The 72,089-nt window shown below is 40.7% G+C and overlaps 2 protein-coding genes across 2 annotated transcripts; both read left to right on the top strand.

The window, feature by feature from the left end:
• The first annotated feature begins 46,758 nt into the window (after window positions 1–46,758).
• Window positions 46,759–47,970, top strand: LOC127078729 (uncharacterized). Its single transcript, XM_051019162.1, has 2 exons — window positions 46,759–47,551; window positions 47,612–47,970. Exons 1-2 carry the CDS (start codon window positions 46,759–46,761, stop codon window positions 47,968–47,970), a joined length of 1,152 nt encoding a protein of 383 aa, XP_050875119.1.
• A 1,923-nt stretch (window positions 47,971–49,893) lies between these two features.
• LOC127078728 (uncharacterized) lies at window positions 49,894–52,065 on the top strand. Its single transcript, XM_051019161.1, has 3 exons — window positions 49,894–50,440; window positions 50,651–51,657; window positions 51,952–52,065. The coding sequence occupies exons 1-3, from the start codon at window positions 49,894–49,896 to the stop codon at window positions 52,063–52,065; spliced, it is 1,668 nt and encodes a 555-aa protein (XP_050875118.1).
• The last annotated feature ends 20,024 nt before the right edge of the window (window positions 52,066–72,089 follow it).

The following is a 72,089-nucleotide window of genomic DNA, read 5'->3' as shown; positions in this document are numbered from 1 at the left end:
CTCTGAGTTCTTGGTTTGAAGTCCCTCCATGGCACTCTTCAACTTGTCGTACTCCTCTCGGCTCACCATTGTTGACTGCTCAGGAGTAGGTGGATACAAAGGTTCTTCAATAGGGAACGGCAGACCAAACTCTTCGACTCTTCCTTGAAGCCACTCTTCATACCGAGGGTAAGTTCTATAATCTCCTTTCCCAAGAACGGTTCTTCCTCTCTTGATCACCTTGAGCCAGGCCTCAGCTGCCTTACGGGATACCGTCAAATCAGGCGAAGAATGGAAAAACAGAGATTCTTCCACATCCTTTTCCAAAGGCGGAGTTCTTAAAGCATACCCAAACTGTCTAACTGCTAGAGAAGGATTATAGTTGATTCCTCCTCTTCTTCCTACCAACGAAACATTTGGGAAGTTCCCACAACTATGAATAATATCTGCCCGAAGCAAGCTCCGGTCGGACCACCAAGAAATATCTTCAGCTCTCAACCCCATCAATCTCTTCGACCAACTCAACGAGTCCTTGACATCAACGAACACTCCGGATTTGGGTAGGTGAGAACTGAACCACTTATAAAACAAAGGCACACAACAATTCAACAATCCTCCTTTTCTATTCTTATTTTTGTGGTGCACTGAATGAAAGAAATCTCCTAGCAAGGTCGGCACTGGATTTCTCAACACGAAGAGGCGTATTGCGTCCATGTCCACAAATTTGGCAACATTAGGGAACAAGACAATCCCATACACACAAAGAGCCAACACAGCATTGAAACCCCTCTGGTTACCGTCTTCCAGCTTCTTCTTTGCTTCTCCCAATAAGAAACTCAGATGAAAACCACTAACTTCTCCCTTCTGACACATATTAGCCTTCCAGACTGATTCCTCCAAATATGTGGTTGAAGCAACCATACTGAGATCGGGCAGAAACTCAGAACTGTAGAACAATACCTGTGACCTGATAGGAACTCTGAGAAAACTGGCAATCTCCTCCAGAGTAGGGACCAAAATATAATCCGGGAAAGTGAAACATCTCAGTGGAGGGTCATAGAACTGTAGCAGTGTGAATAGAGCGTCATGTTGATCTTTGGAAAGAACCGTGACGAAACTTAGAATCAAACTGTAATCCTCTCGGAATCCTTCTAGAGAACCAGGATCCATTAACTTCATCAACTGTTGAATGGGCTCCAGACAGACCACCGGAAACTTGTAGGCGACAAGCCTCTTTCTGCCAATATCCATCTTAACAGAACCAGAAAAACTCCGACTGGAATCAAGAAGAAGATGTAAACCCCCTTGAAATGGATAAACATGTGTTAAATGATATGAATGCAAATGATGTGATAATGTGAATGCAATGCAGTGGCATGTCAATCAGGATTGCTGTATCTGCTTGAACATCTGTCGGGTTGCACTGTCTGAAGAGAAAACCACTGAGGAATATAATACAAGATCAAAGCTCTGCTCCAGAAAACCGGGTTGGTTGGAGGTTAAGGTTTCCTGAATTTAGCCCGCCCCTCACTGGTAGGTTCTAAGAACAGAAGTTCGTCAACTTCATCCCTTCAGTCGCGAATAATACGTTTACTACTGAAGGTTTGACATTATTATGGGATAAAAGACCTCCACTGACTCCCCTCAACAGGACATCCTAAAGCAAGTTCCCAGTCTCGGGGTCCTTGGATTGATCAGCGAGAATGCGCCCACCAGAGCTAACATAATCACGTCTCGGAGGAGAGGCCTCGCCTGAGTTCTCGGGAAATGGTCACCAGAGTCGACGATTTCTAAAGGAACATCATGTCGTTACGGAACATCCGTAGGACATAATATATCCAAAAGAAACCTCGTCTGGGTGTGGTTCTTCACGAACGACTTAACGTAGCAACATGCCACGCAAGCCTCATGATTATCCACTCTAAAACCTATGTGTACACTCAAGCCTGGGTAATGGGCTTATCTCTCATAGAACACCCTATCCCAACAAACAAACAACAGCTCCAACAGATACAGCAGATGAATGCAAGCAAGTAAATAAATAAATGTACAAAAGCATGAACACCCAATGAACCAGAAATCACAAAAGCTAGGAGGGACTCGCTTAGGGAAGATGGACCAGCAAGAGGTCAACTTCTTAAGTCCCCAGCAGAGTCGCCAGCTGTCGCAACCTGAAAAATACAGTGTGCGAAAAAACAACCGGCGAAAGAAAAAGACAGAAGAGTCGCCACCGTGCGTTATTCATCCCAAAGGAGGGAAAGGAAACGCTCGAAGTAAACCTGAAAAAGGAAAGGACAGGACGGGGTCTCGCAACCAAATCTTGGGTTCGGGAGTCGGTTATGCGAAGGGAAGGTATTAGCACCCCTACGCATCCATAGTACTCTACGGTATCCACTTTTGTGGTTCTTGTCTAAAGGGTGTGAGTTTACCTAATGTGTTTATTTACTAAAAAGGGTTAAGAGAAATGACTCGCGCGGATGTCACATCCACTGCATACGTATCTCATCTAAATATGAGAATCAGAGTCTTCGTAGCTCGGCTGACTTATGGGTTGGGGGGATGTGTGCTCGCTAAGACATCACGTCTTATGCCTACGTATCTCATATGGAATGAGAATCAGAGCAAGCCGTAGTTCGGCTAACTACGGGGTTATGGATTGGGTTTTGGATGAACAACGTTACTACGCAATCTACCGGATGCTCGACCTTTGGAGACTTACTCGCCTGTAGTAGAAGGAGATAACATGATGCTTTGGGTTTTAGGGTTTGTTCGCGTTGTAGGAACGCACATGCAAAAAGGAAGTCCTAGGCGAAGGAACAATGCTACCTTAATTGGCATGCAAACGGGAGACTATCCGAAGCCTCGTGTCCTATGGGGAAGCGATCACACCACACAAAACATGTATCTTAAAGTAAGATGCCACCAAGGGGCTCAAACATTGCCTCCTATCGAGGTCTTCCAGCTAAGAAAGCGATAAAGTACGAGAAAGGGAAAAAATTACCACACGGATAAAGATCCGAAGTTACAATAATTAAAGGATTAGCAACCCTGAGATCTCTCCAGCTAGACCATCAAAGAAAATCAGTCAATACGAGTAATCAGAATAAACCTCCGCATGGTATCCCTGCAAGAATATGTGAGTCCTCACAAAAACTCGACAAAAGGTTAGACAAACAAGATGAAATCAAGAGACAACAATGCCAGGGCAACACAAGACAGATGAGAACAAAACAGAACGAAAAGCGAATTCTGTCACATTCGCGACTGCATCGCCTAGCGAAAGCTTAGCAAAGCTTCGCTGCATGCTCGCCTAGCGAAGCGGCTAGCGAGCGCCTGCGGGTTTTGGATTTCTCATGGATAACAGTACGATTTTAAAGAATCCAAAACCTATGGCATTCATCTCAGAAACGAAATTATTAAACATTCAAGTCATTATTCACATATTCATACACAAATATAAACCCGTGGGCAAAACCTGACGTTACCTCATGCATTCATAGTATTCAGATTCGAGGCATAGAGTAGTAGGAACAAAGGCATACCTGATGAGAGATCGATTGAACGGCGCGACTGGATTTGCGAAGCTCTGTTAGGGTTTGCGTGAGGCGGAGGCAAAAGAGTGCGTGAATCGGAGTGAACTTCTCAGAGCTGCCTGAAGATTGCTGCAGAGTAGTTCCTAGGTCTCCTTCTCTCAAGACCTTTCTTCGGTGAAACTCCAAGTGAAACTCCCTAGTGTTTAGTCCTCTACTGCAACTCTTATATTTATAGACTGATTTCGTGGGTAGTGGGCTCAAATGAGGGCAACTCAAGCCCAAAATCTTTCTGATATTTTCTGAAGTGCGCGCCCTTCGCCTAGCGAAGGACCTGCTCGCCTAGCGAGCATGACAGTACTTTTCGCTAGGCGAAGCATCTGCTCGCCTAGAGAGCATGACAGCTCAGCAGCAGATTCTTGCTTCTTCCAGCCTGGCGATTTGCACGGTGAATAGGCCCCATCTGGCCCTGTTGGTAGTACCTCAAGTCTTTTCCTTGTGTTGACTGATCGTCTAAGTAGAACCCACAAAGTGTCATGGATGATGTCCGAGCTTCTTGGAGCTAATTCTGATTGACATGATGCAATGTGATATGAAATGCTAAATGACCTAAAAAGTGAATGCATGAATGAGGAGGGCAAATTTTGGGGTGTTACACTCGGCAAGTCGAAAACCTGAAAAGGCGGCTTGGGCAAAAAAGGGTATCCCGGTGGACTGAAAACCCACAAGGGTGGTCCAGGCAAAAGAGGGATTGAAACGAACAACTGCGTCTGGCATGATCGTTTGCGCTTTGGTTAAGGCATCAAGATAATCCCCGGCAAGGATCAGTCGGAAACGTCTTGTTCAGAAGGCTGAAGGTACAGAGAGTCTGAGGACATATGGGGTGTAATCGAGTTGGAACTCGATGAGATCACGATTTCACATTGCCATTAGGATAAATTTTCCTTTTGTGCGCAATTACCTCTTTTTAGGAATTGCTTCCTTTGTATTGCTCAGTTATGAGCCACATTTTTTCAATCAATAAAATGCATATTCAGTCAAATAATTTTGTTTTTGTTTTCATAACCGCTTTGATTGCAAAAACATCCGTTTATTTTGATAAAGAATCTTTGCATTTTAAGACATACAAGTCCCTTCCAATGCATGCTTATGAGTTTGAAAACTTGAAATCTTATTCGGAGGGTTGAGTGACCCAGGTGTTGAGACTTTGGCATACATGGGGCACGTTTTGTCTAACGATCTCTTTTGCAGGTGCTGTTAGATATTTTCACTCACTTGCAGGTTGTGATGAGAAGTTCTGAGCAAGAGGATCCCCGTGGAGTCCACTCAGGGGCCAGGGGTCGAGGAATGGTGAAAAAATGACGAGAAACGTACGACGATCCTGGATATTAATCAAGAAGACTCTTCAAAGTCTGAGGACTGGAAAGTCTGTATGAATCCAAGGGGTTCGATCTCCGTGGAGTACGGAGAAGTCGGGAATACAAGGTGATGAATCAGAAAAGTCCAGACGAGTCTGGGAGCTCTCAAAAGTGGAAAGCGGATACTGGGTTTAGATGTGGAATACCAAGGTTCGACGAGTCGACGGGTGTTCTGCGCCAGACTTTCCTGGTTTCCCCAAGCAGAGTTGGGATTGTTATCTCCCCAACAGATTCAAGGTTTGAGTCTTCCCTAGCAGGGTCGGGATTGTTATCTCCCCAGCAGGTTTTAGATCGGTGTTTCCTCAGCAGCCAGGCCTGAAGGTTGCTATTTCCCAGCGAAGGTGTCTGTGGGTAGTTGTTTTCCCTAGCATAGTGGAGCTTGTAAATTCCGCAGCAAGGCAGAGACTGTTGTTTTCCCCGCAGAGTGCGATGGTGATTTATTCCCTAGCGAAGTCCCCAAGCGGGTCGGGTGCAGAGGAGGTTATCCCTGGGGAGGGTGGCCTATTTCCCAGCAGCAGTGCTATTCCCCAGCATGGTGGAGGTTGGAGTGTTAGTAGGTTCCTCAGCAGAGTGCCTCGAGTTCCCCAGAAGAGTCCCTTGAGGGGGATACTTTTTATGCATTCATCATGAAGATAAGCGTAGCATATTGCATAATTAATTGCGTAGCATTTTCATAATTATGGAGCATTACGCTAAAAATTATCATGCATCAGCATTGCAAGCATAAGGTAGTCTCAAGCCGTGGTTATTGTTTGAGAGGTGGTTTTGCTAGATGGTGAAGATGTTACTCTGAGGAGTTTGGCATCGTGATTTTGAATCAACAGTATTCCCCAGTAGTGCGATATTGGAGGAAGGGTCTGTCGTGCGGAGATGGAAATACTAATCAAAGAAGTTTCGAGGTCCAAGAAAAAGAACAAAAAGAAAAGTAAAAGGAGATAATCCCCAGCTGAGCACAATTTGTTCGTTTGCTAGGGTTGAATAGAGGATCGCAGGCTCATGGCTTGTTATCCCCAGCATGGGTCGTTGGCATGCGTGCCGCCTCATGTATTACTGTCTTTTATTTCTGTCGATGCTGACAGGCATGACGAGTCTTTCGGGTATTCAGACCGTTATGGCGTTCAGGCCAGTCTTTCGGGTATTCAGACCGATATGGCACTCAGGCCAGTTTCCGATTTTCAGATCGAAGAAGTTTCCGACATTCAGGTCGAAGAACTTATGGCACTCAGGCCAATTTCCGATTTTCAGATCGAAGAACTTTCCAACATTCAGGTCGAAGAACTTATGGCACTCAGGCCAATTTCCGATTTTCAGATCGAAGAAGTTTTCGACGATCAGGTCGAAGAACTTATGGCACTCAGGCCAATTTCCGATTTTCAGATCGAAGAAGTTTCCGACGATCAGGTCGAAGAGCTTATGGCACTCAGGCCAATTTCCGATTTTCAGATCGAGGAAGTTTCCGACATTCAGGTCGAAGCACTTATGGCACTCAGGCCAGTTTCCGATTTTCAGATCAAGGAAGTTTCCGATGTTCAAGTCGAAGTACTTACGGCACTCAGGCCAGCTTTCCGGTATTCAGACCGAAGTGGCGTTCAGGCCAGTTGTTGGGCATTCAGGCCAATCTCTCGGTGATCAGACCGACATCAATACTCTCGTATTCTGATGCTCAGTATTCAGACTGATGAGCGGCGTCCAGGCTATGGTTATCCCTGTGTTACCATTTATTTTGGTATACAGGTCAAATTTCTGTTCGGTATTCAGGCCGACTTTCTCCGTACCAGACGGATTTTTCTTTTGAGATTGCTTCTTTGCCGTTTCTGACAGGCATTGTTAATTATTTCCCATCAGAGTGCAAATTGTTCGTCTGTTCTTGGTATTCAATCACTCTTCGCCCTGATCATCTGAAAGCCGAGGTTATTCATATCGACAGGTTCACAGTGGATTGAATAGGGGCATCTGTAACACCTCAAAATTTGCCCTCCTCTCTTGGGACTAGCTTAGCATATTGCATTTCATTATGTAGGACATTGGGCATTACATCTTTGCATATCATGTGGAAACAATAAGCAAGTCATCCTTCTAGGTCTTTCTCAGAAGATGGAGAGGTTAAAAGATTCAAGCTTGAGGGTCTCATGAATTGATCACTAATCATCTGAGGTTTGTGCTTCAATTAGGGTTTCTTGGTTCCTCAAGGAGGTGTAGTATTATCTTGGTTGAAGGGATACATCATCATCATCATGATTCATTATTTCTGATCAGGTTCCTGGGGATTAGGGTTTTGACCTCTAGTCAACCCTAATCAGTTGAATTATACCAATCAGGGTTTTTCAAGGATATGAGGTCTTTATTGAGATGGAGATCATCATATGATTTTATTGAGCTTGTATAAGCTAGGGTTTCATTTTGGTGCCATTTCATCAAGTGGTTGAGGCTCAAAATCATTTGTGCATGGCCAAGTCATCTATCAACCACAAAAGTCAACTGTCAGGTCAACTGTTGGATTTGGAGGTGGGAAGTGGTTAGAAATACTTCATTCATGTTCAAACAAGTCTCATTTGACATTTCAAACATCAACATTGAAGAATTTAAAGTCCAGTCAAAACTTTCCAAAAATAGAAAGTGACCTGTAATTTGAACTTGCCAAAAATGGAAAGGTTTTCAACTCAAGATTACATCATCAAGAAAGCTTCAAATGAAATTTTGTTGAACATGAAAGTTTTAGATCTTTCTCTCCCATTTCCAAAAAGTCCAAGATCATCAATTTCTCATGTGTGGTTAAGGGGATATGATCAAAACTTGACAAAGTGAACTTGAAGATTCAAATGAGCATAACTTCTCAACCAAAACTCCAAATTGGATGACTCTTTGTGCATTGTTCTTATTTTGACCTATAATTTCCAAATCTTGCATTACATGACATGCATTACATTCACATGAATATTTGGAAATTCACTTGATTTTTGGAGGGAAATTATGGAATTTAAAATTTGTGCATTATTTGAACATTACACCATTTCCATTGGCTCCAAGACAGCATTTTAAGTGAATTTGAATCAGAATTCGTGCACTATTCACCATGCATTTCATGCATAGGGTGAAAAAACTCAATTTGCCAAAACACTCCATAACTCACTAATTCCATTTGCATTTGGTTTAAGCTTAATTAAGCATGATTAGTGGAGCATATATAAGCATAATCCTAACTGTTTTCAGCATAACAACATCCATTTTTTTTCAGATCTAGATCCAATTCTTCAAACTTTTTCTCTCAAATTTTCTTTGAAATTCTTCAAACACAATCCACTTTTCTTGATCAATTCATGATCTGGAAGCATCTTTGAGCAATATTGGACTTGGAATCAAGAGAATTCGTGCCTGTTTGAAGCATATTGAAGCATGAACTCATCCATGGTGAATCCAAATTCTGGAGGATTCATGCACAATTGAACCTCAAGATCTCATCCAATCAACTGTACAAGCATTATAGAAGAAGTTTGGAGCATTGCAAGGCCTGAATTACACGAATTCCAAATCTGCACTTCAAGAGGTCACAAAATCGATTCTCTTAATTCTCAATTATGTTATGATGATGTTGTAGATCTCTTTGTGTTGATTAAACTGAGCTTTGAATCACAAATTTTCATGCAAAATTGAGTTAGATATGGTAGATTAAAGATTCATGTGTGAAACTTGATTTGCTCGATTCCATGTGTACATGATGATCCATGCTTAGTTTGTGTTAGATTCGTGATGTATGATGAAGGATCTACATGTTGCTATGTCCAATTTTAAAATCTGGAGAAAATGTTCTTGATGTTGATGAACATCTACTGTTCTGGAAATTCACGATGAAGATGATGATGTTCATCTTTTGGCCACGGTTTTTGATTCGTTTTGGCCACAGAAAAGCGTTGCCTATTGTGTTTGCTTAGGGATAGAACGTGATTGGCTCATGCTAATTCCCATGCGTGCATTTCTATTGGCCAGCGTTTAATGAAATGCTGCGTTTAGCAGCCTGGCGCCAACTTTTGAATCCGGCCTCAGTTCGATTCCCAGCCAACGCTCATTGTTCATATGCTTCCTTTATTTTCTCCATGTATTCATGTGCTTGCTTTATATTGTTTTTTTTATTTTTTCCTCATCTTCAAAAATTCATAATAAATTAAATATTGATCCAAAAATTGCCAGGTTTTTTGCATTATGTTGCATTTTATGTCTATTAGTTTTTGGTCATTTTTCCATAAATTGTGCATGGCTGGATAATTCTTGGTGCTAGGATACTTGAACATGTATGCATTCTTGACCTTGCTTGGCTATATCATTTGTGAAATGCTCATTTTTAATCCAATACTTCTGAAATTTTACATGATGAAACTAGACTCATTGCTTGAAATTATGGTGTTGATTTGGTATTTTTACCATGTGCCATTGTTGTTTTATGATCATGCTAAGGTAGGTGTGACAATTGGTGTCACACCTTGTGATGTTCAATTTGATTGATGAGTTTGCCATGCCAAATGATATCCAATTGCCTTGATTTTTTGTAAGATGCATTCTATAGATGTTGTGAATGAGCATGATTTTTGGTGGAATTTTTGGGATCATTTCTGTTTTGATTGAGATTTTTCATTCTGGATGGTCACATTTGGGCTTTTAAATTGCCTTGAACTTCATTTGATCATGAAATGCTTGTTCCTTATCCAATGAATGTGAAATTTTGCACACTATTTCTAGACATGTTGAGTGTTGTTTTGGCTTTGGTTTGAGGTTTTTACCAATTACCATTTCTGTTTTATGCCTATGCTAACTTGGTGTGACAATTTGTGTCACACATGTGCTTGTTGTGACTGTCTTGACTTATGCTATGTGATTGCCATGCCAAATGATGTCCAATGCCTCTGATTTTTGGTGTGATGATCATGTTGTATGTCCTGTTTACTCATGAATTTTGCCAAGATTATTTGTATCATTTTTGATTTAATGTGCATTTATTTCTTCTGATGTCACAATGTGGTCACAATTTGCATACCTTGCCATGTTTGGTTCATGAAATGCTTTTGGTTAATGATATGGATGTGGAACCTTTTTGATTGTGTTCTTGATTGGATGAGGATGATCCATGTTAAATTTCATGTTCTGTTTTGAATGTTTGACCCTCTTTTGACCCTAGGCTTTGACCTAGTGGTTTGGACTCACTGTTTGGGTTGTGGATTTCAGGTTAAGAAGCACATTACCATGGTGAAAGTGGTTCACTCATTTGAGTTGATTAGTTGGTTGATATGGGCTAATATTGAGTTTTTTGTAGGTTGATGCCAAGTTATTTGTGTTGTGCCTATTGGCTTGTGGCTTGCACATTGTTGCTTAATGCCTTATCTGTCTGATTGTGTGATTGACTGTTGTTTGGTTGTCTGAACTTTGTACTGATTTGTTTGATGTTTCCACAGGTACATTAGTTGCTTTAAGTTCACTTTGAACTTTGCTTTGCTTGGTTGCTTAACCATTGAGGTATACCTCCTTTGACTTCATGTAGTCTGGAAGACCTGTCATGTTATGTGGGCAGGCACCTGTCTGAAACCCTCCTTAAGAGGCAATGCTTGTGAATGTTTACTTTTGTGCCAAGCAGGAAAAGTCCTCTTATGAGGCAATTGGCAGATAAAAGAGATGTGTAATCCATCTCCTGCTATTCAGTGTGTCATTCACTTTGCTCACACACCATGTGTTGATGCATTGTGGATATTAACCCAAGATCTTTGTTGTGTCAGTCATATGTGGAGAAGAGTTCCAACTTTCTGAACTCCCACACTTTCATTTGTCTGAAGCTCTCCCAGGCCAAGGATAAGAGCTGTGAGGTCTTACCCTCACTTCCTATTTCATTTGCTTCACCCTAACTCTCAATGTTAGGGTTAAGAGCTAACTACACCCGATTCCAGTTGGCTTGTGTTTCACAGCCTAACCTTGTATGAGCCCAATTGTTTGCATATAGTGTGTGTGCTTACTTTTTGTGCTTGTATGACTTTTCCTGTGCTGTTTAGGATAGCTTGCTGCCTGTGCAAGTTAGATAGAAACCTCAACCTAGGACCATTGTGGATTGCATGATAACTATTAGGCTCGAGTCAGTCTCCCTTTTAGTTTGTCATTTCCCAGTCTCTGGTTAGGATAGAAGTTTCTCCCCTGTTCAGGGGAACTACGTCGCCCTGATCCTCATACCAGATGAGGTACGTAGGCAGGAGATCGTACGAGATCTCTCCGGGCACCCTTTTTCTTTTTGTGTGTGTTTGCTTGACAGTTATTAGGCTCGAGTGCCAGACTCCCTATTAACTTGTTTGTTTGTTAACCCTCTTGTGTGTGTTAGGAGATGGATGTAAGACCAGCGATTGGCATTCCATATCCTATTGGTGTTTGTTTGTGTGGAGTCTGACGTAAGTCCAGCGATTGGAAGTTGGTTTCTTGTGTGTGTTTGTTGGTTCGGAGTCTGATGTAAGTCCAGTGATTGGCATTCGGTTTCCATGTTTGCCTGTTTGTGTGGAGTCTGACGTAAGTCCAGCGATTGGCAGTCGATTTCCTATTTGTGTTTTGTTTGGCGTGCGTTAGCCGAACTACGGTAGCTCTGATTCTCATTCCAGATGAGATACGTAGGCATAGGATGCGATATCCTAGCGAGCTCGTTCCCCTCTTCTTCCACCTGTGTCTTATTCCAGTGTGTGTGTGTGTGCATTCTTTTGAACAGTTTTAGCAACCTCTCTTCTATCTTTCTGGGCGTGATCCCGTCGAGTACGACGGATGCGTAGGGGTGCTAATACCTTCCCTTCGCATAACCGACTCCCGATCCCATCTCTCTTTGGTCGCGAGACCATGTCTTTTCCAGGTTTACTTCTAGCGTTTCCTTTCCCTCTTTTGGGATAAATAACGCACGGTGGCGGCTCTGTTTATTTTGTTTTTCCCGCCGGTTGTTTTTCGCAGATGCGACAGTGACCAATTAGACAAAATAAATGTCAATTAGTCTATCAGAGAATGTTAGGACATATGTTATAACATTAAACATGTTAAAATATAATAGTTAAGCAGTGCAAACCATCATCATACATAGCTGTGATAGCTGAGATAATGAACAACTCCAAGGAACTCATTAAGAGCCCAAAAAATTACAAACAGGTATCAATGAGGACTGCAAGCATCCAACCATCAGCACCACATCTTTTGCCACAACACATTCTTCACATAAATTAACAATAACTTCCTTTACCAACATCTCATAACACTTGTTGCAAGTGAAATAACTAGTATCTGTTGACCAATCAGAGCACACTTTCAATTGTTTAATAATCTGAAATATTAAATAGTAAATTCCTAACACCATTAGTTGCTATAATTCCTCAGAAAGACATGTTCCCACTTTGCCCCTTAAATTTTCAAACTGAGTAGCATCCAATGTCATGACATTCTGAGTGACATTGTACTCAGTCTGCATTTGTTTCATCCATACCAGTTGGGAACAACTGCTACCAGATGCTATGTACTTAGCTTCTATAGTGGATAATGATACACAATTCTGTTTCTTCCTTTCAACTACACCATTTTGATGAGGAATAATAGATGAGGACAACTCATGACTTTCAATCTGCATAGGTCCCATTAAGTCCATGTGCAAAAGCTCCAGAGTTTTAGATGTTTTAGGATGTCCAAGCTTAGGATGTGACATCTTGGTTTGCTTGCCAACCTGACATTCTCCACAGACTTTTCCTTCATCAATAAGCAGCTTTGGGATTCCTCTAACTGCTTCCTTGGATATGATCTTCTTCATTCCTCTTAAATGAAGATGTTCAAGTCCTCTATGCCACAGCTTCACTTCCTGTTCTTCGTTGGCTAAGGAGCACATTGAGGAGTAGTTTGAGACTTCAGGTTCCCATAGATAGCAGTTATCTTTGGATCTGGATCCTCTCATAACTTCCTTCTTTTCTCCATTCTTCACAACACATTCTTCCTTAGTGAACTGTACATTGAAGCCTTGATCACATAGCTGGCTTATGCTGATGAGATTAGCAGTTAGTCCTTTTACTAACAGCACATTATTCAGTTCTGGAACTCCAGGACTGTTCAGCTTACCAACACCTTTGATTTTTCCTTTAGCTCCATCACCAAAGGTCACATAACCGGTAGCATGAGGTTGTCTATCTACCAATAAGTTCTCCATCCCATTCATATGTCTTGAGCAACCACTGTCAAAATACTAGTCTTCTCTGGTAGATGCCCTTAAAGATGTGTGAGCTAATCTAGCAACCCATTGTTGTTTCTTGATGGGGGCATTATGCTTAGATGCCTTCTGCTTAGGTCTGACTTGAGGGGTCTGGTTAGGATAACCATGCAGCCTGTAACATAAGGGTTTTATGTGACCAAATCTACCACAGTAGTGGCATTTCCATCTTTGAAATTTCTTCTTTTGATGGTTAAACCTCCTACTTCCATGATGTTGTGACATTGGTTGTGACTTTTGCTTGGTTTCCTGAACTTCAGCCTTTGAGTTGTTGAATTCATATGGGGATTCCTTAACAAAGCCTAAACCAGACATGGTTCCTGATTTCTGTCCCACCTTTAGAATTTCTTCCAAAGTGTCAGTTCCTTTATTCAGCATTCTGATGGATTTTGTCATGCGATCTAGCTTAGAGGACAACAAGGTTATCTCACCATTTAGACCATCTATGACTGTCAGATGCTTCTTCTTCTCAGCTTCCAACTCCTTGATGAGTTTCTTCTGCTTTTCTCCTTGAATACACACTTCTGCACTTTTGACACATAACTCTTTATATGAAGCAGCAAGTTCATCAAATGTAAGTTCATCTCCACTTGAGTCATCATCAGAGGCACATACACTAGTTAGTGCAGTGACATGTTTTGCAGATTCTCCTTCTGATTCACTCTCAAAGTCTCCTTCAGACCAGGTGACAGATAGCCCCTTCTTTTGCATCTTGAGGAAGGTAGGGCATTCAGCTCTAATGTGACCAAAACCTTCACATCCATGGCACTGGATTCCCTTGCCTTGGTTGACCTTTTCTTCAGATTTTGATCTTCTACTGATGTCAGATGAAGAGTTCTTGACATTAGGTCTGCCCTTTTGATCTACCTTCTTTATGAACTTGTTGAACTGTCTTCCAAGCATGGATATAGCTTCTGAAATGCTTTCATCGCCTCCAATATTTCCTTCTTATGAATCCTCTTCAGTATTTGATACAAAAGCTATGCTTTTTTTTTTCTTTTCAACATCCTCACACAATCCCATTTCAAAGGTTTGGAGAGAACCAATAAGCTCATCAACCTTCATATTGCAGATATCTTGAGCCTCTTCTACAGCAGTGACCTTCATGGCAAATCTCTTTGGCAATGATCTGAGAATCTTTCTTACAAGTTTTTCTTCATAAATTTTCTCTCCCAAGCCACCAGAAGTGTTGGGAATTTCAAGAATATTCATGTGGAAATCATGAATAGTCTCATCCTCCTTCATCCTCAGATTTTCAAACTTGGTGGTCAGCATCTAAAGTTTAGACATCCTCACCTTGGAGGTACCTTCATGAGTTGTTTTGAGAGTATCCCAAACTTATTTAGCCAGCTTACAGTGATGCACCAGTCTGAAGATGTTCTTATTTATCCCATTGAACAGAGCATTCAAGGCCTTAGAGTTTCCAAGGGCTAATGCCTCTTGCTCCTTGTCCCACTCTTCTTCAGGAATTTGCATAATGATTCCATCTTTACCTGTCTTCGTTGGATGTTCCCATCCTTTGTTGACAGCTCTCCAGACCTTGCTATCCAGAGACCTCAAGAAGGCTATCATACTAGGTTTCCAGTCATCATAGTTAGAACCATCCAACATGGGTGGTCTATTTGAGAATCCTACATCCTTGTCCATGGTACTAGAAAGTAACGTCCCTAGATCTCACCTAGAAATTAACATGCAGGGTGCCTGCTCTGATACCAATTGAAATTCTAGTTAACAGACTTTCGATGTCACACTGGATGTTATGACATCCAATTATGCGCATACAAGAATGATGCAGAACGTAAATGTAAAGGACAGTAAATAACACAGACAATTGTTTACCCAGTTCGGTGACAAACACACCTACGTCTAGAGGCTACCAAGCCAGGGAGGAAATCCACTATTAGCAGTATTAATTCAGGCCTTAAACCAACTGTTTAATCCTATCACTTAATACCTACCCAATACAATTTCAATCTAAACTAAGACCAGAGTTCCTACTCACTCCCCCTCAATCACCATAGTGATTACAACCTTTAATTAGTTTAAAGTCAATGGTGAAGATATCCTTCAAACAACTCTTGATTGTGCTTAACAGCTTTAATCAAGAAACACAACACTCACGCTTAAAAGCTTAGAGTGACACAACAATTACAACTCAATGAACACCCTAGTCCAATGCAATCATCTAGGTGATAATTGCTTGGCTCACAAGTAAAACCTAATACAAGACACAATAAAAACTACAGCTATGAAATACAATGATGTATTTAATGATTCACACTTTGAAATCCCTGAGTTGCTAAAAGTAGGATTGCCATCCTTTTATAATGCAACACTTGGGCCTTGTACTTGAATTTCCTAAAATTAAGGTTAAACAAGTTAACCTAATTTCCACATATTAGGGTGCTAACAAATAGGCTATATGTTAGGGCTCTTGAATTTAGCTCTTCTGTTAGTTTCCTGGATTTTAGCACAGTTATTAGATTCCTGAAAAACAGCCTGAGATAAATACTGAAATAGAAAAACTAACTAGCCTACACTTTAGCATATGCTGTCAGGAATGAATGTCATAACATTCAGTTCGACGTCCAGAACATAGGTCATATGCTAGACAACTTTAATTCTAGCTCAGCTGTTGGTTTCCTGAAATAGCAGCCTGTAATAAATAGTGAACTATACCAGAAAAACTAATTGGCCTATAATTCAGTATCTCCTGTCAGGAATGAATGTCATAACATTCAATTTGACATCCAGACAATAGACTATGTGCTAGGTCTGTTATTCTCCTGAAAAATAGACTGTGCTAAATGCTGAACTGTAACAGAAAGACCAACCAGTCTATAATTCAGTATCAGCTGTCAGAGATAAATGTCATAACATTCAGTTTGACATTTAGACAATAGGCCATATGCCAGGTCTGTTATTCACCTGATAAACAGACTGAAATAAATACTGAACTGTAGCAGAAAAACCAACCTGCCTATAATTCAGTATCTGCTGTCAAGGATGAATGTCATAACATTCAGTTTGACATTCAGACAATAGGCTATGTGCCAGGTCTGTTATTCTCCTGAAAAACAAACTGAACCAAATACTGAGCTATAACAGAAAAACCAACTATTCTATAGTTCAGTATCTGTTGTCATGGATGAATGTCATAACATCCAGTTTGACATTCAGTAAATCCTGTATTAGCTAATCTTGCAGCATACTACTCAAGCATGTCATGACATCAGTCAAGACATCAGAGTACAGTAAGTGTTTTAACACAAAATACAGCCAATCAAAAATATCTACAATAATAGAAAGAGAATTAGGCACCTAACTCCAAATGTTTAAACCTAATTTTCCAAAAATATAGTCAAGTTACAACCGAGAAAGACCTCAAATATGTGTGTTTTGATTTCTTTGACGAATTATATTAGAACATGATAAAACTCAGTATAGACTATTTTGCATGCTGATTTAGAGACTACCCTGTCAAATGAGTGAATCAAGGTCAGATGAGAGACATATTGAGTACTTGTCAAAGTGTAAGGAGGTTTTCTGAATTTCTTGGATGGAAGTTGGAAGCTAGAACGATGGTCAGGTAAAGAAAAGTTATATGGTGATGTTAAATTGTTATTGTGCAACGTGTTTTCTGTTTGGAATTGGCAGTGCAGGCAAGTTACTTGAGGACAAGCAAAAGTTCAAGTTTGGGGTTGTGATGACACTCCGTTATTTCATGAATTTGGTCGAAGAAACATATCAAAACAAGTTAAAGAGGAACAAATAATGAAGAATAAAGGCCAAATAAAGAGAAAAAATAGCTAAGTGTGGAGAAAAAGGGACTTGGTGAAAATCAGGTGAAAATGGAGCAAAAATGTGTAGCTACTGAAATAATCACGCACATCATCGTGCAACATCGAGCGTGTGATAGGGAAGTAAAAGTTGTACCGCACCCACAATGCAAGTCATCACATGTACAATGACCCATTTTTCTGGGCTTTTTTGACGCGTTTTAGTCCATTCTGAAGGCTTTTTAAGGGGAATGTTGGTACTTTTTTTAGGGTTACAAATTTCTACTCCAAAAGTGATAATTTGGAACATTAGAAGGCATATTTTAAAAGCATTTGAAGCCATTGGATTCCAATTCTTCAAGAGAATTCGTATACAAACGTCTTATTCTTATTTTGATATTGTAATTTGAATCATGAGTAGCTAATTCTCTATAGGTTAGGTTGTCTTTGATGAACCTATTTTGATATTATTGGAACATATATTTGATTTGATATTGCATGAGTATTTAATCTTTAGTTCTATTTAATTTCACCTTGTTCTTAATGCTTTTTATGTGAGATACTTTTTTAATCTAATTTTGGGCACATAAGGAATACTGACCATTAGTCTATGTGTTGGACCTATGGTAATTGTTATGCTTGTGATGGTTGAATAAGAATAGGAGATCCTAAGTAGTGGCTTAGGAACTAAAGCTCATTTGGATTGTCTAATCTTACTTACGCTGTGTCATACCCCAATTTTGTCCGGTTATTTGTGGTTTACCCATGAGATTTCTTTGTTTCAAAGGCTCATTTGCATAAGTGTGTTCATAATCTAAAATGTGGTTTGAATCTTTTTACAGTGCTAATCCAAAACCTATTTTTTTATTAGTAAGTATTAAGAGCCATGTTATTATTTCTATGATCACTATTTACTAGTCCATTTACACATCCCAAATATTTATACCAAGTTCTAAGTTCTTCATGGGTTCCCAAATTAAATTTGCATTTTTTAGAAACATGTATGTGTCGTTTTTAAATTAAAAGTCTCATACTTAGATTTTTGTATTTAAAATAGAATTGTGTTTTTTTTAATTAAAAGTCTCATGTTTAGATTTTTGTATTTAAAATAGAATTGTGTTTTTTTTAATTAAAAGTCTCACATTTAGGTTTTTGTGTTTAAATTAGAATTGTGTTTTTTTTAAAATTAAATTACTAAGTTTTTATGTTTAAGTTAGAAATATGTTGTTTTTAAAATTAAGTCATTATACTTAAGTTAGAGATATGTTGTTTTTAAAATTAAGTCATTATATTTAAGTTAGAAATATGTTGTTTTTAAAATTAAGTCATTTACTTAAGTTAGAAATTTGTTGTTTTTAAAAGTTGAAATTGATTAGCATAAATAAATATTGAGTTAAATTTTGAAAGATTAAAAGGTTGAATACATAAATGGTCATTAGCCTTTTAATTCAATAAGTTACATAAGTCCAAATACACATTTTTGTCCTTAAAAAAGAATTAAACTAAATAGTTACATTTTAACTAAGTAAAATTTGCTGCAAAAAGGTCCCTAATTCTAATGGCCAAGACTAGCGCGCCTCCAAGTGTACTGTCTTACAGCCTACTTTTTCTTCCCATTCCATCAAAGCCACCTCAGAGCTGTAACCTGCAAAGAGAAAAAACAGCTTATTTAAAAAGCACTTTTTAGAAGCGCTTAAGAAACTGCAAAACAACAAAATAAATCATTCAGTTTGAAGCTTTACCCAGAAAATTAACCTAAACATCCAAAAAGCATGTCAAAGTTGATCTAAAACAGGAACAGATCAAATCCCACATAATCTGGGATGAGAAAATCAAAAAGAGAAATGAGTTTTTAAGACTTAATCCTTTCTTCATAATACAATAGAGAAAAAGTTAGCAAGAACAGAGTAAAGATATCTCTCTAAAAACCTAGAACACACATCAAGAACAACATAGCAATATTTCATAAAAAAACCCTTTTCCAGCATTGTTACTCTGCAGAAATAGAAGCAAAAACAACCCTAAAGCTCATTTTTATGATAACCTCTCAAACTCATCATCAAGGTTTCAGCAAGGTTGAGCTATAAACCCCAACCCAAAGCGTTTAACAGAGAAGAAATATACCGTTACCCTGCCGAAATCCCACCTCAACCTGTACCCAAAAGCTCATAAACATAAAAGGGGTGCTCAGAGTTTTATCATAGAAATTTGAGTAACCCGAGCTAGAACCCTAACAGAACCAGTAAGCACCAAAGTAAGGAAGATAAGGCACCGGAAGCTAAGCAAGGAACGAAAGAGAAAGCTTGCACTCAGATCCAAGAAGACACTTACTTGAGGTAAAACTCCGTCGTCGGTGTCTCGTTGGGGTCGCGAAAGCTCCAGCGGATTCCTTTGCCCCTTTGGTCCACTGTTTTAAGGTGATGATATTTCGAATCTTGGCTGTTTGCTTGTTTAACTTGTTGACTATTTTTTTTATACATGATTGCTTGAAATTGAATAAGACTATTGTAGATCTGGAAGTAGCTTCACTATGACTTGCGAATTTTGTTGTGGGGTTTGTGTTTTCTCCGGGTTTAACATTGCTTATCGGTTTGGGTATGACGTTCTCTTTGCTTTGTTGCTTGAAATCGAGAACCGGTATTGACGAAACAAGGGAGGGATTATTATTTGTTATATTTGCTGATATGAGATTTAATGTTTAGAACTTTGAAGCTCTTCAATGGATTTTGAGAGAGAGGAAGATCGATATTGAGTGAGAGAGAGAGAGAAAAGAACATTTCTTTTGGCCATATTGTGTTTTACTTTAACGTATTACTCAGTCTGTTCATTTTCTCTTTCTTTAAAATTAATTATTAATATGTATCAATAAGATGATACTGCCATTAAATTGAAAATTGTGTGGTTGAATAAGTCTGTATCCATTTTCTTTTATTGTTTTTAATAATAATTAATAATAATTTTGAATCATTTAAGTCTATGCGTAATAACGTGTGACTTTGGATTTGGCAGAGTGCATGTTTTCGATACCATAACTTTTTCTCTTTTAATGTTTTTAATATTTATTATTATATTATGACTTGGTGGATCTCATTTGTTTAGTTTCTATTCAGCCCAAAGTTCCCATTATGCATTAACGTGCACAAATAGTATCCATTATCATACGCGTGGCAGGGTGAAGAGGTGGCGGTAACCTCTTTGTCGATTGGATTTTTTTTTTAGAGCTAACTAGGTTTTGGCTAGTTAATGAGTTTATTAATTAAATTTCAATTATGGTAATTAATTAATCTAAATCTATTTTCAATGACTAATTATGTTGGTTGACTTTTGATTAATTTGACTAATTAACTAATTGTGTTTTATTTAATCAATTAGCTAATCTTGGACAAACGATTTTTTTCGATTAAATCCGTATTGATGAAAATTCAAATAATTTCTCAAATCAATATACTTCTAAGAATTTTTATTTGTTATAATTAATTCTTGGATGAAAAAAAGAATAGTAAGCATCTGCTTCACTATCTCTCGATTGTTCGAATAATTGGCGTTCGCCATATTGCTCGAATTTTCGTCATTCAATCAAAACCCTAAAAACCTTACAAAGTCAAGTTCTCTCCCTAAATTACTATAATACTTAAAAATATTTTTTTATAAATTAAAACTTTGGATGGAAAAGAGGATGGGAGGCGTTCGCCTCACTATCTTTCGATTATTCGAATAATTGGCGTACGCCACATTGCTCGAGTTTTCGTCATCCAATTAAAACCGCAATCATATAAATTCAAATCACCTCTTAGATCAAACACAAATTCACAAAATAAACTTTAACTTAAACTTCAATTGAGAATGGGAGGCGTTCGCCTCGCCATTCCTTGATTATTTGAATAATTGGCGTACGCCACATTGCTCAAATCATCGATTTTTCAAAACCTACCAATTCAAAATTCAAACTATCTTCGCAAATCGAATACAACATCTAAGGGCATTTCTTTTTCCAATTTAAACCTCGGATGATAAAAGATGGGAGGAGTTCGCCTCACCATCTCTCGATTATTTGAATAATTGGCGCTCGCCATATTGCACAAATTATCGACTTCCGATTAATACATTTTAAATAAACCTGGATAAAGGAATAAGTGGCGCACGCCTCATTATTCATTGAATAAGAAGGTAGGAGGCGTACGCCTCATTACCGTGCATATTCGACATCCACAAACAAACTTTCAAAATAATTCGAACGAAAAAGGAGTAGAAGGCGGTCACCTTATTATTCTTCGAAAGAATTTGACGATTGGTGTACACCATATTGCTCAATCTTTCGTCGTTCTTCAAAACACCTTAACACATCAAATCTAACTTCTCGCCCCGTGCGATCGAAACAAATCAAACCCAAACACATCAATTCAACTTGTCACCCCCGCGTGACCAAAACCCTTCTTTCAAAAGAACATTGTCAATCCTTTCTAATGCGCACAACAAACCAGTGCTAGAGCCTCCACCGAGAGTAGTCAAGCCAGCATTTAGCCGTTAGAACGCCGACCTACACAGTCGTTTATCAAGCAAGACACACCAAATATTCGTAGTACCCCGAACTACGAATGCTCTGATTTCCTTATTGCACCATAAGGATACGTAGACACGAGATTGCGAGATCTTGGCGAGCACACTAATAAAAAACCTCCCCTTTCCCCTTTTGAGGTCTTCATCCATCTCTATTATCAACTCTAATTACTCGAAGAAAGTGTAGCACCTCAAATTTGCACCTATCATTGTGCATATCATTTCATATTAAGTCATAGCATATCATGATACATTGCATAGCATTTGCATTGTCCCCCAGTTGCCTCAAGAGCAAGCAAGCAAGAATTAGGTCAAACTGATCAGGAGATCAGTCCACCAATCAAGCAAAGGTGTTTCTCAAGGAATCAAGGCCTTAGGGTTTGTCCAACAAGTTCACATGACTTGGAGGTCTTTTTGAAGTGTTCAAGTCAAGGGTTGAAGGCTCAGAGGTCATCAGTCAATGCACAGCCAGGCAAAAACCCTAGAAAGTCAACAATCAGTCAAAGCAGTGGATGGTGGCCATTCTTGTGGAATTTGGGCACCATGATCAATAATCAAGAGTTCACACAACTTGGGACATCATTTGAAGTCAAGGTCTCAAGGAATTAGGGTTTGGAATTCATCAGTCAGTGCATAGACAGTCCAAAACCCTAGAAAGTCAAAGTTGGTCAACTGTGGTTGATTCTATGGTTTTGATGGATGGAAATGGTTTGAGAGAGCTTATTCATGTCCTAATAGGCCTCATCTATCATGTCCAACCTCATCATGGAAGAAAATCAAGTCAAATCAGAAATTTTCCAGAAATAGAAAGTGGACCTGTAATTTCAACTGCCAAAAATAGAAACTTCTTGATCCTCAACTTGCATCATGATACAAGCTTCAAATGAATTTTTGCCCAACATGAAAGTTGAAGATCTTGTTCTCCCATTTTCAAAAAGTCCAAGAACTCTCAAATCCCATGTGTGGTTGTCAAGATATGATCAATTCATTTTCATCAATTTGTGAACTTCAAAGAGGCATATCTCTCAAACCATAAGGCCAAATTTGGTGGGGTTTTTTCCTACAAACCACATTTTTCCTCCTCTTTCCAAAAATATAAACTTCACTTTCCAAAACCTTGCCAATCAAAATGGCATTTTTTGACCTTTTCCTTCAAATTCAAAGTTTGACCAAACTTTGACCTTTTAAATTAAGACTTTTTTTACCATTTTGCCAATTGAGATTGCTTTCATATCATGTTTAAAATGTGTTCCAATTCCTAAACCATGTTCATGCCATCTCCATACCACCATTTTGGACCAAAAATGCATAATTGACAAATGGTGCAAATAGCTTCACAAAAGGAAAACAAAGCTAGCATTTCACAAGCAGACCACAAACAGCATAAGTAATGAGCATTTGCAGCCTGGTTAAGGCCCAGCTCGTGGCAGCAACACCCCTCCTTTTCACTTGTGCACACAATTAGCAAAAATAGCAATTGGTCCATTTTAAACTAAGCTAGCTTACCATATGATTAAGTGAGCATAAACAGATAATATAAGCCTCATTTTCTGATCATTTTCCACAACCCTAGAGCAGCCACACGAAACAGAAAACACATCACTCTCCCATCGTGCATTTTGGCAAGAACAAATTTCTGAGAAAACCCTCCAAACCCTAGAGCTCCTCTTGCTTCCTTCACTATCTAGACAGCATACTGAGCCCAATTTCATCATCAATTCCTTGCTGTAAAGCCTGTCCTGGTTCTGCATCTCCAAGCTATCAACCATGGTGAATTCGAGATTGGGAAGTTCCATGCACCTTTGAGCCAAACCACTTCAAGATTCCATCACTGTAAAGCATAAAGAACCCCTGTTTCAACCATTGGAGTTCAAGCAATCACAAATCAGCTCAGCTCTGCAGATTTGGTAAGTTTTTCGAATCCTTTATTGTTCAAAGCCATGCCATGCATCATGAAGGTCCTTCTTCGCTGATTGTTTTAAGCTATAAGTTGTTGAAAATGTTTAGATATTGGTGAAGATATGGCAATCTGAAAATTGATGTTCATGTTTATTTTTGTTTGCTGCTCCTTATTCAGTTTGTTTTAAAGATAATGGATGTTGGTTTACGCTTATGTTTGGTCTGCTGTTGAGATTGCCGTGCTCAATTGTTTGTTTCTGGGTGTACTGGATTTTTTCGGATTGGATGAACACATGATGTTGCTGTTGGAACCTTAGAGCCATTCCCCAGATTTTCTTGTTGGCTGCTGTTGATTTATGTTGCATGAACATTATGGATGTGTTTGTTGAGATAGAAATTTTGATATGCTGTTTGTTAATTGTGGTCGTGAGATGCTCATGCTGTTTTTCTTAAAATGATGAATAAGGTGGTGTTGGTACTGTTGGAAAACCCTAAGGAATTTGAACCAATTCGTGGAATGTGTTTTGGCTTCTGTTATTCGTCCTTTGCATGAAGAACACCCTGTTTCATAAGCCCTCGGTTAGCCCAGAATTCGCATGAATGTTGTTTGTTTACTGGCTGTTTAGATGTTGCACGAATCATCTCCAATGACATGCTAATTGCCATGTTTGTTTGAATTTCATGATGATATGATGAATTATGAAGTGGAACTTGTTGCCTTGCCGCCAAACCCTAAAGGTTTCTATTCCCAGAAATTTGATTCACGATTGGTTGCTGTTGCTGTTTACCTTGCCTGCGCACTGTTACATTGGGAGATGACCAATCACGTTATTTCCCAAACCTCCCCAATGCACGGTCGTTTCATTTAAGTTGGCCATCAATTACAAATATGCCACTGCGTTGACCTTGCTTTGACCTATGCCATGTTATTTTGTTCATGTTGCATTCAATTAATCACTCATCTTCAATAATTCATTTCTTTCTCAATTTTAATCCAAAAATTATGAAACTTTTTCCATCATGTTCACAAGCATGTCCTCTATTTTATCATGAATTTTATTAATTTTTTGCTTGGCTGGATATTATTTGGCTCTAGGGTTTGTGAAATGTGACAAAAATTGATACCTCTTGCCATTCCTTTTGTGAAATACTCATGTTGCATCCAATGAGCTTGAAACTTTTTGTGGTGAAACTAGACACGTTGACCTTCATTTCCATATAAAGTTTGTGCATTTATCATGTGTGGATTGAGAGTTATGATTTTCTGAAGTTATGTGTTGCATTTGATGCTATATGAATGATATGCATTTTCCCAATTTTTGTTCACATGCTTCCTTACATCCAAATGACCCCAAATTTTGCAGGAATGATCTCTCATATGTCTAGTTTGTGTATGAATTTTCCTGGAATTAATCATGCTGTTTCCAATTTATTTGAGAATTTTCTTCCATGCTTAGTCATTTGTTGACTTTATGTGATACATGTTGCCAAATCCTTTGTGAAATTCTCAAATCTTATTGTATGACCATGAAATTTCATATGTGATAACTAGACATCTCAAGCTTTGCATTGGTGTTAATCTCATTCATTTCTCTTCTGTTTTCAAATTGATATGATTTTTTGAAGTTGACCCATGCTTGTTGACTTTCATTGTGCTTACTTGAACTTGGTTTGATTTCATGATTTTAATTGACTGCCTTCCTCTCATCCAAATGCCATGAAATTTTACATGTCTACCATGTTAGATGTTAGGATTGAGTGTGATTTATTTGGTGATTTTTGAAGATGCTTTGGTTGACTTTTGATGCAAGTCATTCTGTTGACTTTTGTGTGCTTTCCTTTGCCTTACTTTGATTTTAAATGTTCATGAAATGATCATAATACATGATTTGAATGTGGGCCCAATTGTGATAGCTTCTCAAATGTTTGACTTTGGTTTTGGTTGACTTTTCCTTGCTGCCTTGACCTTTTTCTTTCATCCTTGACCCTAGGCTAGTCCTAGTGGTCTATTGTGCTCACTATTGAGTTTCTGTTTCAGGTTAAGCACCATTGCCATTGAGATCATGCAAATGTGATTGGTTTTGTTTACATGTGAACTAACTTTTGTTTTGCAGATGGTTTGACTCAGGTGTTTGAGTCTTGCTTTGCACAGTTGACCTTCTGTAGTTGACTGTTTATCCATTCCTTTTGGTTTTAACTGTGGAACTGTGAACTGATCTGTTTGACTTTTGCAGGTACTTTAGTTGCTTAAGTTCTCTGAACTTGATTTGCTTTGCTTTTTAGCAACTTGCTTGAGGTATAATCTCTTTTACTACATGTAGTCTGGAGACCCGGTCTGTTATTTGACCGGGCAAACTGTCTGAAGTCCTCCTTAAGAGGCAATGCCTGTGTTTGTTTAAAATTGTCCCAAGCAGGAAAAGTCCTCATTTGAGGCAATTGATGGAAGGTAGGGATAAGTAGCCTATCCCCCACTATTCAGTGTGTCCTCTCTTTGCTCCCATTACATGGTTGAAGCATCGAGATAAAAACCCAAGATCTAATCGAGTCAATAATGGGGAAAGAGTTCCATCTTTCTGAACTCCCCCACTTTCTATTATTTGATGCTCTCCCTGATTAGGGATAGAAGCAATGAGGCACACCCCTCATCTCCTTTCATCTGCTTCACCTTAGCCTCTCAATGGCAAGGTTAAGAGCACACTTACCCTATTCCAGTTGGCCCTAGTGCCTAACCTTTTGCTTGAGCCTCTTGTATGCATATAGAGTATGCTTTGTGTGATTGCCTGTTTGCTTTGCCTCTTTAGGTTTAGCTTAGACTTGCCCTTGTGCAAGGTAGGTTGTGCTTGACTTGCTTCCTGTGCAAGTCAAGTCTGTGTGGCTTGCTTCCTGTGTGAGCCATGCTTAGAGTTGTTCGGCCGAACTACGGCAACTCTGATTCTCATGTTCAGATGAGATACGTAGGCACGAGACGCGATGTCTTGCCGAGTTTGACTAACCACTAACACTAATTCTCTTCTCTCGCCCTCGTTGCGATTGAGACCTTCTTTTCTCTCGCCCGCGTTGCGATTGAGACCTCCCCTTTCTCTTGCCCTAGTTGCAATCGAGACCCTTGCTTCCTGTGCAAGCCGTGTCTAGGATAGGTTGGCCCGTGTGCCATTTAGCTAGAAACCTTAACTTAGGGTTGACTTTTGCATGACAACATCTAGGCTCGAGTCGTAGTCTCCCTAGAGTTGTGTCTCCCTCTGTTATCTGGTTAGGCTAGATCCTTGTCCCTGCGTAGGGGAACTACATCGCCCTGATCTTCATACCAGATGAAGTATGTAGGCAGGAGATTGAGCTGATCTCTCCGGGCGCCCTTTTTCTTTTTGTGTGTGTTGTCTGACCTTTGCTAGGCTCGAGTCCCTGACTCCTTAGCATTTGCTGTCTGTCTGTTTGTTTGTGTTTGACAGTTGTAGGCTGAGTCCCAGACTCCCTATCTATCTGTTGTGTTGTTTAGGTTTGGATGTCAATGTAAGTCCAGTGATTGGCATTTGGGCTCCACGTTTGCCTCTTTGTGTGTGTTTAGGTTCGGATGCTGATGTAAGTCCAGCGATTGGCATTCAGGCTCCATGTTTGCCTTTGTCTTGTTTTGTTTGTGTGCGTGTCAGCCGAGCTACGAATGCTCTGATTCTTCTCTCGTCCGAGAAGATACGTATGCATAGGATGCGACATCCTAGCGAGCATGTGTCGTTTCCCCAGTCCGAACTACTTCGACTCTGATGTCTATGCCTGATAGACTAAGTAGGCCCAGGATACGATATCCTGCCGAGTCAGTTTCAGTCAGTTTCTTTTGTCTCTTTTCAGCCAGTGTGTGTGTGTTTGAGTAGTGTTTAGCAACCAATTTTCCTTCCTTTTGTGCGTGGATCCCGTAGAGTACTACGGATGCGTAGGGTGCCTAACACCTTCCCTTCGCATAACCGACTCCCGAACCCATTCTCTTTGGTCGCGAGACCATGTTCTTTCCCAGGTTTACTTCGAGCGTTTCCTTTCCCTCTTTTGGGATAAATAACGCACGGTGTGCGGACACCGTGCGTTATTTATCCCAAAAGAGGGAAAGGAAACGCTCGAAGTAAACCTGGGAAAGAACATGGTCTCGCGACCAAAGAGAATGGGTTCGGGAGTCGGTTATGCGAAGGGAAGGTGTTAGGCACCCTACGCATCCGTAGTACTCTACGGGATCCACGCACAAAAGGAAGGAAAATTGGTTGCTAAACACTACTCAAACACACACACACTGGCTGAAAAGAGACAAAAGAAACTGACTGAAACTGACTCGGCAGGATATCGTATCCTGGGCCTACTTAGTCTATCAGGCATAGACATCAGAGTCGAAGTAGTTCGGACTGGGGAAACGACACATGCTCGCTAGGATGTCGCATCCTATGCATACGTATCTTCTCGGACGAGAGAAGAATCAGAGCATTCGTAGCTCGGCTGACACGCACACAAACAAAACAAGACAAAGGCAAACATGGAGCCTGAATGCCAATCGCTGGACTTACATCAGCATCCGAACCTAAACACACACAAAGAGGCAAACGTGGAGCCCAAATGCCAATCACTGGACTTACATTGACATCCAAACCTAAACAACACAACAGATAGATAGGGAGTCTGGGACTCAGCCTACAACTGTCAAACACAAACAAACAGACAGACAGCAAATGCTAAGGAGTCAGGGACTCGAGCCTAGCAAAGGTCAGACAACACACACAAAAAGAAAAAGGGCGCCCGGAGAGATCAGCTCAATCTCCTGCCTACATACTTCATCTGGTATGAAGATCAGGGCGATGTAGTTCCCCTACGCAGGGACAAGGATCTAGCCTAACCAGATAACAGAGGGAGACACAACTCTAGGGAGACTACGACTCGAGCCTAGATGTTGTCATGCAAAAGTCAACCCTAAGTTAAGGTTTCTAGCTAAATGGCACACGGGCCAACCTATCCTAGACACGGCTTGCACAGGAAGCAAGGGTCTCGATTGCAACTAGGGCAAGAGAAAGGGGAGGTCTCAATCGCAACGCGGGCGAGAGAAAAGAAGGTCTCAATCGCAACGAGGGCGAGAGAAGAGAATTAGTGTTAGTGGTTAGTCAAACTCGGCAAGACATCGCGTCTCGTGCCTACGTATCTCATCTGAACATGAGAATCAGAGTTGCCGTAGTTCGGCCGAACAACTCTAAGCATGGCTCACACAGGAAGCAAGCCACACAGACTTGACTTGCACAGGAAGCAAGTCAAGCACAACCTACCTTGCACAAGGGCAAGTCTAAGCTAAACCTAAAGAGGCAAAGCAAACAGGCAATCACACAAAGCATACTCTATATGCATACAAGAGGCTCAAGCAAAAGGTTAGGCACTAGGGCCAACTGGAATAGGGTAAGTGTGCTCTTAACCTTGCCATTGAGAGGCTAAGGTGAAGCAGATGAAAGGAGATGAGGGGTGTGCCTCATTGCTTCTATCCCTAATCAGGGAGAGCATCAAATAATAGAAAGTGGGGGAGTTCAGAAAGATGGAACTCTTTCCCCATTATTGACTCGATTAGATCTTGGGTTTTTATCTCGATGCTTCAACCATGTAATGGGAGCAAAGAGAGGACACACTGAATAGTGGGGGATAGGCTACTTATCCCTACCTTCCATCAATTGCCTCAAATGAGGACTTTTCCTGCTTGGGACAATTTTAAACAAACACAGGCATTGCCTCTTAAGGAGGACTTCAGACAGTTTGCCCGGTCAAATAACAGACCGGGTCTCCAGACTACATGTAGTAAAAGAGATTATACCTCAAGCAAGTTGCTAAAAAGCAAAGCAAATCAAGTTCAGAGAACTTAAGCAACTAAAGTACCTGCAAAAGTCAAACAGATCAGTTCACAGTTCCACAGTTAAAACCAAAAGGAATGGATAAACAGTCAACTACAGAAGGTCAACTGTGCAAAGCAAGACTCAAACACCTGAGTCAAACCATCTGCAAAACAAAAGTTAGTTCACATGTAAACAAAACCAATCACATTTGCATGATCTCAATGGCAATGGTGCTTAACCTGAAACAGAAACTCAATAGTGAGCACAATAGACCACTAGGACTAGCCTAGGGTCAAGGATGAAAGAAAAAGGTCAAGGCAGCAAGGAAAAGTCAACCAAAACCAAAGTCAAACATTTGAGAAGCTATCACAATTGGGCCCACATTCAAATCATGTATTATGATCATTTCATGAACATTTAAAATCAAAGTAAGGCAAAGGAAAGCACACAAAAGTCAACAGAATGACTTGCATCAAAAGTCAACCAAAGCATCTTCAAAAATCACCAAATAAATCACACTCAATCCTAACATCTAACATGGTAGACATGTAAAATTTCATGGCATTTGGATGAGAGGAAGGCAGTCAATTAAAATCATGAAATCAAACCAAGTTCAAGTAAGCACAATGAAAGTCAACAAGCATGGGTCAACTTCAAAAAATCATATCAATTTGAAAACAGAAGAGAAATGAATGAGATTAACACCAATGCAAAGCTTGAGATGTCTAGTTATCACATATGAAATTTCATGGTCATACAATAAGATTTGAGAATTTCACAAAGGATTTGGCAACATGTATCACATAAAGTCAACAAATGACTAAGCATGGAAGAAAATTCTCAAATAAATTGGAAACAGCATGATTAATTCCAGGAAAATTCATACACAAACTAGACATATGAGAGATCATTCCTGCAAAATTTGGGGTCATTTGGATGTAAGGAAGCATGTGAACAAAAATTGGGAAAATGCATATCATTCATATAGCATCAAATGCAACACATAACTTCAGAAAATCATAACTCTCAATCCACACATGATAAATGCACAAACTTTATATGGAAATGAAGGTCAACGTGTCTAGTTTCACCACAAAAAGTTTCAAGCTCATTGGATGCAACATGAGTATTTCACAAAAGGAATGGCAAGAGGTATCAATTTTTGTCACATTTCACAAACCCTAGAGCCAAATAATATCCAGCCAAGCAAAAAATTAATAAAATTCATGATAAAATAGAGGACATGCTTGTGAACATGATGGAAAAAGTTTCATAATTTTTGGATTAAAATTGAGAAAGAAATGAATTATTGAAGATGAGTGATTAATTGAATGCAACATGAACAAAATAACATGGCATAGGTCAAAGCAAGGTCAACGCAGTGGCATATTTGTAATTGATGGCCAACTTAAATGAAACGACCGTGCATTGGGGAGGTTTGGGAAATAACGTGATTGGTCATCTCCCAATGTAACAGTGCGCAGGCAAGGTAAACAGCAACAGCAACCAATCGTGAATCAAATTTCTGGGAATAGAAACCTTTAGGGTTTGGCGGCAAGGCAACAAGTTCCACTTCATAATTCATCATATCATCATGAAATTCAAACAAACATGGCAATTAGCATGTCATTGGAGATGATTCGTGCAACATCTAAACAGCCAGTAAACAAACAACATTCATGCGAATTCTGGGCTAACCGAGGGCTTATGAAACAGGGTGTTCTTCATGCAAAGGACGAATAACAGAAGCCAAAACACATTCCACGAATTGGTTCAAATTCCTTAGGGTTTTCCAACAGTACCAACACCACCTTATTCATCATTTTAAGAAAAACAGCATGAGCATCTCACGACCACAATTAACAAACAGCATATCAAAATTTCTATCTCAACAAACACATCCATAATGTTCATGCAACATAAATCAACAGCAGCCAACAAGAAAATCTGGGGAATGGCTCTAAGGTTCCAACAGCAACATCATGTGTTCATCCAATCCGAAAAAATCCAGTACACCCAGAAACAAACAATTGAGCACGGCAATCTCAACAGCAGACCAAACATAAGCGTAAACCAACATCCATTATCTTTAAAACAAACTGAATAAGGAGCAGCAAACAAAAATAAACATGAACATCAATTTTCAGATTGCCATATCTTCACCAATATCTAAACATTTTCAACAACTTATAGCTTAAAACAATCAGCGAAGAAGGACCTTCATGATGCATGGCATGGCTTTGAACAATAAAGGATTCGAAAAACTTACCAAATCTGCAGAGCTGAGCTGATTTGTGATTGCTTGAACTCCAATGGTTGAAACAGGGGTTCTTTATGCTTTACAGTGATGGAATCTTGAAGTGGTTTGGCTCAAAGGTGCATGGAACTTCCCAATCTCGAATTCACCATGGTTGATAGCTTGGAGATGCAGAACCAGGACAGGCTTTACAGCAAGGAATTGATGATGAAATTGGGCTCAGTATGCTGTCTAGATAGTGAAGGAAGCAAGAGGAGCTCTAGGGTTTGGAGGGTTTTCTCAGAAATTTGTTCTTGCCAAAATGCACGATGGGAGAGTGATGTGTTTTCTGTTTCGTGTGGCTGCTCTAGGGTTGTGGAAAATGATCAGAAAATGAGGCTTATATTATCTGTTTATGCTCACTTAATCATATGGTAAGCTAGCTTAGTTTAAAATGGACCAATTGCTATTTTTGCTAATTGTGTGCACAAGTGAAAAGGAGGGGTGTTGCTGCCACGAGCTGGGCCTTAACCAGGCTGCAAATGCTCATTACTTATGCTGTTTGTGGTCTGCTTGTGAAATGCTAGCTTTGTTTTCCTTTTGTGAAGCTATTTGCACCATTTGTCAATTATGCATTTTTGGTCCAAAATGGTGGTATGGAGATGGCATGAACATGGTTTAGGAATTGGAACACGTTTTAAACATGATATGAAAGCAATCTCAATTGGCAAAATGGTAAAAAAAGTCTTAATTTAAAAGGTCAAAGTTTGGTCAAACTTTGAATTTAAAGGAAAAGGTCAAAAAATGCCATTTTGATTGGCAAGGTTTTGGAAAGTGAAGTTTATATTTTTGGAAAGAGGAGGAAAAATGTGGTTTGTAGGAAAAAACCCCACCAAATTTGGCCTTATGGTTTGAGAGATATGCCTCTTTGAAGTTCACAAATTGATGAAAATGAATTGATCATATCTTGACAACCACACATGGGATTTGAGAGTTCTTGGACTTTTTGAAAATGGGAGAACAAGATCTTCAACTTTCATGTTGGGCAAAAATTCATTTGAAGCTTGTATCATGATGCAAGTTGAGGATCAAGAAGTTTCTATTTTTGGCAGTTGAAATTACAGGTCCACTTTCTATTTCTGGAAAATTTCTGATTTGACTTGATTTTCTTCCATGATGAGGTTGGACATGATAGATGAGGCCTATTAGGACATGAATAAGCTCTCTCAAACCATTTCCATCCATCAAAACCATAGAATCAACCACAGTTGACCAACTTTGACTTTCTAGGGTTTTGGACTGTCTATGCACTGACTGATGAATTCCAAACCCTAATTCCTTGAGACCTTGACTTCAAATGATGTCCCAAGTTGTGTGAACTCTTGATTATTGATCATGGTGCCCAAATTCCACAAGAATGGCCACCATCCACTGCTTTGACTGATTGTTGACTTTCTAGGGTTTTTGCCTGGCTGTGCATTGACTGATGACCTCTGAGCCTTCAACCCTTGACTTGAACACTTCAAAAAGACCTCCAAGTCATGTGAACTTGTTGGACAAACCCTAAGGCCTTGATTCCTTGAGAAACACCTTTGCTTGATTGGTGGACTGATCTCCTGATCAGTTTGACCTAATTCTTGCTTGCTTGCTCTTGAGGCAACTGGGGGACAATGCAAATGCTATGCAATGTATCATGATATGCTATGACTTAATATGAAATGATATGCACAATGATAGGTGCAAATTTGAGGTGCTACAGCTGCCCCTATTCAATCAGCTGGGAACCCGAACGGATGATAGCAGTGGCTGTCAGACTTTCAGGGTAAACAGGGATTGAATACAAAAGAACCGTAGAAATTTGCACCGACTGGATATAATACAAGAATGCCGGTCAGGATCGGCAAAGAAACAGTCTTGAGAGAAAAATCCGTCTGGGACGAAAAAAAGAAATCGGCCTGAATACCGAAACAGAAGCGTCGACCTGGATACCAAAATAAATGGTAACACAGGGATAACCAAGGACTGAGCGCTGTAAGTACATCGACCTGATCGTCGGAAACTTCTTCGGTCTGAACACCGGAAAATTGGCCTGAGTGCCAAAGCGTGAATTGGTTTGTGTTCCAAAACAACCAACATCCTGAAGAGGGCTAGAAAAGCAGTCTTGTTAAAGGATGGACATTCGATTTCACCAGAAATACGAATCTTACTCGGCTGGGGAGGACGACTTCGACCCAGGAGCGCATGAGACATATTATCTATAGCCGTCAGAACGTAGATAATAAACTCGCATGGAAGATTATCCATAACCAGGTTGCAGGTTGTTAGATGGATAAACGACCGAAAACATCCTGAAGAGAGCGAAGGCAAACTTGTTAAAGGATGGACATCCGATTCCACAAGGAATACGAATCTTACTCTGCTGGTGATAACAATCGAAAGATTGACCAAAGAGCGCATGAGATATATTATCTATAGCCGTCAGAACGTAGATAATAACCTCGCATGGAAGATTATCCATAACCGGGTTGTAGGTTGTTAGATGAATAATCGACCGAAAACATCCTGAAGAGAGCGAAGGCAAACTTGTTAAAGGATGGACATCCGATTCCACAAGGAATACGAATCTTACTCTGCTGGTGATAACAATCGAAAGATTGACCAAAGAGCGCATGAGATATATTATCTATAGCCGTCAGAACGTAGATAATAACCTCGCATGGAAGATTATCCATAACCGGGTTGCAGGTTGTTAGATGGATAAACGACCGAAAACATCCTGAAGAAAGCGAAGGCAAACTTGTTAAAGGATGGACATCCGATTCCACAAGGAATACGAATCTTACTCTACTGGTGATAACAATCGAAAGATTGACCAAAGAGCGCATGAGATATATTATCTATAGCCGTCAAAACGTAGACAATAACCTCGCATGGAAGATTATCCATAACCGGGTTGTAGGCTGTTAAATGAATAATCGACCGAAAAAGAAAGGCATCAGGGTACCAAGACTAGGTATGCAAAAGATGACCAATCAAAAGAGGATAAAGTTGCTAACTCGGAGCAAATATCCAAAAAGAAGGTGAAGGCCCAATGGGGACAATACTGCTTGATCAAGGCAAGTATCCAAAGGGGACAAGACCATTAATACCACAAAGAGGGGATTACATCTACCGGTTTGTAGGCAGAAAACCACGGAAAAAGTAACCAGTCATCATCGGGATGAGCACGCAGGGTTAACTCCAACAAGGGGATGAAAGTGGGATTTTACAACTACCAGCTAGTGGGTAGAAAACCACAAAGATAGGACTTACAACTACCGGTTTGTAGGTAGAAGCCAAAAAACCATATCCGCCAGGGGATGAAAGTGGGATTTTACAACTACCGGTTAGTAGGTAGAAAACCACAAAGATAGGACTTACAACTACCGGTTTGTAGGTAGAAGCCAAAAAACCATATCCGCCAGGGGATGAAAGTGGGATTTTACAACTACCGGTTAGTAGGTAGAAAACCACAAAGATAGGACTTACAACTACCGGTTTGTAGGTAGAAGCCAAAAAACCATATCCGCCAGGGGATGAAAGTGGGATTTTACAACTACCGGTTAGTAGGTAGAAAACCACAAAGATAGGACTTACAACTACCGGTTCGTAGGTAGAGGCCAAAAAACCTGCTGAGGAACAGAGTGATAAAAAAGGATTTATAACTACCGGGTAGCGGGTAGAAGACCGTAAAGAAAGGACTTACAGCTACCGGTTCGTAGGTAGAGGCCAATGAATTCCACTGAGGATAAGATGAATGAGTGTCGGTTAGTGAGCAACTATTCATTTATGCCCCAGGGAAGCACAAGAGACAGTCGACGGGGAGCCAGTTTAGGGTCGATCCAAAAAGGCAGACTGAAACAAGACTCATCCTAATGAGGAAAGAACTCAATAGGGAAAACCCATCCCATTAGGGAGGGAACGGAAGCAACCGTCATCCACGAGGATGTATCTCAGTGGGGAAATGGCAGGAAAAGATTGACACTTTCTGCTTAAGGGGTAGACTCTACATGGAGAGATCGGACACACCCATATTTGCTTGAGGAAAATCTACTGGAGAGATTTTGTATCACCAAATAGCAAGAAGCAAAAAATAACAGATACCCGGCAACAGCTGCAACATGAGTATCCAAATGCTATGATTATGCATGTATGCATTATGCATGATGAATGTATGATGAATGCTGACAAACAGACATGCTCAACACGCAGGTCCGGGAATCAACCGTCCGGAGAGAAAACCAAAGCCACCAGAGAGCAAAGAAAATCCACTGGGGACTGGGATATCAGGGAACATTTATCCTGCAGGGGAGGAAGGCCAACGGAGGCTTCTGGAGGAATCGTCAGTCGCAACCGGAGAAAAGAGTTCAACATACAGGCGTCTGCGCCACAACAACTCGTGATGAAAATCAGAGATACCGAGAAGCAACCAGATCTCTGATGAGGATACAAAGGCAATGACAAAGCTCCTTGTGCAAACAACTCCGCTGAGGGATCTATCTGAGAGAATGCCGGATTACTGGGATGTCGATCCACCAAATACTGAATCTTCAAAGAAAAAACACCCATGCTGGTGGAGAGGAAGACTGGCCTGCTGGAGAGGCGAAAGTTGAAGTCTTCAGTAAACACTCTGCTAGGGGAACTGCCCCACAATAATGTCCGAAACAGCAAATTTGCTGGGGATGCCCCACGGTAGGGCTCAAATAGCATTCTACTGGGGATGCCCCACAATAGAGCTAACAGGGATTTGGAGGAAGAATCTGTACTGCCGGGAACATGAAGATGAACAACTTCAAACAACACTGCATCGGGCAACTTCACTGAGGAGAGACCATACGAGGTTCTGCAGGACAAAGATACAGTCATGCTCGAGATACGAACAATTGTCTTACCTGTTGGTAATCATACCACCCCCGGGAGAGCACTGTGGGTCTCCTAAGTATTCTTCCATCATTGTGAATGTTCACTTTGTTTAAGAACAATTTTGTGAAAAATTTGTTTATTTTGAAAACAATGATACTTTATCATTTAAATATGCAAAACATTTGTTGAGTCGAAACAAATAAGAGTGCAAATAATTGGATAAAAGCTCAAATTGATGTGATGGAATGGTAGTCTGCGAAGGGCGAGACTCCATAGATCTGTACAAGTTTGAAATCGGTGATATATATTGGAGAGGGCTACATTGAACATAATGACCTTTCCTCTACCATTCTGGATTTTCGATGTATTCGGAGCTTCAGTCGACGACGAATCGAGAATCCCTGACGGATGACAGATGTACAGCACATTCTTGTCAAGATGTAGTTACTTGCCAAATCCCTAATCTTTGCCTAGATTGCCCCAGTGTGAGGTGTTCAATCTAGCGGGATGCAAATTCTCTTCTTTTTTTTTTTCAATGTCTCTAACTTTTGCCTGGATCGCCCTTTCGGGTTTTCAATCCACCGAGACGCTCCTTTTTGCCTAAGTCGCCCTTTGGGGTGTCCGACTTAGCGAGCTGTTGCTTTTTTGTTTGTTTTAGGCGAAGTATTTCTTGACTGCATCGGAATTCACAGGACGAGTGAACTTCTCCATCCATTGTTGTAAGTGTCGAAACATTGCCTGAAAAGGCTCTCTTGAAAACGTATGGACGTTCTTAGCTTGTAAAGTCCACTTGCCCCTGGAATTGGGCACGAAAGACAAGACTTTCTTGAGCACAAGGTCCCTCGGAACACACGAGGCTTGATCTTCTTGTTGAATGCTTTTTTCACTCTCTGCTGATATGACTGACCATGACACATGGCAGTTGATCTCTTCCTTTCGATCGAATTCAGCATCAGCCAACTTGGGACTTTGAGGGTGCTATTTCTCTTTTGTTTTTTTCTTTTGATTTTGCTTTTGATTGATTTTTTTTTTTTGATTTGGTTTTGCACCCTCCTCTTTTTTTTCTTTTCTCTTTTTCTTTCTTTTTTGATAATGCCCCAGTTGGCTGTTCTGCTGATTCTCGAGATGCAGCTGAGTGATCTTCTTTTCTTGCTCAAGAAGTCGGGAAATCTCGTCAGGAATCCCTTCAACATCATCTTCGTCCGCTTCGAATACAGGGAATTCAAAATTGGGAGATGACGTCCGATCATTATGCTCAATGGGTTTGAGAAACAACCTGCATAATGATTTTGATATGAAAAGCTTTTTGAAAATCAAACAAGACAATCGTTATGCAGATGAAAAGATTGCTTTTATTCTTGTTTTTAAGGTTTTTTGTGATCACCAATTTCATGCAAAAAGCGAAAAGGGAAAACAATTGGAAAAACAAATGTTTAACATGAATTTATTTGAATGAAAATATCATTGCACAAAATGTTGCCAACAATGTCATCACTTCTCCTTTTGGCATGGGAGAAGGGTTTTTAAACAAAGTGATTGTTACTCTGACTTATGAAAAACTGTAGGAAAGCCCACAGTGACCCAATTGTGGCAGACACCACCAGGAATGATGAAACTGTTCAAGTCCTCTGCGTCCTTTTCCAAGATAGCAGCATTCTCTTCTTCAGGTTGATCGTCATGGATGAATCCTCCACTCTTGAACAGACCTTGCTCATTGCATGCCCCAGAACAGTAGCCGATGCCAGCCCGGGATCGGTTAACCAGGAATAAATCCATCAACAGCACTAAGTCTGGCAAAATATCTCTCTGAGTTCACAATTCCCTTGCTCAGGATGATCCATCAATCTGGTAGAGATGGCTCTGGTATGATACCGGCAAAGTGCGTCTTCAAAATAAATGAAGATCGCAGGGTCAGACCACCGGACGGGAGACCGGAACAAAACACCCGCTGATGCAAATGATGCATGAAGTGTTTATGCATATGCTTGTTTTTTATTTCAAAGGAACTCGAGGGTTTTATTTGCAAACTTTGAAATATTTAGCATTTTGATCATATATGAGAATATCTCATCAAATATATCAGGTGAAAAAATTTTCCCGGTTTTTTCATGTTTTGAAATTTTTTGCAGATAAGCTCCTTTGAGTTCCTTGAAAATCTTCTTTTTTTCTGACGATATGGATGCAGATGAATGTATGAATGCATGAATGCAACAATCACACTCAAGGATCAAGCAAAGCACGCCAAACAAAGGTCGTGGGAAAGCTCATTGTATCCCTAATATCAATCATCCATTTTGGTGGATTTAGGTTTTCACCTTATCGACACCCAAGTTCCATTGATATTAACGGTACCTGAACCAGCTCAAACATCCTTAATATCAACCAGCCGCTTTGGTGGATTTAGGTTTTACACCTGATCCGGGATCCATTGATATTAACAATGTTTGAACGACTCAACCACGAATCATGGGTTTGTTGAGAGTCACGAGCATGGAGTCTCGGTTAAGAACCACCCAAAGGGAGTGTACTAGGGTTTAAACCTGCCAAACATGTTCTATCAGAGGTTCCCATAATCATCGTTCCATCTTTCGAATATTATCGGAGGAACGAATACTCGTATTCCAAGAATATTCTCAAGAGAAACTCTTATGAGTGTAGTATCGCGTAACAATCGTATCAGAACTGACATCTGAACGACCTCCGCACTACGGTCCTAAAAATAGGCCAAGATGGGTTTGGTAAACTATGGTCCTTGGCTTCTGCGGCACATGATTGAAAGAATAATGCCTAACCACAAATAACTTGTGTGACATTATTAGTTCAACACGACCTCCACCAAGTGAATGGACTCGCAAGTCAACTGGCTAAGGAATACTCCACACCAGTCAACAAGACTATGCCATTCTCCTATCCTAGAGTGCACTCGAGTTCGGGTATAGAACTCATCTCAACTGACTCCCACCCCACAAAGAAAACAGACAACCAGCCAGGCAGAAAGAATAATGAATATGAATGCAAACATAAGTGTACACAATAAATGCAAACGATAAATGCACATATATACAATGAATGCAAAAAATAACAGCACAAAGCAACCAAAACCCTAATCCTAGAGAGCGCTAGGAGAGACTCGCTCAGGGAAAATGGACCAGCATAGGTCAACTTATTATCCCCAGCAGAGTCGCCAGCTGTCGCATCGCGCGAAAAACCGGCGGGAAAAGAAAGAAACAACAGAGCCGCCACCGTGCGTTATTTATCCCAAAAGAGGGAAAGGAAACGCTCGAAGTAAACCTAGGAAAGAACATGGTCTCGCGACCAAAGAGAATGGGTTCGGGAGTCGGTTATGCGAAGGGAAGGTATTAGGCACCCTACGCATCCGTAGTACTCTACGGGATCCACGCACAAAAGGAAGGAAAATTGGTTGCTAAACACTACTCAAACTCACACACACAAAGGGCTGAAAGAAGCGAAAGAGACTGACTGAAACTGAACTCGGCAGGATGTCGCATCCTGGGCCTACTTAGTCTATCTAGCATAGACATCAGAGTCGAAGTAGTTCGGACTGGGGAACGACACATGCTCGCTAGGATGTTGCATCCTATGCATACGTATCTTCTCGGACGAGAGAAGAATCAGAGCATTCGTAGCTCGGCTGACACGCACACAAACAAACAAAACGCAGGCAAACGTGGAGCCCGACTGCCAATCACCGGACTTATGTCAGCATCCGAACCAAAACACACACAAAGAGGCAAACATGGAGCCCAAATGCCAATCACTGGACTTACATTGACATCCGAACCAAAACAACACAACAGATAGATAGGGAGTCGGGGACTCAGCCTACAACTGTCAAACACAAGCAAACAGACAGACAGCAAATACTAAGGAGTCAGGGACTCGAGCCTAGCAAAGGTCAGACAACACACACAGAAAGAAAAAGGGCGCCCGGAGAGATCAGCTCAATCTCCTGCCTACATACTTCATCTGGTATGAAGATCAGGGCGATGTAGTTCCCCTACGCAGGGACAAGGATCTAGCCTAACCAGATAACAGAGGGAGACACAACTCTAGGGAGACTACGACTCGAGCCTAGATGTTGTCATGCAAAAGTCAACCCTAAGTTATGGTTTCTAGCTAAATGGCACGAGGGCCAACCTATCCTAGACAAGGCTTGCACAGGAAGCAAGGGTCTCGATTGCAACTAGGGCAAGAGAAAGGGGAGGTCTCAATCGCAACGAGGGCGAGAGAAGAGAAGGTCTCAATTGCAACGAGGGCGAGAGAAGAGAAGTTAGATGTTAGTGGTTAGTCAAACTCGGCAAGACATCGCGTCTCGTGCCTACGTATCTCATCTGAACATGAGAATCAGAGTTGCCGTAGTTCGGCCGAACAACTCTAAGCATGGCTCACACAGGAAGCAAGCCACACAGACTTGACTTGCACAGGAAGCAAGTCAAGCACAACCTACCTTGCACAAGGGCAAGTCTAAGCTAAACCTAAAGAGGCAAAGCAAACAGGCAATCACACAAAGCACACTCTATATGCATACAAGAGGCTCAAGCAAAAGGTTAGGCACTAGGGCCAACTGGAATAGGGTAAGTGTGCTCTTAACCTTGCCATTGAGAGGCTAAGGTGAAGCAGATGAAAGGAGATGAGGGGTGTGCCTCATTGCTTCTATCCCTAATTAGGGAGAGCATCAAATAATAGAAAGTGGGGGAGTTCAGAAAGATGGAACTCTTTCCCCATTATTGACTCGATAGATCTTGGGTTTTTATCTTAGTGCTTCAACCATGTAATGGGAGCAAAGAGAGGACACACTGAATAGTGGGGGATAGGCTACTTATCCCTACCTTCCACCAATTGCCTTACTTGAAGGACTTTTCCTGCTTGGGACAATTTTAAACAAACACAGGCATTGCCTCTTAAGGAGGACTTCAGACAGTTTGCCCGGTCAAATAACAGACCGGGTCTCCAGACTACATGAAGAAGAAAGGTTTATACCTCAAAGTAATTGCTAAAAAGCAAAGCAAGCAACTAAAGCAACTAAAGTGTACCTGAAAAAGTCAAACTTATTAGTAAACAAGTCAACAGTTCAAAGCAAAAGGAATGAATAAACAGTCAACCACAGGAGGTCAATTGGGCAAAGCAAGACTCAAACACATGAGTCAAACCATCTACAAAACAAAGGTTAGTTCATATGTGAACAAATCCAATCACATTTGTATGATCTCAATGGCAATGGTGCTTAACCTGAAACAGGAACTCAATAGTAAGCACAAAAGTCCACTAGGACTAGCCTAGGGTCAAGGATGAAAGAAAAAAAGTCAAGGCAGCAAGGAAAAGTCAACCAAAACCAAAGTCGAACATTTTAGAAGCTATCACAATTGGGCCCACATTCAAATCATGCATTATTATCATTTCATATGCAAAGGAATGCAAATCATGGCAAGAAAGAGCACAAATAGGTCAACAGCAAGATTTCATTCAAAAGTCAAACCAAACAATCTCAAAAATTATCAAATAAATCACACTCAATCCTAACATCTAGCATGGCAAGCATGTCAAATTGCATTGCATTTGGATGAGAGGAAGGCAGTCAAGTAAAATCATGAAGTCAAACCAAATTCAAGCATGTACAAAGAAAGTCAACAAGCATGGGTCAACTTCAAAAAATCATATCAAATTGAAAACAGATGAGAAATGAATGAGATTACCACCAATGCAAATCTTGAGATGTCTAGTTGTCACATATGAAATTTCAAGATCATACAATATGTTATGAGCATTTCCCAAATGATATGGCAATGTGTAGCACAAAAAGTCAACCATGGACTAGGCAGGGAAGAAAATTCTCAAATAAATTGGAAACAGAACAATTAATTCCAGGAAAATTCATACATCAACTAGACATATAAAGGATCAATCATGCAAAATTTGGGGTCATTTGGATGTAAGGAAGCATGTGAACAAAAATTGTGAAATTGCATGTCATTCATGTAACACCAAATGCAACACATAACTTCAAAAATTTGTAACTCGCAAACCACAAATGGGAAATCTACAAACTCTATATGGAAACAAAGGTCAAGGAGTCTAGTTTCATCACAAAAAATTTCAGGCCCAAAGGATGTGACATGAGTATTTCACAATTGAAATGGCACAATGTATCATTTGTTCATCCATTTTGTAAAATAATTTTTTATTCATTTCAACTCAAAAAAATCATGAGGTTTTTTCCACAATGTTCATGATTGAGTCTAGTTTTTAATTGGGATTTTTAATGAATTTTTCATTGTTTGGATTTTTTATGGTAATTATTTTCTTGACATGTATGCATAAATGATACATTGTGCCATTTCAATTGTGAAATACTCATGTCATATCCTTTGGGCCTGAAATTTTTTGTGATGAAACTAGACTCCTTGACCTTTGTTTCCATATAGAGTTTGTAGATTTCCCATTTGTGGTTTGCGAGTTACAAATTTTTGAAGTTATGTGTTGCATTTGGTGTTACATGAATGACATGCAATTTCACAATTTTTGTTCACATGCTTCCTTACATCCAAATGACCCCAAATTTTGCATGATTGATCCTTTATATGTCTAGTTGATGTATGAATTTTCCTGGAATTAATTGTTCTGTTTCCAATTTATTTGAGAATTTTCTTCCCTGCCTAGTCCATGGTTGACTTTTTGTGCTACACATTGCCATATCATTTGGGAAATGCTCATAACATATTGTATGATCTTGAAATTTCATATGTGACAACTAGACATCTCAAGCTTTGCATTGGTGGTAATCTCATTCATTTCTCATCTGTTTTCAATTTGATATGATTTTTTGAAGTTGACCCATGCTTGTTGACTTTCTTTGTACATGCTTGAATTTGGTTTGACTTCATGATTTTACTTGACTGCCTTCCTCTCATCCAAATGCAATGAAATTTGACATGCTTGCCATGCTAGATGTTAGGATTGAGTGTGATTTATTTGATAATTTTTGAGATTGTTTGGTTTGACTTTTGAATGAAATCTTGCTGTTGACCTATTTGTGCTCTTTCTTGCCATGATTTGCATTCCTTTGCATATGAAATGATAATAATGCATGATTTGAATGTGGGCCCAATTGTGATAGCTTCTAAAATGTTCGACTTTGGTTTTGGTTGACTTTTCCTTGCTGCCTTGACTTTTTTTCTTTCATCCTTGACCCTAGGCTAGTCCTAGTGGACTTTTGTGCTTACTATTGAGTTCCTGTTTCAGGTTAAGCACCATTGCCATTGAGATCATACAAATGTGATTGGATTTGTTCACATATGAACTAACCTTTGTTTTGTAGATGGTTTGACTCATGTGTTTGAGTCTTGCTTTGCCCAATTGACCTCCTGTGGTTGACTGTTTATTCATTCCTTTTGCTTTGAACTGTTGACTTGTTTACTAATAAGTTTGACTTTTTCAGGTACACTTTAGTTGCTTTAGTTGCTTGCTTTGCTTTTTAGCAATTACTTTGAGGTATAAACCTTTCTTCTTCATGTAGTCTGGAGACCCGGTCTGTTATTTGACCGGGCAAACTGTCTGAAGTCCTCCTTAAGAGGCAATGCCTGTGTTTGTTTAAAATTGTCCCAAGCAGGAAAAGTCCTTCAAGTAAGGCAATTGGTGGAAGGTAGGGATAAGTAGCCTATCCCCCACTATTCAGTGTGTCCTCTCTTTGCTCCCATTACATGGTTGAAGCACTGAGATAAAAACCCAAGATCTATCGAGTCAATAATGGGGAAAGAGTTCCATCTTTCTGAACTCCCCCACTTTCTATTATTTGATGCTCTCCCTAATTAGGGATAGAAGCAATGAGGCACACCCCTCATCTCCTTTCATTTGCTTCACCTTAGCCTCTCAATGGCAAGGTTAAGAGCACACTTACCCTATTCCAGTTGGCCCTAGTGCCTAACCTTTTGCTTGAGCCTCTTGTATGCATATAGAGTGTGCTTTGTGTGATTGCCTGTTTGCTTTGCCTCTTTAGGTTTAGCTTAGACTTGCCCTTGTGCAAGGTAGGTTGTGCTTGACTTGCTTCCTGTGCAAGTCAAGTCTGTGTGGCTTGCTTCCTGTGTGAGCCATGCTTAGAGTTGTTCGGCCGAACTACGGCAACTCTGATTCTCATGTTCAGATGAGATACGTAGGCACGAGACGCGATGTCTTGCCGAGTTTGACTAACCACTAACATCTAACTTCTCTTCTCTCGCCCTCGTTGCGATTGAGACCTTCTCTTCTCTCGCCCTCGTTGCGATTGAGACCTCCCCTTTCTCTTGCCCTAGTTGCAATCGAGACCCTTGCTTCCTGTGCAAGCCTTGTCTAGGATAGGTTGGCCCTCGTGCCATTTAGCTAGAAACCATAACTTAGGGTTGACTTTTGCATGACAACATCTAGGCTCGAGTCGTAGTCTCCCTAGAGTTGTGTCTCCCTCTGTTATCTGGTTAGGCTAGATCCTTGTCCCTGCGTAGGGGAACTACATCGCCCTGATCTTCATACCAGATGAAGTATGTAGGCAGGAGATTGAGCTGATCTCTCCGGGTGCCCTTTTTCTTTCTGTGTGTGTTGTCTGACCTTTGCTAGGCTCGAGTCCCTGACTCCTTAGTATTTGCTGTCTGTCTGTTTGCTTGTGTTTGACAGTTGTAGGCTGAGTCCCCGACTCCCTATCTATCTGTTGTGTTGTTTTGGTTCGGATGTCAATGTAAGTCCAGTGATTGGCATTTGGGCTCCATGTTTGCCTCTTTGTGTGTGTTTTGGTTCGGATGCTGACATAAGTCCGGTGATTGGCAGTCGGGCTCCACGTTTGCCTGCGTTTTGTTTGTTTGTGTGCGTGTCAGCCGAGCTACGAATGCTCTGATTCTTCTCTCGTCCGAGAAGATACGTATGCATAGGATGCAACATCCTAGCGAGCATGTGTCGTTCCCCAGTCCGAACTACTTCGACTCTGATGTCTATGCTAGATAGACTAAGTAGGCCCAGGATGCGACATCCTGCCGAGTTCAGTTTCAGTCAGTCTCTTTCGCTTCTTTCAGCCCTTTGTGTGTGTGAGTTTGAGTAGTGTTTAGCAACCAATTTTCCTTCCTTTTGTGCGTGGATCCCGTAGAGTACTACGGATGCGTAGGGTGCCTAATACCTTCCCTTCGCATAACCGACTCCCGAACCCATTCTCTTTGGTCGCGAGACCATGTTCTTTCCTAGGTTTACTTCGAGCGTTTCCTTTCCCTCTTTTGGGATAAATAACGCACGGTGGCGTCTCTGTTGTTTCTTTCTTTTCCCGCCGGTTTTTCGCGCGATGCGACAGAAAGAAAATAACATTTAACTAACATTCAAATAGCAAATTAGACTAAAAGGTTCCCGTTGAGTACAACGGACGTGAGGGGTGCTAATACCTTCCCCTTGCGTAATCGACTCCCGAACTCGAATATGGTTGCGACGACTATTATTCCATTTTTTAAAAGGTTTTATCTATATTTTCCTATTCCTTCATTGGGATAAATAAAGTTCGGTGGCGACTCTGTTCAAACATAAATATTTCCGCGACCATCGCGAGGAATCATATTTTTCGAGATGTGACAGATGGCGACTCTATTGGGGACATTTTGCTCTAAGCAAGAGAGAGTCAAGCCTAACTTAGTCAATTTGCTATGGACGTTAAAATACCGCTTTTATTTGCTTCTGTATATCTTGATGTATTATTTATGCTATGTAATTTATTCTGCTATTATGTTGGGTGATTTATGATGTTTGACACATGTTGTGAGATAAGCTCTGTACCCGAGCTTCGAGAAAAACTTAGAACCCGGAGTTGTGTAGTATTGAACCGAGGGGTGTACACCTCATTGGGACAATACGAAAACTCCACCTAGAGTATATCTGTTCAGAATTTCCATCCTAATATGGCTAGCCCATTATTATGAGGAAACGTTGAACACAGTCCATGACTTTGGGAAACTCATCTTAAATTGAAGTCCGTCGTCATGATTGGCGATCGTGTAGTATTGAAACGAAGGGTCTACACCCTGTTCGAACAATACGAGGATCCCACTTAGAGTAGACTGATTCAGAACTTTCATTTCAATGTGGCTAGCCCATTATTGCGATGAAAGACTGAACTTGGTCCATGACTCTAAGTTCTTATCATGAAAATGGATAACCTTAGGAGCAATCCTTGATGTGTGGGGTAAAAGACATAGAACCGTTGTTAAGTTGAACCTTGTGATATATTTGAAACCTGGATCCCTGTCATTGCATAAACATCATATTGCATTCATTATGAGCATAACAAAATCATTTACACACTTTTTATTTTCAGGGAATTTAAAAAAATTAGTTAGTTAAGCATTCAAGAACAAATGGAGTCAGGAAAGAGAAAAACATTCCAAATCAAAGCCAAGGTACCGTGTATGAAGGGGTTCATTGCATTCAGAGATGGGTTGACTAATATCCGTCGAGACGCATTCACACTCAAATATGGGAAGATTCTACACTTGTTGTCTGTACCAGTACAGAAGGATGCTATTACCGCACTAGCCCAGTTTTATCATCCACCATTCAGAAGTCTCCTCTTTAGAGATTTCCAGTTGGCCCCGACTTTGGAAGAATTCGGAAGAATATTGGACTCTCCTAAGCAGAAGAAGGGACCATACAAGGGGTTAGGTCAAATCCCTAAACCCGAAGAGTTGGCAGAAGTATTAGGCATCCCAGTCGAAGATCTAACCCCTAACATCAAAATTTGGGGGAAGGTACAAGGAATTCCACAAGAGTACTTGGAGAAAATTGCTCAAAGCTTTGCTAAAGCCCAGAAGTGGGAAGCCCATGATACTATTATGGCTTTACTTATTTTTGGATTGGTGTTATTTCCTAATATGGAGAAGTTAATTGATGCAGCAGCTATTAGCGTGTTTTGGGCCGTCAAGGTTAAGAATGAAGGTTCAGTGCCCGCACTCCTAGCAGATGTTTATCACACCTTGCACTTACGCGTTGAGAAGAAGGGAGGATTGATGTTATGTTGCATACCACTCCTTTACCAATGGTTTGTCTCTCATGTGTTCAAAGAGGTTGATACAATTGAAAAGATGGATGGATACGACTGGTCTCAAAAGCTAGTAGGACTCACTGAAAATACCATTATTTGGTATCCTCGTGGTTTGAATTTGGAAGATACAATTACTAGTTGTGGATAATTTCTGAATGTACCATTAATAGGGTCAAAAGGGTGCATTAACTACAACCCTATTTTAGCAGTGAGGCAGTTGGGTTATCCTATCACATACAAGCCAGATGACCAGTTATTAGAAGGTTTTGTGTTCCATGATATGGATGATCTCGTTACGTTGAGAAGGGTTATCCGAGTCTGGGAAAAAGTTTTCTTCAGAGGACAAGACAAAGGAAAGGGTGTCATAGGGTATAGAGAACCCTATTATCGACGGGTCACCAGAAGAAGTCAAGAGATCAAGCTGACATTCATCCTCGATCCTCCAACTCAACCTCCACCACCAGAACCCATCTCTGTCTCCATGGAAGAAGTGGAAGCGTTGAGAGCTACTATAGCAAGACTTGGATGAGAAAATGGAGAGCTACAGACCAGCTTCCAGCAAGTTTCAAATGAAAGAAATGAAATAAAGTGGGAACTAGAGAGGAAGAAGGCTCAGCTAGAAGCGGCTGAGGAAAAGGTTGACAAGGAAGAACGCAAGAGAAAGAAAGTGAAAGTAGGCATGGAACAAGCTGACCACTGCCTAGGAACCATTAAATAGCAGTTGAGACAAGTTGAGAAAGAGTGCCAAAAGAATAAGCGATGGTGGCTACGAGCTACAGAAGAGAAAAAAGAAGTTAGAGAGATATTGGAGGCTAAGATACACGATCTCACTATCTCCCTCCATAATGCTGAGACCCAAGCCGAGCACGAGCGTCGACTTAAGGAAAGAGCCCTTGAAGCTTCTCGAGTCACACCTTCGACTTGGGCCGAGAAATGTCAAGAAGCAAAAGATGCTAGAGAAGTTGCTCAACATTGGAAAGATAGATTTGAGGCATTCCATCAAGACAGTGTGATATGGCTAAGGGAAAGAGAGCAAGTCATTGAGGATTACGATACCTTCAGGAGAACTATCAATTTCTTGCAAGAGGACAAAGATGGGTACCATACAAAGCTCAACAGTTTGATAGAATTCTGCAACTGGACGACCCGAGAAATACCTTGGAGGTTGAGAGAGGCAGTGGAAGGATTGGACCAACATGGCACACATCCCGATGTAATCCATTTTGTTATGATGTGTGAGGGGATGGTGAAGAGGTTCAAGTTTGAATTAGAAGAACTCATAACTCGAAAGACTGCTGTGTGATTCTTCTATCTTTCTTATATTCAGTTTAGTATTTGAGCTGTATCAATTTGGGCAGTTATGCCTTTGTACTCCACTTTAAACATTTGAATAGAGGAGGATGATCCCCATTTTTATTTCCCGACTTTATGTTTTCTTCAAATGCTTAATATAACTACAATCGTGATGAAATTCCCTAAAAATAAAATATGCATGACATTCGCATCCTCATTATAAATCACGCTTCATGGAAACTCAAAAAACTTACCGAACCTTTTTACCCTTTATTCAGCCACACTGACTAATCAACACCGGTAGGAGACACAAAGTAAATACAAGATGACATTAGAACAAGTTGAGGCCAACCAGGTTACCATGAGGACAGACATCAATACGATCCAGGAGAAGATGGATCAACTGTTGGAGACAATGCTGGCTATCGCTTAGAGAGAGAGGAGCGAGGAGGAAGAAGCTAGGACAAAAAGAAATGATGGCACGCCAGGTCCGAATCCCCAAGACGAAAGTTATGTCCCCACCAATAAGAGATTGGTTCAGATACCGGTAGGAGGCAAGGGAGATGGAGACCGTGCAGAACCTTCTGATACGTCTACTCATCATGGATCCGAGATTGGAGATGACCAGTATGATGCATTCTATATGCCCGATCAACCAAAGCCCAAGATACTTTCAGATCCCGCTGCAGATAGGCTCCGTGCCCTGGAAAAGAAAATCAAAGCCATAGAAGGAAATAACATCTTCGGTGCTTCTGCCATGAACATGCGTTTGGTATCGAATTTAGTCATCCCGGCTAAATTAAAAACCCCTGATTTCGAGAAATACAAAGGACAAACTTGTCCAAGAAGTCACTTAGTGATGTACTTAAGGAAAATGGCTGCTCATACCGAAAATGACAAACTACTTGTACACTATTTCCAAGACAGTTTGAGTGGAGCATCTCTGAGATGGTATATGAGTTTAGAACAGGGCCGAATTCAAAGTTGGGAGGATTTGGCTGACGCATTTCTCCGTCAGTACAAATACAACTTAGATATGACACCCGACCGAATGCAGTTGCAAGGGATGGCTATGAAGGAGAGTGAGTCATTCAAAGAATACGCCCAAAGATGGAGAGAGTTGGCTGCTCAGGTAGAGCCACCATTGTCTGAGAAGGAGATGACTGGGATATTTGTGGACACCTTGAAGGACCCATTCTTTGATCGATTAGTAAGTAGTGTAGCATCTGACTTTGCACATCTAGTTACGATTGGAGACCGCATAGAGAAGGGGTTGAGGGATGGAAATATTCCTGGAGCAGTAACAACATCTAGTGCACCAAAGAAATATTTTGGAGGCTTCCCAAGGAAAAGAGAAGATGAAACAAACGCCATATCCAGGAACTATAAAGGGAAGCAACAAGCTTCATATGGTCAAGTCGCCGCCGTGGTACCCATACCCTATCAACAGCCAATACAGCAACAACAAATATATCAACCGCAACATCAACAACATCATCATCAACAAAATACCACACCACCAAGACAGTTCAAGCCAAGACCTCCAAGAAGACAACTTGATCCTCTACCAGTACCTTATAGTCAGATATTCCCATATCTGCAGAAGGAGGGCCTTCTAACATTGAGGGAGTTAAAACCAGCTGTTTTTCCGTATCCACCTGGATACGACGCTAATGCCCATTGTGAATTTCACATGGGAGCACCTGGTCATACTTTGGAAAACTGTTTCGCATTTCAGAATCGAGTACAAGACTTGATCGAAGCCAAGGCCGTTTCTTTCACTCCAAGATGCCCGAACGTGAATACCAACCTTATGCCGACGCATAAGGATGCTTCCGTCAGTGCCATTGAGGAGAGTGATGAAGGCAAATTGATCCGTAAGGTTGAAGAGATTCAAACCCCTATCATCATGATAGGAGCACAATTTCTAAAGAGTGGTCTGATCCTGGAAGAGCTGGTTGAGGAAGAGAATAATGAAGAGTTGAGGAGTTTTATACAACAAATGCTGGATCGAGGCGAGTTACAGATAACTTACCGTGTCAAGAGCAAGCGCCAAGAAGAGATAGCCGTGGTAGATATCCCCTATGATGATGTCAAAGTAGAAATACCTATAAGCCCGTTGGTGATAGAGTTCCCAGCACCATTCGAATATAAAGATGAGAAGGCAGTCCCATGGATATATCAGCCCAGAGCTTTTAAGCAGGGGCAGGAAGATAAACCTCTAATGATTAACGAACCAAATGTAACTTCAATTGTGGACCCAGCAGGAATGACGCACAGCGGCCGAGTGTTCGCACCAAGAACTGCTGATACTTCTGAGAGAGCTAAAGGGAAGGAGGCTGCTGTCCAGATCCCCATTCCTAATCAAAAGATGCAAGACATGCACCTTTCTCCTAAAGCTGGTGTCACTCGTGAGGATGCTGAGGAGTTTCTGAGAATAATCAAGAAAAGCGATTACAAGGTGGTGGACCAGCTAAACCAAACACCTTCCAAAACTTCCATGTTATCTCTTCTACTTAACTCCGAAGCACACAGGAATTTGTTGTTGAAGGTATTGAGCGCCGCTCATATCACCAAGGACATAACAATAGAACAGTTTGATGACGTGATAACTTTAGTAACTACTGGAAATTTCTTGGGTTTTAATGATGATGAACTACCGGTTGAAGGAAAGAACCATAACAAGGCTCTCCGCATCTCTTTGAAATGCATGGATACTATACTGTCAAGGGTGTTGGTAGACACAGGTTCCTCATTGAATGTCATGCCAAAAACAACTTTGATAAAACTGCCAGTGGAAAGGATAAGTATGGAGCCCAGCACCCTAATCGTAAAAGCCTTTGACGGTTCAAGGCGGGCAGTGATAGGAGAGGTTGACTTACCAACCAAGATGGGTCCAACTATTTTTAACATCACATTCCAGGTCATGGATATACATCCTGGTTACAGTTGCCTACTTGGGAGACCCTGGATTCACTCCGCAGGTGCTGTCACCTCCACTCTGCATCAAAAACTAAAATTCATCACAAATGACAAGATGATTGTGGTTGGAGGAGAAGAAGATATCTTGGTTAGTCACTTGACATCTTTCCGATATATCGAGGTGGATGGTGAAATCACTGAGACACCCTTCCAATCCTTGGAAGTAGTAAACATGATGGCCATTCAATAGACCTTGGAGGTCCCGAAATCTGGACCATCCATGGCCTCATGGCAGGGAGCTAAAGTTGTTATGGAAAGTGAAGATGCACAAGATTGGGGCAAAGTGGTGGAATGGAAAGAGAAACGAGACAAGTTTGGCTTGGGATATGACCCGTCATCACACATGTAGCGGTGTATTCATTACCTTATGATTTATTGACTAAATCAAAAGCAAAGTATACAAAGATAGAGTCGCCACCGCACTTCTATTTATCCAAAGGAATGGCTAGAAAGCGAACAAAAGCCTAAGAAGTTTTGCAAAGAAAACTAATAAAAGGGGTACAGAGATCTGGGTAAGGGGGTAATTATGCAAAGGGAAGGTGTTAGGCACCCAATGCATCCTAGGTACTCCTAGGGAACCCTTTTCACAACTTGTTGTATCAGGTTATTGTTTATGAAAATATTTATTGTGCAAACATGCGGGAAGAGATGAGAAAAGAATGTACAAGTTTATTATTTTTGTGTTTGAATGGATGAACCCATTGCCTACGTACCTTTTCATGAAAGATAAGGATCAAAACGCCGTAGTTCGGCTAAAAGATTTCCAAAAAAAGTGAGTGGATTGATTTTAAACAAAAAGCCTTAAGGTCTTTCATTATCAACGGGAGAAAACTCAACCTGAACCAATAATCCACCATGTGAGAACAGCTTCAACACGCTAGTGAGGGGTTAACCCTATAATAAGCATGGAAGAAGTCTTACAATTCAATCACTAAGGATGCGGTGAGATTTACATCAACCACTATGATAATTCAGATTTATGGCTAATGCATGAAAATTTGATTAAGAAGTGGACGAGGACCACAAAAGCAATTGAGTGAGTGAAATTAACCAATTAGAAGTATTCACAAAGATAGTCAAAGTTGACATTAAAGTTCAATTCAGAAGAAGTATTGTGAAAATGAAGTTTGAAAATCAAAGGCCTAAGGCCTAGGTTTCTAGTTTTGAAAACAAGTGAAAATGTTTGCACAAAAAGTTTTCTGGTTTGGGTTAAGGATGAAAAAGTATGGATCACGGTTAAGCATGCAAAAGAGGGTGAAGGTTAAGGGACAAAGCCACAGGCAGGATTGCTTTCTCAAAATCATAGAAATGATTCAAGTAAGTTCCTTTGGAATGAGCACAGGGCAATAAGCAAATAAGCAGGTTCAAAGGAGCAACAAAACTGGAAATGGATTGCCAATAAATGGTCTTACATCCAACTCCGGAACGAGATGGGAAACGGAGTGCCAATAAATGGTCTTACGTCCAACTCCACAAAGCAACATGGGAAACAGATAGCCAATCAATGGTCTTACATCTAACTCCACAAAAGAAACAAAATAGGAAACAGATAGCCAATCAATGGTCTTACATCTGACTCCACAAAAGAAATAAAACAGAAAATGGAGTGCCAATCAATGGTCTTATATCCAGCTCCCCAAAAGGAACAGGAAACAGATAGCCAATCAATGGTCTTACATCTAACTCCACAAAAGAAACAAAATAGGAAACAGATAGCCAATCAATGGTCTTACATCTGACTTCACAAAAGAAATAAAATAGGAAATGGAGTGCCAATCAATGGTCTTATATCCAGCTCCCCAAAAGGAACAGGAAACAGATATCCAGTCAATGGTCTTACACCTGACTCCACAAAACAACATACGAAAGGAAATGGAGTGCCAATCAATGGTCTTATATCCAGCTCCTCAAAAGGAACAGGAAACAGATAGCCAGTCAATGGTCTTACATCTGACTCCTCAAAAGAAAACACATAACAAATGCAAAACAAACATATGAATGATGCACAAATAAGCAAACAAGCAATCAATTATCACACGCTATACACAACCAAGAGGCTCATACAAGGCTAGGCTTTAGTCAAGGGGTCATATCGACCTTGACAAACAAGCCAAATACTGGAAAGGGTGTCCGTGGCTCTTAACCACTGACATTGACCGTCAGGGTGAGCAGATGAAATGGGAGATGAGGGTTAGACCTCATAGCTCTTAACCCTGGCCGGGGTGAGCTTGAATCAAAGAAGGTGTGGGAGTTCAGAATGAGGAACTCTATTCCACATGACTGACTCGATATACAATGATCTTGGGTGTTTATTCAAATGCATCAGCACGTAGTGCGAGCAGAGTGAAGGACTCAACTGAATAGCAGGGGATGGATTGCACATCCCTTATATCTGCCAATTGCCTTTTCACTTAGGAGGACTTGAAGTTCATGGCACAAATATAAACAATCACAGACATTGCCTCTTAAGGAGGACTTCAGTCAAATGCCTGCCAAACAGAAACGACAAGGCTTCCAGACTACATGGAGTTAAAGAGATTACCTAAGTGGTAAACCAACCACAAGAAAAGCAAAGCAACTCAAGTAATGAGTTAAAGCTACTAAAGTACATCAAACAAATCAATATTCACATTCAGACAAACCAAACAGACAGTCAACAGTGATTTCCAATATACACAACATGCAAGTCATAAAAGGCACTCATTCAAGTGAGTCCACCACCAAAAGACCTACAGCACAATCAACATTAGTTAAACAAAGCAAATTGTATCTCAAGCAAGGAGATCACATCATCCATTAGGACTAATTGCTTGAACCTGAAAGGCAAAGCTCAAATTGTGAGTACAAACCCCTAGGGCAAAGCCTAGGGTCAAAGGCAAAGTAAAAACTCAAAACAGCAACCAATTTTCAACATAAAGCTCAATTAAACAAGTGAGAACATGTCCTAAAAAGGACCAAGTCAAAAGCATCAAGCAAAGTCATCATATAAGCAAGATATGGCAAAGGCAATTTCAAAGCACATAATTGGTCATCAAGAATGAAAATTCCATATTAAAACAGAAATGAATCAAACAATCATGGAAATTTTTATGTGCATACAACATGTCAAACACAATCATCATGCCAAAAATTAGAATCAACAGAACTCAATTGACCTAGAAATGAAAATGCACAAGTATGACATCAAATTGTGTGACACACATTGTCACACCATGCAATCATATGTCTAAAACAGAGATGGAAAATGAGAAAAATACACAACCAAACCTCAAAAATCATGCAACATGTTGGGAATCAGCATACCAAATTTCAAATCAATTGGCCAATGTATGAGCATTTCACAATAGAATGAATGAAGCATGTCACATTTGCATACATGTTCAAATAACAGTCCACAATTCAAAATCCAGGAATGAAAAAATCATGAAATCACAACCAAAAAATAGTAGACATCCATATGAACATGTAGAAAAAAATTGGAAGTGATTTGGATGCATATTATATTTTTAATGATTTTTTGAATTAACATGAATAAAATGAAATAAATGTGAAAACATGAAATAATATGAAAATGAAATGAGAAAACAGAAACTGCACAAGGCCAGAATCAAACTGTGGCGCATCAAAACGACTGCGTTTTGGATAGGGAAAACAAAAGGAAATTAAGATGTGCTCGCTGGGAATCGAAGCGAGGTGCGTATCAAAACGCAGCGCTCAACTAATTGAGTTGGCATCCAGTCAGCAAAGTCAATCGCATGCGTGTAATGGTCAAAGAAGCGAGGTCCAATGGAATAGCCACGAGGACGCACGCGTGGACAAACCCTAGCGCCAACTCTGCATGTTGCAGACGGAGGCTCACGCGGTGGTTTCCACCGTCTTCTTCGTGCAGACGGTGGTGCTACAGTGTACGCATCACAATTTTTTTCCAGAATCGTGCGAAATTTATATCAAACGAAAGCTCATCACATGTACATTCCAAATCCAGCATCAATTCACATTAAATCATCATAACCAATGCAAATCGAACAAAAACATTATTGATATTTCAAACTTCAAATCATCATAACTTGCTCAATACACGACCAATTTCAATTCTATAACCACCAGAATGCTCAACATGATGAGATCTACTTAAACATGGCAATGATTTGAAGAATTAAGAGGTTCAAAATTCTAACCTCTTGAAGAGCAGTATGAGAAAACGAGCGATTCAAGGCTTCAATTGATCCAGATCCAATCCTAAGATGATGACTTGAAGTTTGATGCAATAATTGAGGCTTGGCACGACCTAGATCTAGCTCAAATGGCAGTTTCCATCTTCATGAGTTTGCTTGGAGTATGCACGAATTCTGGCCAAAATCACTGTTCCAATGCTTGATTCTTCATCCACAACTCTCAATAAACCAGAATATGGAAGAAAATTGCTATGCTATGTGGAGAATTTTATAGTTTCAATTTGGAGAAAAATGGAGGGAAAAAAAGTTTGAGATCTAGAATGTGCAAAAACTGTAGAATTCTGTTATGATTTGGTTTATATATGGTCTCTTAATCACATCCAAATCAGAATTAAGCATGAGTTAATTATGATTAATGAAAATGAGGTGTATGGCAAAGATTGGAAAATGTGAGGTGCATGGCAAATCTACACGTGAGCAGTACCACATGGAGGTGTAAACTCACTCAAAATCATCTCATAAGCATAATGGCAATGGTATTTTGTTCATATGATGCACCAATTTTGAATTTCCAAATTTCCCTCCAAAATGTTCATGAATGAGCAAATGATCAAATAATGAAATTTCATGCAATGCCATGAATGATTTGGAAAATATATGTCATAAGGAGCAATATGCAAAAAGAGGCACTCATTTTGGAGCTTTGGATCAAAAGTTATGGCTTGTTGAAGTTCCATGCACACTTGGCAATCATTTGATCATATCTTCTCAACCATTCATCAGATGCTCATGATCTTGGACTTTTTGGAAATGGGAGAGAGAGATATTCAACTTTCATGTTGACCAAAAATTCATTTGAAGCTTCTTTGATGTTGGAAAGTTGAGTTGAATTTGGTCCAAAAACTTGCTATTTTTGGAAACTTGACATTATAGGTCACTTTCCATTTTGGGAAACTTTTGACTTGACCTCAAAATCTTCAATGTAGATGTTTGACATGATGAATAGGCCTTGTTTGAACATGAATGGGATGAAGAAATTCAATTCTCACACTCAAAGCCCTTAGTTGACTTTCATTTGACTTGCATTGGTCCTCAAATGACCTTGGCAATGCCTGATGAATTTGAGCTTCAACCACTTGGGGAATTTGCTCCAAAATGAACCTTTAGCTCACATAAGCCAAAATAATGACACATGATCCATATCTCAATGGAAAACCTCATCTCTTGCACAAAGGATTCACTTGATATGCCTTGACCTGTTGACTGCTTAAGCTGCAAGACAAATGTTAGATGACATATTTTTGATGCTTTTTTGGTTAGTGATTAAAAGAAAAGAAATGATACACAAATGCAAGCAATGCTTGGTGATTAAGAATCACTCTCAAGAAAGATCCCACCCACAGGGAAGGAAGCAAGGTGTCCAATGATCCTTAAGGTTTATGCAATGCTATGATATGATGCCATGAGGGATCTTAGGGACAAAATTGGGGTCTTACAGATGCCCCTATTTAAGGTCATTCTAGCCGGAGAAATTAAGGTTAAAATCTTCGTCTCGACGCGGTAGAATGGGCTTAAATAACAACAATGAGGCAAATTTTGGTCCCTAAGAGACCTCATGATGCAAATGTATGTATGCAAAACAAACTCTGTGGGAATATGGGTCCACAAAGAAGAAAAGAAAATCAGGAGAAAAACAATCCATTGGAGTAATACACTCACCAGGAATACAGAGACTCTAACAGGGACTCTCATGGGGATAAGAAAAGAAAAGAAATGCATGAGCAGGACACGACTTGAAACTGGGGACTATACTGGGGAATAAAAGACTGACACTAGGGCAAAAAGAGTTTCCAAAGGGAACAAATCCATCGGAAAGACTCAAGCTGACTCAAAAATGTGTGTATTGGGGAAAACACCAACACAACAAAACTATCCACCAAGGATACTTCGGATGAAAATCCGGACTCAGGCTGGGGAAAGATTCACACAGAACCTCCCTGTTGGGGAAAAATGCATATATTGGGGAAAATGCCAATACAGCAAAAGGGTGAATCACAACAGAAACTCCGCTGGGGAATGTCTAACAAAGACTCTCCAGAGGAAGCAAAAGGAGTGAGGTGTTACCGGCTACTGGGTAACAAGCTCAGGAAGAATGAATATCTAAGACCGGTATAAGGGTGAGAGATAACAATCAACCAAAGACATCTGAGGAAGACCTGAAAAAGGTATATCAACTCAGGAAAATCTGACTCCACAGGGGACCAAGGTCATAATAGGGAGAAGAAAGGAAGGAACACCAGGGATACCGATTACTGAGTATATAATAGGTGACCAACCAAAGCGTGAATTGGGGTTTACTTCCAAAACACTCATCATCCAAAAGGAGGGCTTGAAAAAGAAAATCGACTTACAGGATGGACATTCGACTCCGCAACGGGAAAACGAATCTTACTCAAATGGGGAAGGACAAAAGGCTTTAACCAAAGAGTGCATGAGATATATTATCCATTACCGTCAGAACGTGGATAGTATACTCACATGGAAGGAACACCAGGGATACCGGTTACTGGGTATATAATAGGTGACCGACCGAAACGTGAATTGGTTTTTACTGCCAAAACACTCATCATCCTGAAGAGAGCAAAACGCAAACTTGTTAAAGGATGGATATTCGATTCTACAAAGAATACGAATCTTACTCCGCTGGAGAAACAATCAAAAGATTTTGACCAAGGAGTGCATGAGATATATTATCTATTACCGTCAGAACGTAGATAATATACTCGCATGGAAGGAACACCAGGGATACCGGTTACTGGGTATATAATAGGTGACCGACCGAAAAGAGAAACAATCGTTACCAACAACAACAGGGTAGACGAAAGATGACTCGCTGGGGATAAATTGCAAGCATACGGCAATTATCCAGGAGACATATCACCGGTTACTGGGAGATATGCTCAAAAAAAGGGGAAATGAATATTCGATTCCGCAAGGGAACACGAATCTTACTCGACTGAGGAAACACAACAGGCTTCGACTGAAGAGTGCATGAGATATATTATCTATTACCGTCAGAACGTAGATAATATACTCGCATGGAAGATTATCCATAATCGGTTACTGGGTTAATAAAGGATAAATCAACCGAAAAGAAAGGACATCGGGATACCAAAACTAGGTATATAATGATGACCGATCAAAGGGAGCAACAATCATTACCGGCAAACGGAAAATGAAAAAGGGCTCACTGGGGATGCATTGATAAAAAAAAAATCAATGATCCGGGGAACAAATCACTGGCAAACGGTGAAAGGACCCGCTGAGGATAAAATTGCTAGCATACGACAATTATCCACAAGAAAGAGGGAATATCGACATCGAATACTGGATGAAGATAACCACAAAGAGGGGATTACATCTACCGAATACTGGGTAGAAAACCACGGACGAGTAACCGTCATCGGTTAGGATGAACAACAAGGTTAACTCAACAAAGGGGATAAAATAGGATTTACAACTGCCGAATACTGGGTAGAAGACCAAAGACTCAGCTGAGGATAAAGCGAATGATTGCCGACTACTGAGCAATTATCCATCTATTCCATAGGGAAGCACAGACTCCGATAGGGAGAAAACAACCACATATGATTTACAACTACCGAATACTGGGTAGAAAACCACAAAATCCGTCATCAACCAGGATGAACCACAAAGGTTACCTCTGCTAAGGGATGAAAGTAAGATTTATAACTACCGAATACGGGGTAGAAAACCATAAAGATAGGACTTACAACTACCGGTTACTGGGTAGAAGGCCACAAAACTCTGCGTGGGGAGTGGAAGGATCACTACTCCGCACGGGGAAAAACAAATAGGGTTTATAACTACCAGTTACTGGGTAGAAAACCACAAACTCTGCCAGAGAGCAAGAAAATAGGATTTACAACTACCAGTTACTGGGTAGAAAACCACAAAGGTTAGGACTTACAACTACCGGTTACTGGGTAGAAGCCACAAACTCCACTGAGGATAAAGTGAATGATTGCCGGTTACTGAGCAACGATTCATTTATTCCACAGGGAAACACAAGAGACAATCACAAAAGGCCAAATTAGGATCAAACTAAAAGGAAAACTGAATCAAGACTCGTCCTAATGAGGATATAACTCAATAGGGAAATCCATCCCAATATATGTGTTGGGAGGGAACGGAAACAACCGTCATCCACGAGGATATAACTCAGTGGGGAAATGCAGAAGGAAAGACAGACACTTTCTGCTTAAGGGGCTGACTCTATATTGAGAGATTAGACACCCGACATTTGCTTGGGGATCTACTGGGGAGATCTAGATCACCAAAAGCAGGAGACAATAAACAAAAGATATATGGCAAAAATGCAACATGAATATCTGAATGTTGAAAGTATGCATGAATATGCGTGATTTATGTTTGATGAATGCTGACAAAACAGACATATCTAACACAAACAGGTCCAGGAAACGAACGCCCGGTACTACACCACAGGAGAGAAAGCCAGGATCACCAGAGAATAAACAATCTACCGGGATCAAGAAACAGCAAGATCTCTGCAAGGATGGATCATCAGTCTCAATTGGGAAGGAGGAGCTCACTGCACCGGCGAAAACTGTCATAAAAGCAACTCCAAACAACTCCACTGGGGGAAACCCACTAAGGGAGAAAAGATCACACAAATAGATTCTGCCACACAAGCAACTCTACTGGGGATCGGAGATATGAGGAAATCACCAAATCTCTGCAGGGGAGGAATCATCACAGGTACAATCCGCCATGCCACCAAACTACTGGGGATTTATCCGAGAAAGAGAAGGAGAACTGGGGATCAACCACCAAATACTGAACCTTCCAAAAGGAACCACAACTGTTGAGGAGGAAAGAATCATTGCTCTGCTGAAGGGAGGAGAGGTGAAAACCTCAACAAGCACTCTGATGGGGAGAGTCCTAACAAAGGCTCTGCTCAACAAAAATCTGTTCGGGAGAAATCCCAACAAACACCCTGCTTGGGGAGAAAAAAATCTCAACAGAAGCCCTGCTTGGGGAGAAACCCCAACAACAATCTGGAGAAAGAGGATACAGCCATGCCAGGAATATGAACAAAAGTCTTACCCTGTTGGAAATCATGCCACCCTTGGGAGAGCACTGAGAAATTCTTAAGTATCCTTTCATCATTGTGAATGTTCACTTTGTAAAAAAAAAATTTAATGAAAAATTTGTTTGTTTAAAACAATGACATTTTATCAATTAAAACATGCAAAACATTTGTTGAATTGAAACAAATAAGAGTGCAAATAATTGGATAAAAGCTCAAATTTATTTGATGGAATGGTAGCCTGCAAATGGCAAGACTCCATAGATCTGTACAAGTTTGAAATCGGTGATATATATTGGAAGAGGGCTACATTGAACATAATGAACATTTCTCTACCAATTTGAATCCGATGTATTTGAAACTTCGGTTGACGACGAATCGAGAATCTTTGACAAAAAGACAGTTGTGAAACAGAAAGTCTTGTCAGGATGCAGTTACTTGCCAAAATCCCTAATTTTTGCCTAGATTGCCCAAGGATGAGGTACTCAATCTAGCGGGATGCAAATATAATCTTTTTTTTTCATGTCTCTAATTTTTGCCTGGATCGCCCTTTCGGGTCTTCAATCCACCGAGACGCTCATTTTTGCCTAAGCCTTCCTTTCGGGTTTTCAACTTAGCGAGCTATTCTGTTTTTCTTTTTAGGCAAAGTATTTCTTGACTGCATCTGAATTCACAGGACGAGTGAAATCCTCCCCGTCCATTGTTGTGAGCATCAATGCACCGCCTGAAAAGGCTCGCTTGACAACATATGGACCCTCGTAGTTCGGAGTCCACTTGCCCCTGGAATCGGGCGCGAAAGACAAGACTTTCTTGAGCACAAGGTCATCTTCTCGGAACACACAAGGCTTGACCTTCTTATCGAATGCTTTCTTCATCCTCTGCTGATATAACTGACCATGGCACATGGCAGTCAATCTTTTCTCTTCAATCAAATTCAACTAGTCGTAACGAATCTGGATCCATTCAGCATCAGTCAACTTGGCTTCCATCAAGACTCTCATTGATGGGATCTCCACCTCTACAGGGAGAACAACCTCCATGCCATAAACAAGAGAAAAAGGGGTTGCCCCTGTTGAAGTGCGGACAGATGTACGATATCCATGCAAAGCAAATGGCAGCATCTCGTGCCAATCTTTGTACGTGACTGTCATCTTCTGGATAATCTTCTTGATATTCTTGTTAGCAGCTTCAACAACCCCATTCATCTTGGGTCTGTAGGGAGAGGAATTATGGTGTGCAATCTTGAACTCAGCGCACAACTCTTCCATCATCTTATTGTTCAAGTTAGATCCATTATCAGTAATGATCTTATCAGGCACACCATAACGGCATATCAGCTGATTGTTGACAAACTTCACGACCACCTGCCTGGTCACATTAGCATATGACGCTGCTTCAACCCATTTGGTGAAGTAATCAATTGCTACGAGAATAAACCTGTGTCCGTTGGACGCTTTCGGTTCAATCATGTCAATCATGTCAATTCCCCACATAGAGAAAGGCCATGGTGATGAAATCACATTCAGAAGTGTCGGGGGAATATGAATCTTATCCGCATAAATCTGACACTTGTGGCATCTCTTCACATATTTGCAGCAGTCAGACTCCATTGTCAGCCAATAGTAGCCTGCTCTCAACATCTTTCTAGCCATTGCATGTCCATTGGAATGAGTACCAAATGAACCCTCATGGACCTCAGTCATTAACAGGTCTGCTTCGTGTCTATCCACGCATCTGAGCAGAACCGTGTCAAAATTCCTCTTGTAAAGCACTTCACCGCTGAGGTAGAAACTGCCTGACAACCTTCTCAAAGTTTTCCTGTCTTTAATAGATGCCCCAGGCGGGTAGACCTGGTTCTGGAGGAAACATTTGATATCATAATACCAGGGCTTGTCGTCATTCCCTTCTTCAACTGCAAACACGTGAGCTGGTCTATCCAAGCGCATCACGGTGATATTGGGAACCTCATTCCAATACTTGACCACTATCATTGAAGCAAGCGTAGCAAGAGCGTCTGCCATTCGATTATCCTCTCGAGGAATATGATGAAAGTCGACTTCTGTAAAGAACGTTGAAATCCTCCTTGCATAATCTCTGTATGGAATAAGACTAGGCGGATTCGTTTCCCACTCACCCTTGATCTGATTGACAACGAGGGTCGAATCACCATACACATCGAGATGCTTGATCCTCAGATCGATGCACTCTTCTAATCCCATAATGCAGGCTTCGTATTCAGCCATATTATTCGTGCATTTGAAAGTTAGCCTTGTTGTAAACGGAATATGTGTGCCCTGAGGAGTAATGATTACTGCCCCAATTCCATTTCCATACTGATTTACAGCGCCATCAAACACCATCGTCCATCTGGAACCAGGTTCTGGACCTTCATCGAGTGTAGGCTCGTCACAATCTTTCATTTTCAAATACAGAATCTCCTCGTCAGGGAAGTCGTACTGAACAGACTGATGATCTTCAATCGGCTGATGTGCCAAGTGGTCAGCCAAGATACTACCTTTGATAGCTTTCTGAGCTCGATACTCGATATCATACTCAGATAACAACATCTGCCAACGGGAAATCCTCCCGGTTAAAGCAGGCTTCTCGAAGATGTACTTGATCAGATCCATTCTGGATATTAACCAAGTTGTATGATTTATCATGTACTGGCGTAAACGCTTAGCGGACCAAGCCAAAGCACAACACGTCTTCTCAAGCATAGAGTATCGAGACTCACAATCAGTGAACTTCTTACTCAGGTAGTATATAGCAGATTCTTTCTTTCCTGATTCGTCTTGCTGACCAAGGACACAACCCATGGAGTCTTCAAGAACAGTCAGATACATGATCAGAGGTCTTCCTTCTATAGGCGGAGACAAGATCGGAGGTTCAGACAGATACTCTTTGATACTATCGAAAGCTTTCTGGAAATCCTCGGTCTAATCATGAGACTGATCTTTCCGGAGGAGCTTGAATATCGGCGCACATGTGGCAGTCATGTGGGATATAAATCTGGAAATATAATTCAAGCGGCCAAGAAAACCTCGGACTTGCTTCTCAGTTTTGGGCGCAAGCATCTCTTGTATTGCTTTGACCTTTGTAGGATCAACCTCAATACCTCTCTCGCTGACAATAAAACCCAATAACTTGCCAGAACGGACTCCAAATGTACATTTGTTCGGATTCAGACGAAGCTTGTACTTCCTCAAATGCTGAAACAGCTTCAACAAATGCTCAACATGTTCAACTTCCGTTCGTGACTTAGCAATCATATCATCGACATAGACCTCGATCTCCTTGTGCATCATGTCATGAAACAAGGTAGTCATAGCTCGTTGATACGTGGCTCCGACGTTCTTCAAACCGAAGGGCATCACTCGATAACAGAATGTTCCCCAAGGTGTGATGAATGTTGTCTTCTCCATATCCTCGGGTGCCATTTTGATTTGATTATATCCGGAAAATCCGTCCATAAATGAGAAGACTTTGAATTTAGCTGTATTGTCTACCAACATATCAATGTGTGGTAGAGGAAAATCACCTTTCGGACTAGCCTTATTCAAATCACGGTAATCGACACATATACGGACTTTTCCGTCTTTCTTAGGAACAGGCACAATGTTGGCCACCCATTGAGGATATGTGGAAGTCACCAGAAACCCCGCATCAATTTGCTTCTGAACTTCCTCCTTGATCTTCACTGCCATATCTGGATGAGTTCTTCTGAGCTTCTGCTTCACAGGCACGCACTCAGGCTTCAGAGGCAAGAAATGTTGCACAATATCTGTATCTAGACCTGGCATGTCTTCGTACGACCAAGCAAAGATATCGGAATATTCTCGTAGCAAACTGATCAACCCCTTCTTGACAGACTCTTCAAGGAGTGCCCCAATCTTCACTATCCGAACACAATCTTCAGACCCCAAGTTGATTGTTTCCAGATTCTCAAGATGTGGCTGAATGATCTTCTCTTCATGCTCAAGCAGACGGGTAATCTCATCAGGAATCTCTTCAACATCATCTTCCTCTGCCTCGAATACAGGGAATTCAAAATTGGGAGATGGCGTTGGATCATTATGTTCAATGGGTTTAAGAATCAACCTGCATAATGATTTTGGATAATAAAAGCTTTTTAGAAATCAAACAAGGCAATCATTATGCAGATGAAAAGATTGCTTTTATTCTTGTTTTTAGGGTTTTTTGTGATCACCAATTTCATGCAAAAGCAAAAAGTGAAAACAATTGGAAAAACAAATGTTTAACATGAATTTTTTGAGTGAAATATCATTGTATATATGATGCCAACAATGTCATCACTTCCCCTTTTGGCATGGGAGAAGGGTTTTAAAACAAAGCAAACATATTACGCTGACTTATGAATGACCGTAGGAACATCCACAGCGACCCAATTGTGGCAGATCCCACCAGGGATGACAAAATTGTCAGTATCCTCTGCATCCTCTTCCAGAATAGCAGCAGCTTCCTCAGCTTGATCGGCGTGGATGAAACCTCCACTCTTGAACAACCCTTCTTTGTTGTTGAAGACCCCAGAAGAATAGCCAATGCCAGCCCGAGATTTGTTGTCTTCAAGCTCGATCATTTTTCCTAGACCAGCAACTGCACCATATTCGATGGCCAGTTTCGCATCTCGATAGGAAGCAAATGAAGGAGTTTTCTTCTCAATAGGCTCAACTATAGATAAAGCTTGGAAGGGAGTTCCAACTTCATCCTCAGCATCTATGTATGAGAAAGAAGACAAGTGGCTAACCAGGAGAGCCTTTTCTCCCCTTACCACAACCAGTTTCTTGTTCTTAACAAATTTCAGCTTCTGGTGTAGGGTGGATGTCACGGCGCCAGCCTCGTGAATCCATGGTCTGCCAAGGAGACAACTATAAGATGGGTGGATATCCATAACCTGAAAGGTAACTTGGAAATCACTTGGTCCAATCTTGATTGGGAGATCAACTTCCCCAATCACAGTCTTACGCGACCCATCAAAAGCTTTCACAACAACTCCACTCTGCCTCATGGGAGACCCTTGAAATGACAATCTAGAAAGAGTGGATTTAGGCAATACATTCAAAGATGACCCAGTGTCCACCAGCACGTTGGACATGGCGTCGCTCTTGCAATTCATGGATATGTGTAAAGCCATGTTGTGGTCTCTCCCCTCCTCAGGGAGATCAGCGTCACAGAAACTCAAAGTGTTGCAAGCAGTAATGTTTGCAATAATGCTGTCAAACTGTTCTATAGTGACATCATGATCAACATAAGCCAAGTCCAACTCTTTCTGCAGAGCCTCCCTATGGGGTTCTGAATTCAGAAGCAAGGATAACACGGAGATTTTGGACGGAGTTTGTATAAGCTGGTCTACAACGTTGTACTCACTCTTCTTGATGAGCCTCAGCATCTCATCATAGTCTTCATTCATAATGCCACTAGGGCCAACAGAAGAAGTAGGAGTCTTTTGTACAGAGGAGGGTTTAACAACAGGTGCCAGGTTCGGAGAATTAACCGCATTCCCAACCGGACGCTCAATAGAGTCAGCTCTAGCCTGAGGCTTCGGGGGTGCAGAAAACACACGACCACTACGGGTCAACCCGCTCACATCAGCTATATTCACAACAGAGGAAGAAGGCAAGGGCACTTCTTTCCTATCTTCAACGGCGACAGCATTGTATCGAAAGGGAATTGCTTTATCAGATGAATAAGGCACAGGGCCAGCAGGTTTGATAACCAGAGCAGGAGAAACCTTCTGCTTGCTACCATCATATCGAATGACAACAGGCTCAGGGATTCTGAACACCGGAGAAATCACATTAACCTCTGGTTCATCTTCATCAACATTTTTGTTTTGAAGAATCTCAATGGTCCCATCGTCCAGCAACTCTTGCAGATCTTTCTGCGCTAGGCGACAGCCCAAACGATTGACAGAGCAGATACGACATTTGTCATGGTTGTGCTCCAGATGACTGTAATCACACAGCAGACGATGCAACTCAACCAATGACTGTCGAATATGGCTAACATATTTGACCTTGTATTTACCAGGGCAACCCTGGACCATGTTAACTGACTTCCCATGCTCGGGCAATGGATTCTTCTTAACATTAGGACCTGCGTCCTCAAAGCTCAGAATACCGCATCTCATAAGGTCTTGAACCTTAGTCTTCAACGGAAAGCAGTTTTCCACATTGTGACCCGGAGCACCAGAGTGGTAAACACAATGTTGATCAGGCTTATACCACCACTGAGGGTTAGCAGGTATAGCAGGAGGATCCCTGGGAGTAATCAATTTCCGCTCTATCAAAGAGGGATACAGCTTTGCGTATGATACTGGAATCGGATCGAAAGTGATCTTCTTCCTCTCATAACTCGTACTAGCTGGATTACTGTTGCGAGGCTGGTAGGCCTGCTGCTGAGGGCGATGCTGTTGTTGATACTGCTGAGATGGTTGTTGATTATTGTGTTGATGATATTGTTGATTGTTGTCTCTGAAGACAGGTGCTATGTGAGCCACCTGGTGCTGATTGCTGGCATGACGCACAGGCTTCCTCTTCACAGAGGGTCTTCTGGGTTTAACATGGGATTGCACCGCATGTGCCTCTCCATCTTTCTTCTTCACAAACGCCCCATATCGTTTGCTAGAAGAGCCTTCATCCTTGGATAGCCGTCCTTCACGGACTCCTTCCTCTAGTCGCATCCCCATGTTCACCATCTCGGTGAAGTCAGAAGGAGCGCTAGCAATCATCCGCTCGTAATAGAATGAGCTCAAGGTCTTCAGAAAGATCTTGGTCATTTCCTTCTCTTCCAGCGGAGGCACAATCTGAGCTGCCAGCTCTCGCCACCTCTGGGCGTACTCTTTAAATGTCTCTTTGTCCTTCTGGGACATGGCCCTGAGCTGATCCCGATCGGGAGCCATATCCACATTGTATTTGTATTGCTTGACGAAGGCTTCGCCAAGATCATTGAAGGAACGAATGTTTGCACTGTCCAAACTCATATACCATCGTAGTGCAGCGCCGGACAGACTGTCCTGGAAATAATGAATGAGCAACTGATCATTATCCGTTTGAGGAGACATTTTCCTGGCATACATAACCAGGTGGCTGAGCGGGCAGGTGTTCCCCTCATATTTCTCAAAGTCTGGGACCTTGAACTTGACAGGTATTTTCACACCGGGAACTAAACAGAGCTCGGCTGCAGACTTGCCGAACAAATCTTTTCCTCGAAGGGTCTTCAATTCCTTGCGGAGTTCAAGAAATTGGTCATTCATCGCATCCATCTTCTCATGAACATCTGGGCCCTCAGACGGCTCAGAATGATAGATGGTGTCGTCTACCCTGGGAACGGTATGCATGACAGGAGGAGGCACAACAAGGACCGGGCTAGATGCCGGCATGGAAGCGAATGTTGGCGCAGGAATATCAGGCATAAAACCAGGAGGCATCCCCCACGGAAACCCGGACGGCATGGCTGTTGGCACGAAGTGGGCACTGGCAGCTGGCACTGTCGAAGAAACAACCTCAGAAATAACAATCCTCTGGGGAGGAGTTGCAGGTGTTGGAGATGGCTGATTCTGGGCTGCTAGGAAAGACTCCATCAAAGCACTCAGTCTGGCGACTTCCTCTTTGAGCTCTCGGTTCTCTTGCTCGAGATGATCCATCAATCTGGAAGAGTTGGCTCTGGTGTAGTACCGATGAGTCAACTTGTCTTCAAAATAAATGAAGAGTACAGAGTTAGACCACAAGACCAGAGGCTGAGAATAACACCTGCTTATGCAAATGATGCATGCAATGCTCGTGCATATGATTTGTTTTTATTTTCGAAGGAACTTTTTGGGTATTATTTGCAAATTTGAATATTAAGCATTTTATCGCATATGGAAAATATCTCATCAAATATATTTGGGAAAAGAAGTACAACATTGTCAATTATTACAAGAGAAAAGGAAAATAAACATCCTATGGATCCCTAGAAGCTCGGGATGCCGGAAGATAAGATGCACGAAGCCTCTTAACCTCTCTCTCATATGCTGCTTCCATATCCGCCTTCTCTTTGGCGAGTCTGTCATACCTCCTTTTCCAGAACTTGGAAGACTGAGGAAGTAGAGAAGTCCATGCATCGTTCGAATCATCAATGACCTGATGCTCGAGGAACTCGATCAGAGCATCTTTCTCCTTAAGCTGTTGAAGCAACTCTTCTCTTGCACGGATCCAGGCACGTGAAAGGTCTTCGTCTCTCAACTCCTCTACGCCTTGGTTAGGGAGGGTTGAAGGCCCAGCCACAACCAAAGGTGTAGGTCTCGGATAGTCATAAGGCATGAGATACTCAGATGCTCTCTTCCTTACCCAAGTAGTATACGACTCCAAAGCTATGCAGTTCTTCGGACCCAACTCACTTCTACCCTTTTTGTGAATCTTGCGCCAAGCGCGGATCATCCTGGCTTTCAAGCCTTGGGGATCTTTACCCTCCTGAAAGAACACACCTTCTAACAGAATGTTATTAGGTTTATCCTTTAGGGGGAACCCAAGCTGACGACGTGCTAACACGGGGTTGTAGCTAATCCCACCACATGTACCAAGAAGAGGCACATTGGAGAATTCACCACAAGAATCAATAATCTGCACAGTGTCATATACGCGATTATACCAAGAGATATCATCATTAGTGAGAGACATGAGTCTCGTAGACCACCATAGACATCCCTTGTTCTCCTTGAAAGCAACCGTCTGCGGTAAGTGAGAAATAAACCACTTATACAACAGAGGCAAACAACACACAATAGCGCCACCACCCTTTGCATTCCTCAGATGCAAAGAGACATAGGTATCACCCAACAGAGTCGGAACGGGATTAAGAGCAGAGAAGATCCTAATAGCGTTCACATCCACAAATTTGTCGATGTTGGGGAACAATACCAGTCCATAGATGAGAAGCACAAATATGGCTTCAAAGGCATCCTCACTCTTGGCCTTCCCATAAACGGTAGCTTGAGCGATGAGGAACTCAGAAGGAAGACCTTGAATTCCACCTTTGGCAGTCATAGAGCTTTAACCAAGGATTCATCTATGTGCAACATGTCAGGATTCATCTAAGCGTCTCCTGTGCTAGCGTTGCCTATTATCGAAGGCGACGTTTTTTCATGATCTTTGGGAACAATTTTTAAAAACTTCACCTAAACAAAAGGAATAGGGGACGATTATTTATGGCATCTGAGGCGACACTTTTTAAGTGTTGCCGAATGCGGATACAATTATTAAGTGTTGCCAAATGCGGCTACAATTATTAAGTGTTGCCTAAAATCTGTTAAGTATGAATCAAGAGGATTGTTTTACATTGTCCCCATAAAATAAGGAGAATTGTTTTATAGTGTCCCTATAAAATATATAATTTTGCAATTATTTTCTAAATAATATAGTCGATGATGACTGGTTTCAAAAAAATCTTGATTATAACTTAAACAAGATCAAATTTAACCGTACATCCACAAAAATTGTATTATAATAAAATCGAGTTCAAACATTAATTCAAGATAGTAGCCGGTTAACAAAATGCCTAACGTAACATTACTTATAATACTAAGTTTAATACTTTGAAGTATGATCCTAGCAAAATAACCAAAAATATAGTTCAAGTTTAATGCTTCCAACTACAGGCCAAAAAAATGGCATCATTCAAGTTTGTCTTCTTGGAATTCATTATCCATATCGTCCTCTTGAAATTCATCACATATGTCAACCTCCAGAAATTCTTCATCTACATCGTTCTCTTGAAATTCAACATCTATATCGTCCTCTTGAAATTCATCATCTAGATCTATGTCGTCCTCTTGAAATCCGTCACTTACGACGTCCTCTTGAAATCCATCATCTACGTCGTTCTCTTGAATTTCATCATTTATATCGTCTTTTTCAACATCTTCATTGATACCTTGTTGCATAAGAAAAAAATACATCAATCATAGAATTTGCAGAAATATAATTTATACAGGAAACATATGTTTGTTCAACCAACACAATAAACATAATTTATACATGAAACAATTTGCAGAAACATAATTTATACATGAAACAATTTGCAGAAACATAATTTATACATGAAACACAAGTTTGTATAAACAACACAATTTGTAGAAACAAAATTTATACATGAAACTATTTGCAGAAACAAAATTTAATAGGAAACATAAGTTTGTACAAACAACACAATTTGCAGAAACAAAATTTATACATGAAACAAAGTCAGAGCAAAGGAATAACAACTTGATTAGGGGATATCCCTCTTATTGCTACTTGCACCAAGTAATGCAATATAATATGAGCATCATGACTATTGTATCCATAAACTTTTCCTTCATTAACTTGAACACATCGAGAAATATTAGATGCAAGGCCATCAAGAAGTTTTACTGTCTTTAGAACATTACAAAAAATAAATTTCTCTTGCTTTGTTAGGGAGAAACATGCCTTAGGTATTTGAGTTTTCTTACCATCACTCGTTGCCTTCAAATGTAATTTTTTTCTAATCCCCATGTGTTGTAGGTCTAAATGAGCTTTTGCATGATCTTTTTTCTTCCCTTTAATCTCCAATAGAGTCCCCATTATATTATCACAAATGTTCTTTTCTACATGCATAACATCTACATTATGGCGCAAAGAATTATCCTTCCAATATGGCAATTTCCAAAAGATAGACTTTTTCTTCCATGGACCAGGCCTTTTTTTCTGATATTTCTGCTCCACTACATCATGGATCTCTTCTAAGTCTTTTAAAATCATTGTTGAATCTAACAAGGAGGGCGCATACCTATATTCTGGATTTCCATCAAAAGAACTTGAATTTAATCTCCATCTATGATTTGAATCCAAAAAGACTCGATGACCCATATAACACATCTTTCGACTATGTTTTAAGTATCTTGAAGAAGTTTTATAATTACAAGCAGGGCAAGCAAACTTCCCTTTAGTACTCCAACCGGATAACATATCATATGCAGGGAAGTCATTCACATTCCATATAAGAGCTGCACACATTTGAAATGATTGATTTTTTGAAATATCATAT

This window comes from Lathyrus oleraceus, chromosome 5 (genome assembly GCF_024323335.1).
Source record: "Lathyrus oleraceus cultivar Zhongwan6 chromosome 5, CAAS_Psat_ZW6_1.0, whole genome shotgun sequence".
NCBI lineage: Eukaryota > Viridiplantae > Streptophyta > Magnoliopsida > Fabales > Fabaceae > Lathyrus > Lathyrus oleraceus.
The sequence above is the reverse complement of the archived record's forward strand: the minus strand, read 5'-3'. Positions and strand labels throughout refer to the sequence as shown.

Coding starts and splice junctions, on each gene's coding strand:
- LOC127078728 (XM_051019161.1), top strand. CDS start 49,894: ATGACTGGGATATTTGTGGACACCTTGAAGGACCCATTCTTTGATCGA. Junction 50,441..50,650: donor ATTTCACATGGGAGCACCTG/GTCATACTTTGG, acceptor TCATCATGATAG/GAGCACAATTTCTAAAGAGT. Junction 51,658..51,951: donor TTTTTAACATCACATTCCAG/GTCATGGATATA, acceptor GCCTCATGGCAG/GGAGCTAAAGTTGTTATGGA.
- LOC127078729 (XM_051019162.1), top strand. CDS start 46,759: ATGGAGTCAGGAAAGAGAAAAACATTCCAAATCAAAGCCAAGGTACCG. Junction 47,552..47,611: donor CATTATTTGGTATCCTCGTG/GTTTGAATTTGG, acceptor TACCATTAATAG/GGTCAAAAGGGTGCATTAAC.